This window comes from Oenanthe melanoleuca, chromosome 1A (assembly GCF_029582105.1).
Source record: "Oenanthe melanoleuca isolate GR-GAL-2019-014 chromosome 1A, OMel1.0, whole genome shotgun sequence".
NCBI lineage: Eukaryota > Metazoa > Chordata > Aves > Passeriformes > Muscicapidae > Oenanthe > Oenanthe melanoleuca.
This window is the reverse complement of record NC_079334.1, coordinates 24927734-24998012: the sequence shown is the minus strand read 5'-3', so window position 1 is coordinate 24998012 and position 70279 is coordinate 24927734. Positions and strand designations below refer to the sequence as shown.

The 70279-nt window shown below is 45.9% G+C and overlaps 1 protein-coding gene across 1 annotated transcript; it reads left to right on the top strand.

Annotated features, from left to right (window-relative positions):
- Positions 1 to 18681: 18681 nt before the first annotated feature.
- On the top strand, positions 18682 to 33244 carry EMP1 (epithelial membrane protein 1). Its single transcript, XM_056516442.1, has 5 exons — positions 18682 to 19004; positions 29818 to 29935; positions 30582 to 30684; positions 30789 to 30929; positions 31538 to 33244. Exons 2-5 carry the CDS (start codon positions 29858 to 29860, stop codon positions 31699 to 31701), a joined length of 486 nt encoding a protein of 161 aa, XP_056372417.1. The 5' UTR covers positions 18682 to 19004; positions 29818 to 29857; the 3' UTR covers positions 31702 to 33244.
- The last annotated feature ends 37035 nt before the right edge of the window (positions 33245 to 70279 follow it).

Here is a 70279-nt window from a genome sequence, read left to right as displayed (position 1 = left end):
GACACTGCCCAAGCATGCTGCCATCACTCTTGGCCAGTCTGCAAGCTCTGGGTAAGTAAGTGGGAAAGCTCAGATCCTGCTCTCTGCATGACTCTCCAGTATCAGTTTCCACCAACAGATTTTTCAATTATCAGAACATTTTGATTAGGGGCTTCTCTCCCACTCTCCCTGTCTTTAAAACAATAATTTTCTGTTTTGCTTTGGTTTGAACTCAGATTTCAGAGGGCTGGATTAAAGCAAGGGATTGAAGAGCTGGTCTTTCATGCCAATCCAGGGCTGGAGAATAAATATCCTCAATTACTCCCATCAGTCATGAAGCCTCACACACAGCTTTACCAATGCACTGCAATCCTGACTTTCAACATCCCCAGCATTTCAGTTCATGACTGGATGCAGTCACAGGTCACCCACACCCCTTTCAAAGCAGGGCACTGGCCTGTGCTAGGGCCCTTCACCACTTTTGGTAATCAGTCTGTGTAGCAATCCTAAGGATGCCCTTGGGCTCTGCTAAGGGACACCTGAAGTCCAACCTTATTGAGTAATTCCCAATTCTCTCCCCTAGGAGAGTTCAGTCAATCCTACTGCACCACATTTATTATTCCAGCCCTGAAACACCTGTAGAGCCAGCACAGCAGACCAGGAAAACAGCTCCCTCTGCAATCATCATGTTCCATGTTTGGTACAAAGGTGACAGTGGGATGTCCAATATTGCTAAGATTCCAAATGAAACCATTCTTGAACTTACTGGTGTTTCTTTCCTCCCACAGTCTGTTACAGACCTTAAATGTGTGCTTCACAGCTTTGTTGGAGCAGATCTGCTGTTCTCCTCTCTTCATAGATTAAAATGCATTTTTTAGTTATTAAGTGAAAATTAAAATCTGTAGTGAACTTCCCCACAGACCTTCTTAACCATTTTTACTGCTGGCTTAAACTCTGCACTGCAGATCTAGAGACTGTTGCTTCAAAAGCTCTCCTGAGATCCTCAAGAAGCTTTGAGATCCTCTAGAACAGAAGAGCTACTGATGTCTTTTCATTGTTGCTAAAGAAAGAACCTGTGGGTCGCAGATCAAATCTGGTAAAGTACAGGCTGTCCCAGACAGCCCCAGTTGCTGCCTTGGGGATGTATTCAGGAAAGCGTAGGCAGGGGTGTCAGAGCAACCATACATCCAACCTGGCTTTGTTTACTGTATTTCTTAATAGGGCAGATTCCTGAAGTATTCCTTCTCCACCTTCCCAGGTGTTCACTGGTGTCCTGACTCAGACACCAGGCTCACTAGCCCATAACCAAAATGTAAGGGCAGGGAAAGTGACCTGATGTCTGCAGGACCTTAGCCAGCTTATTCCACCACTGCCTGCAAAACAGCCATGGTTTGGGATGCCTGTGTCCACCTCCAAAAACCTTCTCTCCCTTTTTCTGAGCCCTGAGCCTCTCTCAGCTCCTAGGTTATGAGCAGGCACTGAGAATTCCCACAGAAGAGAGCAGCAGGGAATGCAGGGAGTGCCACTTCAATCTCCTGTCCCAGAGGCAGATTTAATCGAGTGCTTTCCCCAGAGCTTAGGGCTCCTAGCAGTGATGATGGAGAATGATTCTCTTTACAATCGTTTGGAGGTTCTCACAGAGGCTTTCCCTCTTTTTGTGGTGGTCACACCTTTCAGGGACACAGCTGGACTCAGCTCTGACCCTGTGCACAGCCCTCACCCTTGGGGCTTCCCCTGCCCACATTGTGGTCATGGATTCTCTTAAATCTCTGTCTTTTTAGGGTGACATCAAGTTGGACTGGAAAACTTCAAATGACAAGGAATTCACTATCCCTGAACTGTCCCACTAGGTAACCAGCCTCACAGCTCAGAGTGCACACCCTGGTTTCTAGATGGTCTTCACTGCCAGCCAGTGAGGTTACTTCTTTATTAGCAGCTTTATTGGCAGTGCAAGCCCTGACAGGCATTTTTCCATGCTGTTCACATGCTTTGTGGCAAGTTTTGGCTTGTGGCAGCCACTGTTCTCTGAACAACAGGAGAGTACTCTTTTAACAGCTGGGCTGACTCTGACAGCATGGACCAGGCATCATTCCTAACAGATTATTTGGGCAAGGCTACCTTCTCTGGGGGAGAAGAAGTTTTATTCAGATGGATGCTGTGCCACTTGCTCTCAGGTTCAGAGAACTAACCCTGGATCACTTTATTTACCAGTGTAGGTGTAACCTAGATTTCAACAAGACCTTTTTTTTTGCCAGCACTGTTTACTATTTGAAAATCTATCTCTCAAGTGAAATATTTGTGGACTTTGATTAAGTCAATTCCTAACTTTCTTTTACATAAACTACATTTTGAGTCCTTTCCAGATTTTAGCATCCTTTGAGAACTTCAGACAGGGAAATAGAAGACAGTACTCTAGCATGATCTCACCAGCCAGACCTGTACTGCAGGCTCTCCCCAGTTTGCCTTGCTCTTAGGAGCATAGCACAAGGCACAAATCCTCCTGTCCTCACCTGTGTACCTCGTTTCTAGGGTCAGGAATCCTACAGATTTGTGCCAATTGGAGGTTACCCTAATCTTGTCCCTGATATGAGCTCTAAGCCAATCAAGACTTTACTAGATGCCAAGTTATACTTCCACTGCTCACTTGGATACAGAAATTAGTGGGACTGAAAATATGGAAATGTTGTCCCACTCACTGTTCCCCTCATACATTTGAGAGTGATGTCTTTCCTAACCTGTCGAGGTTTTCAGCCTGGAGATTATTTATTTTGATTCCCATATCCTCTGTAGTGGCATTGTGAGACAGGACACTGTCTCCTCTCTCCCTGCCACATCCCAATACACACTTTGCTATAAGAAGGTCCCATAGCATTTTTTTTGTTCAAATGCACTTAAGACATCCATCTGTGCAGTCTGAGCTGACCTTACTGCTTTTGTCCTCCTCCCTGTCAGGAGATGATAAAAGATGACATCCATAGGAGCCCCGCTAGAAGCAGCTGCTGATAAGAGGATCTCCCCTGGCAGGTGCTTTCTGAGGTCTGACCATCAACCTGCTTTCCAGCCGTGCAGCAGGGGTGGTGCTGGTTATTTGCCTCTAGAAACCCACCAGAAGGTTTCTGCATCCCAGCCCACAGACTCTTACACACTGTGGTCCTTTTCACTCCATCACAACACAGAAACAGCTCCCACTCAGTCTGTGCCTCCATGACCACAGCAAGGCTCTGTCACTGCAGGGCTGTTGGGAATGCCAAGCTGGAGCCACTGCAGGCTCTGGGTGCTACGAGTTAGGTGAGCACGTAGACAGTGTCACCCTGTCACTACAGCAGCTCTCATTGACTCAGGGACACACTGAAGCAAGCCTTGCACTATTGCAAAACAAACAGCACCGAGTTTCAGCCTCAGCAGCCCGCAGGTGTGACACAGCTGTCACTTGCCTCAGCACAAGTGTCACTGCCTCGCTAGGCAACCACCACAACATGGCAATGGCCTGTCAACTGTACCAGGAAGGTCACAGGGCTGAGTCCTGAGCCTTCAGCAGCAAACTCATGGGGCTGCTTCTGCTGAGCTCCCCATGGTCAGCTAGCCCAGGAGACAGAGAATCTCTCCACCAACCAATATTTGTATGAATAATAAAAAAGGGGAAAAGGAAGGAAAAAAAAAAAAAAAACCAGGGGAAAAGCCTCAGCCTGCTTTGTGAGCACAAGTACAATTTGCAGCTATGAGCTTAATTTCCCTGCCATCAGAGTGTATTTTTCTCTGTATCTCTCCCTTTTCTCCCCAATGCAGATACTTCACTATCTTAAAACATTTTAGGGGCCATGTTCACCCCTCTTGGAAAATACCACACTTAGCATACTGGAAGCTTACTGTCCTTCCTGCCACTGCAAAGACTTCTCCCTGAAGTCTTGCCCCTGACTGGTAACCTCTGCTGGGGCACTGAGAGGGGCAACTTGGCCTTCAGAGGAGCAAGGTGGCTTTAAGTGCTGAGCACTAGATAAAGGCAAGAAAGCAGGAGTCTCATTGTGCTAACCCTTATCTCCAGAAACACCTTTGACATGCAGAATGTTTGTTCGAGGTGATTACCTGGGTGGAGAGGTTATTGTTGCATAAATTATTTACTTTTAAAACCACAGTTATTCGCCTCCACCCTTCTCACCACTGCCCTGTGTACCCCAGTACTAACACACCTTAGCATTTGGAGAAGAACTGCAATGAGCTCTAGGAGGATAGTTTCACCAGGATACACCTGGACAGAGGCAGGGTCCACTGGGACCAGCCATCAGCACAAAACAGCAAAAATTGTCTCCTACCTTTGCAAGGGCTACTGGGCAGGGTAGCCCCAGGGGAGCAGGGGGCACAAGGGAAGGGAAGTAAGACCAAGCTTGCTAGAAAGGTATCAGTTCCTTTGCCTTTCCCTGTCTCTGCCACATCAGAGGCCAGGGTGAGCTTCAATTAATCAGCAAGCACTTGAGGACATGGTTTAGTGGTGAACATGGTGGTGCTGCTGGCTGGACAGTTGGACTTGGTGACCTTAGAGGTCTTTTCCAGCATTAATCATTCTATGATTATGTGAAATAAACACAGGCTAGCTGGCCTCATGCACAACAGGGATGTGCTCCCTCCCATCACTGCAGAAGTATATCTGACTCTCTTCTTCTAATGCTCTGTGCATCTGAAACTCTCAGGACCATTCCTTAACAGCCTGAAGGGAGCAAGCAGTATAATTGAATGGAAAGGCATGGGTTTGGATATATTGGTGACACAGCTGCACTGATAAGAAACACCTTAGAGTGCAGAGGGGAGATGGAAAATCAGCACTGCATTACTGGTCACTGGAAACACTTACATTTGGTTTTTGGGGAGCAGGGTCACACCCATGGGCTTCATCCCAGACAAAGCAAGTTCATCTCCTGGTCTGCAGTATGTCCTGCAGTGTCCAGTCCAGCATTGGAGACCAGAACTGATAGGCTTCCATTACTGGGTTTCCCTTGGGAAGCTACTCCACACAACAACAAAAGTCAGTCCTGATATTCAGCTAAAAATTTCCTTTCCTTCCATTACACCAGATACTTTCTTCTGGATCTTGTCCCTTAAGCAGCATATTCCACTTGCCTCTGTCCTTCCAAGATAAAGTTTCATCACTGTGTGTGCAAGCCCAGTTCTTCAGCAGAGCTGCCTGTCCCAGCCCTGCCCTGTCTTGGTTCACCACCCTGTCAAAAGGAAGCAGTGCTGGGAGCAAGACTCAGATTTTCAGAATCATTAAGGAGCCATAATCCCAGAGCAGTCTGTGGGAGCTGCAGCAGTGACCATGTCTAGCTGCCACAGCAGACAAAGAGGCCACAATCCCAGTGGGACAGGACTGGTTACCTCCAGAGGCAGGTCTTGCTGCTCATTGTGATCACCAGAAACAGAATAACTGAGGTGCAAAGGTCAGCATCACATGTACAGAAATACTCCCCAAAGTATCAAAACTGAAGAGAATTATGAAAAGAAAATTGTTTTCTTTCAGGCCAGTCATTGCACTCTGAAACAGGGACACAGATCTCTGACAGCCATGCTAGTGATGACTACAGCATCACTAGGATTTCCAAGAGCAGTGGTGGCTGATTATATTTCTGACCAGCATCTGGCACCCTGGGGCCTGGCTTCTCAGCATTGCCATAGAGCAGATAACATTAATAATCATTAGCAATAATACCAAGTGGTTTCTTTCCTCAGACTGTTAGAGTAAGTTGTCAGTAAGAGCAATGAGCACTATGCTTGCCTTTTATGCCAGCGCAAATTTAATTCCAGTGCTACAAAGGTATTCATCTGGCTCTATGAGGCTATAGAGACACTAGCTCTATGCAGAAGTGGCCATATTCCCCAAAATACATGTCTATTCCAGATGTTTTGTCTCACTAAAAGAACAATTCAAAATTGAGAAAAGAAAAAATATAGTCACTTATCCCCCAGAGCTGTTAACCCCTTGTTCCTTCAGTAGGCTTGCCAGGGAAACAGTCACAATATGTGAGTCAAACTATGTGAGGTAGTACATAGGCTGAATATGGCCCAAATATGTGCAGACTTAAATTACATTACATTTGTGGGACAGCCTGGGAAGCTAAATTGAGTCAGACAAGTACCTATAAAATCTGTCATGGTTTAAGTCACTCTGTTCAGTGGTTTATTGCTATCCTCTGAGCTATGACACACGAGCTGAACAGTGCCTGTCGTGGTATGACGTGAAACAGAACTGCATAAATCACATCCTTGCAATAGTTATCAAGAGGGGAATGGATGCCTTTAGTCTCTCTGGGATTGAGGATTAGAAAATTGAGATATATCTATTATAACATATTCTTCCAGCTCTTGAGTGCATGTACATACACAATACATCTATTCTTTTCAGAACAGGGCTAACTTACTTTAGGAGTAAAAATTCAACAACCAGCCACAAATGATTCCAAATTATACTGACATAGAAGAATACAGCCTCTCTAGTCTGTTCAGATTTGCAATACAAGAAGGAACATCAAGGCAGATGTTTCCAGGCAAGGAAGCAAACAGTGCCTTGGTGTGATGCCAGAAGTTAAGGTAGTTGGACCCATTCAGGTCCCAGGGATCCAATGCAGGGAGAAACTCCTGAGGCTATTGTTGAAAACAAGTGAACTCCCACAGGAAAGGCACAAGGAGCTGCTGGCCATTCTGGGAAAATAAAAGCAGACATACTCCCATTGGGAAACAAACAGGACATCCCCCTCACTTTTTATTTTTAAAATTACTTTAGGGAAAAGACACACCTGTGTCCTCTGTGCCAGGCCTTAAATTCCAGACCACCAGTTCAGTGATCTTTGTCCTATTAGTCATGACAAGGGCATTTATGACAATGATGAGTGTGGTTGTAAGCATTGTAAAGCACTCCATGATGCAGTCATAGAAGAAAGCCTATACTAGGCTAGGCAAACCCAGTGATAACAAATAAGTCTCTGTTCTGAGGTATTTAAAATTGAATTGCAAATTATCCAACTTCCTGGCAAGCAGGGGTCAGATTGCAGCAATTTACTTCTAAGGCAAGGAGGATTCAAGAAACATGAAGTTTTATTCTTCACTGGTGGAAGTCAGTAGAAGCCTGGGTGAGATAAAATGCAGCCCACAGGCCACTGGCTGGACCATTTGGACAGTCATCTGTGGATGCTGGAACCTATGCAATGCTTCAGACAATTCATTTTAACTGTTGCTGGGTACATTTAAAACCTCAGAAGAATAAAGTTCCCTTTTCTAATTGCTTCCAAAGTGTGTGTTTGGAGACCTCAAAACAAGGAAGCCCCAAAACCCAAATAAAAATTCCCTCGTAGCAAAGAAAGTCTTGAAGTCTCGTCCTTTTTAAGGGATGTCAGGGTCACTGGTTTCTGCACAGACTTCCCTCACAAAGCCTTTCTGCCATGTCTGCAACAGAGTCTTTAGCCAGAAGGTTACATGGATTGGATTTCAAAGCAAGGAAGGTCAGAAGAGACCTTCCAGCTGTGAATGGCCTCCAGATGTGGGCTTTTCTTCTCCAGTCCTGGGGGAGGGGATGAAAATGCCTTTCGTTAGTCTCATAAAATTAAATGGAAAAACATTGTCTGCTGAGGAGGCTGGGCAGCAGAGAAGGTGGAGTCAGAAACTGGGCAGAACAGAATAGGAAAAAAAAAAGCAGGACCACAGCTGAAATAGTTCAGGATGTGTATCATCCTAAAAGCTGTAGTCTCTGAGGAGGGATTGGTCATTAAACAACATGGCAGGCATCAGCAATCGAGGCATTTGAAATGGAAAAGGCCAAATAAACCAAAACATAGGTTTGTGGGTTTTTTTTTGCAGAGAGAATATTCTCTCCTTCCCCAGAGTTGTGACAGGATTCTAAGCTGTGAAACACCTCCAGGGAAGCTTCTGGGTGAAACTGTGCTAAGCCACAAACAACATGCTTCTCTTACCAGCACCCTGCAGTCCTGGACTTGTATCTCATTATCTTTTCTTCTGCAAAGATTGGCTTTGAACAGCCTATACCTCCTCTCAGCTTATTCATGCAAAAATATTCTCCTTAATTGAAATTTGTCCCCAAGCAATGAATCTGTGCAAGCTGGAAAGACCAACATCCCTGGGGACAAATTTTACTCTCAGTTATTTCTGCAAATGTACTACTCACAATTGTAAATACACAGAATCCAAATTTCATTGCTGATACAAAATTTGGTATTTCCTGCTTGGACAGGTGTAACAGTTTGGCTCAGACAGCCAGAGCACATTTACTGCAAGGGGAGACTATGTCTCTTCTATCTCCTAAATGTCTAAGGAAATCTACTGCCCTGGCAAAGCTAATGGGGAAAACCATGTTTTTCTCATTTAAAGAACATTACCACAATCTTTGCTTACTTTCACTCAAAAGTCCTTATTTCTGGATTATGGCATGTCCTAGCACAACAGTGCAAAGAACATTAGAAATGTTCTTTGCACTGTTGTTCAAAGAAGAGACTGTCAGCTCTTCATCTGGAAGTTTGTTCTTTTCCAGCTCATCAGTTCAGTTTCCATTTCTCCTGCAATATGTCAGCTGTGATCAGATAATAATGTAATGTGGGAAATTACTGTAGAACAAAAACCCCAAAAAACAGCTTTACTAGAAATGTAAGATGACCTGTGCTAACCCAGAATTAAAAAGCAGTATCTCTTCTCTTGCAGCCACCTCACTTAGGAAAGAAGTGTAAGAAACAGAGGAAATCCAAACTGTATCCCAGCCTGCCTTCTCAGCTCCCATCAGCCTGCTGTTTAGGACACTTCTGATGCAGAGGTAACATCTGTGCTGCTGCATGTGACAATCTCCAAAGGAAATACTGCTGCACAGATGTGCCCAACCCCTTCATGGATTGTCTTCCAGCAACAGTCTGTGGCAGAGATCCATTATTCCTGAATGCCTACGTGGAAAAGTCCATAGCTTGTTTATTTTAAACCTGTTGCTTAACCAGTTTATCGGGTGCCATTAGTTTTTGTGATATGGAACTGCATGAATGTTAGTTCTTTGTTGACATTCTCCATACCATTTGTGATTCCCTTTCAGGCATCCCTTCTTCAAGATCAGCAATCTGTGTTTACCCAGAAACTATCTCCTACTTCTGATCCTTGTTGATGGTCTCTCTTCTCTTACTAGTGTTTCTTTATGCTCTTCAGTGTAGTAACCAGAAGCACTCACAACTTTCAGACTTTCAGTAGACCATGAAGTACACAGAAGCATAATCATGTTCTTTGTTTCTTCTGTACTCATTCCTAACATTTCTTTTTGGCTTTTTGACCTCAACAGAGCCTTGAGAGACTGTTTTCAGCAGCCTGCCTGCAATTAATCCAAGAATTTCTTTCTCTGCTAGTAGAAGCTGGCTTAAAGACATTCAATATATCTGAACAGACAGAGTGTTGTCTTCCTAGTGGAATTCCCTTGCATTTGCCACCACTGAATTTCATCTACCAGGGAGAGCCCAGGCACTCACTGCCAGTGAGATTTTCTGCAGCCCTTTGCAGTCAGCTTTACGTTGCCTCTCTGGAATAACTGTGGCACTCAAGTAAACTCGCTGCTCATGTTCCTGCCCAGACCATTACAAGTGTGTTGAAAAATGCTAGTGCTAGCACAGAGCCTGTGGGGTCCTTCTGATGAGCTCTTTGTCGAGACTGACCATTTGAAGTGCCCAGGTTGGTGCTTGTTTTCTTACTTATGATCCCCTTTACAGAGCTCTCCACAGCCAGGGCTTGCCTCTGAGACTGGTCCAGTGCAAACGAGTGCCTGGCACCAGCCCTTGCAGATGCAATGTGCTCAGACAACAGGTATGTGAGGCCACTCTGTGATAACTAGACCTAGTTGCTTTAATGCCTGGACTTTAAATCAAGAAAATCCAGGGACTACAGGAAAGTGAACCCAGATGCTTGCTGGTGTCTGTGTTATTGAGTTTCAGGGCATCTGAGGGCTGCATAGGAAAACCAGGGTTACTGCACAAGGAAGGCTGGGGCTATTCACACCAGTGGAGGATAGGATGCAGATCTCCACCATCCTCACCTCCATCTACCAAGACTAGGATGGCTTAGAAATAGATCAGTGGGCCAAGTGTGAGCACAGCACACCCTCCACTCTCCTCTGCCAAACCACAGGCTCAGCCAGGATGTCACCCTTATATCCTCTTCATCCAGCCCCTCAGAATCCCCCAGCTGGGATTCCAAACTGCAAAACATGCCTTCTGCTCCTGACTGTGCAGCTGCCAATAACCTCATGGTCATGTGCCCCACGGTTTCAGGTGCCACACTGTCTCCACGGTGAGAGGGGCCACCTTGGGGGAAAGCAAATAGGAAAGTATCCCAGGCATGAAAATGCCTCTGTGGTTCTCAAGAGAGGAATTTCTCTCACACCCATCCGCTCCCTCTATCCCCCCACACTGCTGGGTGCAGTTGCTGAGCCAGCAGCAGCAGCAGCGGGCGAGTTCAGCCACTGCAGCACCTGGGCATCCATTGCACCTGAAGGTGGAAAACAAGCAATCAAAAACAAGGTGTCAGCTTTGCCAGAGGATTCTCCTCAGCTCCCAGTCTGGGCCTGCTGCCAGTTCTCACCCTGCTGTACTTCAGCATCCCAGCTCTTCCCATGACAGGTGTTTATTCAGGCAGAGGCATTTCACTTCACAAGTCTTCAGCCTTCATGGAAGGCAGAGAATTTCCAGAGCTGCTTTTCTGAGCAGCATTGAGCAACCTAACACCACTGACAGCCAGGACAGGCAGAAAACAGAAGCTTCTTTGTGTCTGGGTCAAGCCCTCCCATTTCTTGTTTCTGCTGCTGACATTTCCCTAGATGGCAAAAGGATTTTTAAATTACAGTGACAAGCTGGCCTTTCTTACATTAAGAACTCAGCTTGCATGATACCCAGCAAGTCACAGGCTAAGCAACAGCCTGCCTTCAAAGACTGCTCTCCTGGGAAGAGAAACCTCACAGATCTCTGACTCAGAGCCTCTCAGCTTGGCAACCCTGTCCAGGCATTTTGGAAGGGACACAGTGCACACCCAGTGATCCACACTGGCGAGCAGCATCAGCCTCTGCTGGGACAGAGAGCAGTGGAGAACCACCAGCTGCCACCTGTATGCCTACGGGTGGGATCAGTCTCCAGCAAAGAGAAAGGCTGGAATTCTTGCCTCAATGCAGCCACACAATCTGCTCCCCCAAAAGGGGACAGCAGAGACAACAGTAAAACCCCTCTGGGAGATGAAGGTGCACATCAGCTACCAAAGACTTTGCAGGTTCCCTTTGTCGTTGCTGTTTCCATCCTGCTTTCACTCTGCAGTCACTTATTTTGGTGGCTGTGGCATGCCACCAAAAATCTCTAAGTTAAGAGATCTCTTGACTTACAGAGCTTCACCATGCCCACTCTTCATCCCATGGCATGGATATCACAGGAGATGTAACATTTTTTCTCAGCAAGGCAATACCTACAGCTTTAGGGCAACTCTTAAAACTTCAGTCCAAGGTTCAAAATCTACATTTTTTTCAGTTCACCTCCAAAAGTCTTTATTCTTCACCTATGAAGATTCTTCACTTGTGTAAATGTTCTTTGCTTCAATTCACTAATTCTCACTTTTTGTCATATAACTCACAGGGCTGGAGATGTTCAGACACACCTATCAAATCCAAGTAATCATTTTGTGACATTGAGATGTTTTGCTGAATTTTGTTCACACTCACAAAACATCATCCTTAATAAACACACTTGAAATCCAAAAGCCCAGGCTTTTAATACTTTGTGCTTTCTAATCACCCTCAGGGCCTGGCAATGTGGTGAGTGCTCCCTTTTTCCTTCCTCTTGCTAGCTCATTTCCTCCCCCATATTCCCAACATGGAGCTGCACAGGGACATGATGCCTCTGACTCTGACTGGTATGAAAGTATCACAGACCACCCAGGCAATTCCCAGTTTGTGACTAGACTACAGAGAGATCTCTTGTCATAGAGTTTAAGTGAAATCCTCTCAGAAATGAAAGTCTTCAGCATTCACTGTTATTACCACTGGTAGGGCATATCTGAGGGTGAAATATGGCTCTGAGATCTGTGAATGTGTGAGAGACATCAACATCTGAAGAGCTCTAAGTGACATGATCTGTGTTCTTCTGTGCTATCACATTGAAATCTCTTCTCAATCTCTCTCTCTTCCCTGTTAAGTTGCTTCCAGCATTATTTCTCTTGCAAGTTCCAAGGGCTTACACCCTCTGAACAGCTAACTTTTAATTTACTTTCCCTTAGATAATAGGTTTGCATTTTTCCTAGTTTGAATCCTGTAGCATTATTTCCTGCCCATACCCTGCCTCAAGCACGAGGGAGCCACACAAGCAGTGACTGTACATCACAAAAGCAGAACAAATGGAGTCATGAAAGTTTTTGTGTGTGTGAATGCACAAGGCACAGACAAGGAGGGGGAATGTACAAGGGAAGCAAAGAATAAGTTATGTTTCTTCTCAAAAGTCCAGTCAAGAGCTGGCAAGAAGCAAGGGAGGAAGGAGCAAGGAAGGAGAGAGAGCTTAATTAAATGTTCAGTCTTTGTGCTGGGGTGAGAGGTTTTCCCCCTCACAAACTCTCTCTTTACCACCAGTCTCTTGACATGATGGCACTGCTTCAATCCCTGATCCATTAATCAGAAAAACTGCCATGACATGGGTTCAAGCTGTCCTAGGTCTGTCCTGCTGCAGATGAACTCAGAAGCTGGCCCGTGGCGTGACAAGGACACGTTTCCTCTTTCAGAAGGGAAACATTGCTCTGCAGTCACAGGAATCATTTCCCTCTCTGGCAGGGAATGAAAAAGCAAACCTAGAAATTTTCCCCTCCCTCTTCCATGCAATGGCAGCAGAAAGGAGAGGACCTGCCAGGCTCCTGCCAGCTGTCTGCACTTTGTTCAGGAGCTGGGGGCTCAGAGGCGTTATCCTTCCTGGCTGTGTCACCCGTGGTGTTCAGCCCTCTCTGTCCTGCCCTCACCTTGTCAATGTCTAGCTGTCTTTCCATCCCAGACACACTTTCATTTTTTTTTTTTTCTTCTTCTCCTTCTTACTGTGCAATGAGCTTGATGCTTTTTCCCCTTCCATCAACCCTTCTCAATGGGAGACCAGTATAGGACAGGTAATCACTGGTGGGAAGCCCTCCCTGGGCTTTCCTTTCCATTTAGTTGTGAAAGTGATCTGCCTGCTTGGTTTGTTAATATGCCAGGTCCCTTTCAGTCTCTGCCATCTATATTCCCAGGCTAGACTCTTCCTGTATATCTGTAGAGCCTGTGACACTATAACATTATTTAAATAAATGCATGCCGAGATTCAAAAAAGCAAAATATTGTGCAGAGTGAGAAGCAAGTACAGAAGCCTTAGTGTGCCTTCCAAACCTTACCTCTGGCTGCAAAAGGAGATCCTACAACTTTCTCAGAACACCAACATCTGCTTTAAGAAGGAAGTCCAGCAAACCTTGAGTAGAACTAACACAGGCATACAGCACATGGAAGCAGCAGGTAAATAGAAATATGTCTCAACATCAAACCTCAACCACAGTGCAAATGGCACCTTGCCCTTGTCCTGGCCTCTTAGCCAAGGTCCATTTCTATGGACAATCAACACAGTTATAGTCTAGGATGCAGGGCAGTCAAGCAGCTAATTCTCTTTGTTGTCACTGAATGAAGGAAGAACAGTAAGGCACTGTCAACTTATACCATTTCTTGGTGCTTGTAGGATTTTTTTTCCTCCACTAATATGGCAAAACCTGTTGGTGAAGCAATCAGTACTGAGCAGTGCACAGTACAACAGTCACAGAAGACAGAGTTAGAAATGAACCAGGAGCCTGAGAGAGCAATAAAGAAAACCTCTTTGGTTGCCAAAATGCATAAGAAAGGACTTCATGTGCAGGTGGAGAACACCACCAACCACCAGCCCTTTGATGTGGAGTGGGAGAGGTTCTTGTGGAAAGTGACAGCTCAGATGGGTCTGCCCAAGCAGAGGTACCATTTGCACATTATGAGCAAATACCTTCAGCAGGGACTGCTCCCAATGGAAAAAAGGAAGAGACTAAGATGGAGGATGAAGTAAGGGAAAATAGGATGGGGACTGCAGTTCTCCTGCTATTATAAATGCAAGGGAAGACCATCAAATTTCAGATGGCTCTCACCACACCTTCTTTTACACCAGAGCACAGAAAAAAGTTAATTTTTCCAGGTTTGGGTCTCTGTTCCTAGCTCCAGCCAGCTCATGCTGCTTCCTCCATGTGCTCAGAAGCTCAGTCTGAGGATCATGTTCATCCCATCCAACAGCACTTAGAAAGCCAAGGCACCTTTGGGCTATCCATCCCCTGAGAAAAATTTCAAACCACTCCACCAGTTACAAATGGATTGCCATGAACCAAGCCTACAGAATCTCCTGCAGCAACCACAATGTGATTGTCAGTCAGTCTGAGATGCAAGTCTACCCATGCACAGCAGAATCATATCTCCCTTTATGACACAAGAACAAAGTTATGATCCTTTTGCAAATTCCAATCACAATGAAACTATGGTAGGAATTATTTCCCTTTTTTTTTCAATTTATTTTTTAAATTTATTTGTGTTAAGAAACAAGGAATCTAGGTCTTCCCAGATGTGATAAGTGAGGTATGGGAATGTATTCTATCACAGATCCCACTCATACTACTAAAGTCCTGGAGGGAACTATTGCAATTTTTACCTGTTAAAGCTTTGTGACAAAACATGCCTACACAAATGCTATAAACCCAGTGCATTTTCTATTCAATACCTGTCTTCCACTTTCAAAAGATCATCTATTCTGGCAAACCTCAGTGATTTTTGAAAAATCATACATAGATGTTTCTGTGGGTTTTGATCATATTGTAACTGTTTGTACCAGAGTTACCAGAGTACTTAAGACAGAGATCATCCCTGAAATAAAAAAAATTCAAACAAAAACAAAATGAAACAAAACACGGAAAAAAAATCAAACAAAAACAAACACCCCCCAAAACCCCAAACAAAAACAAAACATAACAAAACCAAAAAACCTACCACAAAACCCAAAACAACAACCCAGCCCAAAAACTAAATAGTGCACAGGAAGAGTTACAGCTGTTCAGTGTTGACTGTAATCCACCCTTTTCTTGTACCATTGAGCTTGCAAAGTCAGCCACCCTAAGTACTGGACATCTAGCAGTCCTTGGAGGGACAGGAACATGACATGACACATTAGAGAACTGACCAAAACCACAGAGGTGGGACTTCCAATATCTGCTTCCTCAAAGCTTGAGTGAAGCTATAAATAAGGGAACCACCACCCTTTCCTCTCCAGTGGATGACTGCTCACATTCGAAGCCCTGCACACTCAGGCGTGACAAATGCAGTTTATCATACTGCTCTGAGATTTATCCTCTGTCTCTGCCAATTGTTGTATCACGTGGATAATCCCACAACACACACACAAACACACCAGTTACACCACTACAGAGCAGTATGAAACTTGCTGGTTTCTATTTCTTTAAACCCACACACCAGCTGAGGCTCCACCCTGCCTTCTCCCTGTCATAAGTGTAGAAGTAGTGAACACCATATCACTTCCATTTGTCCTGCACCCAGCCAGCAAGATGATGTACAGGGTAAATAGCACATATAAGAGAGGGGAGCTCTTTAGGTAGAAAGACTATTGCTATTATGCTATTTAGACTGAGGGAGGCTTAATATGCAATATGTGTTTGCAGATAGCCAGAAAAAGCACAGCCAAATAGCATGTAGCTAAATTGCTGTTGAGAGCATCCCAGAGAGCATGGGAACCCAGTTACAGAACTTTCCCAGTGCTGAGTTACAGAACTCATATACAAGCAAAGATCCTTGCATTTGCAAAAAGTGCAGAGAATTCATGTATGGTCTATATCTCCTGGCACCCCCAGTCTCTAAAATCAATCTGTTCTAGATGTTTCCAGCCAAGCCTGGCCATACCTCCCCCACTCCTAACTCCACACCCCATTTCCCACTCATATCCTCCATTTCTTCTTTGATCTGGGCTTGCAGAGGCTTAATGCTTGTCTTATCTAATGCCACTGTGGACACTCACCTTTAATGCCAAGGGCTACTGTTCACAGACACTAATAATGCCTGCAAATGTGTGGGGACATGGCAACACAAGCAGAGTTACAGCAGCTGCAAGCTGCTTGTTTGGGAAGAACTTCAGCAAAGGCATAGCACATGTGGGAAAGCTTCACCTCTCATTCCCTGTGGAAATGCTAATCCAGATTCTCACAAATTATCATTTACCTCCAATTAACAAACTGCAGGCATTCAGAAAAGCCTGTGAAATGAGTGCTGCTTAAGTCAAGGGACACCATGAAGTATGGCATGGGGATCTTAGGCAATTCAACCTTAATGTGTCAAACCTGCAGAATGCTTAAGACTTTTGATTTCATGTTGAAACTTCTCATACCATAGGTTTTCTATTGCAACCTTCCTTGTGGAAACCACACACAATGAAGGAAGAAATTGCTGCAGACACACAGAAAGACCGTCCTCTTCTCTGGATGAGAGGATAGAGCTAGTTCTCCATCACATACATAAGACAAAGACTTATTGGGCTAACCCTTCATCCACAGAAACAGCTACAGAAAACATGATAAATCTTATCGACTTGAAATTTTCAGCCTTCCTTAAGCTCCTGGTAAGATACTTCCTTAGGCTTTCTCTGTATCTACATGAAAGGTGGAATCATCTCAACGAGCCTACCAATCTGCTTGATGGAAGCTGAACTCTCCCCTGACCTCATGGTACCTTGCCATGAGAGGGATACCCTCTCTTCCTCAAACAATCATCTTGTGATGTGCAGCACTGCAGCATTGCTCCCCAACAGGAGCATCTACCTGCACTACTGCCCACTTGACACGAGCTGCTAGCCCTCTCATACCCAGCTTGGCAGGTCTGGCAGCAGGGATGAAGCCGGTGGCTGGCAGGGTACCAGTGCTCCTCCAGGGCCACGGTCACAGCCTGTGTGGCCTGTCTGGTTACTCTTCTCTCTGCTGGCTGGGCACCAACACTTCCAGATGGAGAGCTAGGAAACAACCCTCCTGTGGGGAAGCTGGTGCTGATGCTGCACAACACCTCCTCCTCCCTGTGAAGCCTCTGATATTGGCCATTGCCTGTCACGCTCCCAGGGCAGAGAGCAGTTTGTACAAAACTATATAACTAGTAATAATATATAATAATGCTTTGCCAGTCACAGCTCACTTCATGCCCAGCCTCTCAGGGGGCTGCACTGTTGCTGCCCCATGTGAGTGTCTTTTTGATACAGGTGTTCTGTCTGTTGGGTCCCGGTAAGCAATTCTGTGATTGCAGGCAGCTGCTCCCTGGCAGGTGGGCAGCAGCCTGTGAACAGGTCTGGGGCAGAGGATACTTCACCACAGCTGAACTCTGGCCAGCAGAGTTTGCTTTGAGATCCTGCACTCTAGTATTTTGTATGGAGTTGAGCATCCTTCACTCCAATAAACTCTGCCAGAGGAACAGAGCAGGAGAAGTGGATGGTGCAGCTCAATGCAAATGCCAGCTTCAACTAGCAGGGTAAGCAAATAAACTTTCCTTTCCCTGCATATTGTATTCATATATATCAACAAGAAGCATGTTCTAATTCACAGGTACTAAACACAGTTAGGCTTATTTTATCCTTGAGGATAAAAGACTATATGTACTTTCCATCAGTGGAAAAAATTCCCACGGGATTGTCTTTGCCCACCATATGTGCCATCTTTGTTGCTGTTTTATCCATAGCTCTTTTTTTAAGCAGGTTGCTATAGTCTAAAATTAGACCAGACACATATCAATAACACCAGACAGAAGGAATAATCTGAAAACCAGTAAAATCTTTTAATCTGTGTAGATTTCAAAGAGAACCAGCTTTGTTTTTCAAATAAAGGCAATCCAATGTCATCCTCATTAAAGTGGAAAAGGCCTTTGACAGGTATTTTGTCAGTATCTGCTTATCTCTTGCTGGGCCTTACAAAGGCAGGGTTGGTTCCCTGCAGTAGCAGACTGGCAACTCTACCACAGTATGGATCGTATTTTAACAGGGATGCTTTCTGACAAACTTCTTCCCCTTTCACCCACATCTCCATCACATCCCTATTCAATCTGCCTGTAGCATCTAAGACACAGCTCCACCAGCCAATTCTCAGCAAATGTAAAGGATCTATTTTTAGAAGTCTTTAAGATGACAAGAGATGCTGACCTCAGAAAACTGTTAATATCAAGCCCCTTTATTTCTTCTCCCCTGCCTGCCCTCTCTGTGGAAGCAAACCACCACTATCTGGCCAAATTGCTCCAGACTCACCACCAGGCCAGAGCAGCATTTTGAGCATCTCCACTCCTTGATATATTCCCAGAAATCTTGTCCATGCCAAGCTCACCGGTCTGATGTGAATTCCCGAGCTCAGCCCAGTGACTTCTCTCCATGCAGCACGGGAAGGGATGCGGTGACTCACCCAGCCTCGGGATCCCCCCTGCCAACCCACTGTTTGTTTGAGTGATTTTATTGTTGGAGCCCTGTTGCCACATTTGTAACTATACTTTTTTTTTTTTTTTTTTTTTATGACAACCAGAAGTTCAGTTTTATAAACAGATGCTGTTGTGGGCCTCTCTTACTCAGCTGGATCAGCGTCAGCCTTTTTTCCAGGCTGCGGTCTCTGTGCTGCACACTGAGTCAGAGGCAGCCCTGCACAGATTTCTTTGAATCGCTGGTTTCCTCCCAGAGACTCTTGACACCCTGCCAACAAAACAGGGCGTAGCTCATTAATTTTATTTTTTTTTTCTTCTTCTTCTCTTTAAAGGCAGTCTGATTCATAGTAACTCCTTTAAAACAGAGTGGAAAGACACCACCCTCCCACACCACCGGAGGAAACTTAAACCACCCGCAGGTCACTCCCCTTCACTCCAGCTCTGCGCTCCAGGACATCGGCACTGCAGCCCAGCTCCTTCCAGAGGTGCAGCACCGGCCCCAGCCCACACGGTAAGAGCTGGTCTCGAAAACCCTCACCAGCTTTTCCTCCGTCAGGGGCTGCTCCCCTCTCCTAGCAGAACCTTTCTCCTCTGCTCCTTCACTTCTCTTCATCTTGGCTCTCGAGCTGGCTGTGGCACACACCTTCCTTTTCACCTTTTGCTGTGAAATCCAGCTGTGGTGGGGGGCTGGACTGTGCCCCTCGCAGTGCTGGCAGCAGCAATGCTGTTTTCACCTCCAGGACACGTGCAGCCAGGCTGTCCAGCTTGGTCCAGCTCACACTCAGGAGCTGCTGTGTGCTTTTGGTGTAGCACCATGGGCAGATGTGGGAAAATGCCTGCTTGGAATTGAGGCTGCAGGCTCAGTTTTTCTGGCGCTCAAGTATTTCTGCTCGTCTCTCTCCCCTCCATAATTAGTTTGCCAAGCTCTAATTTAAAACAATAGCAGTCATTCCAAGTGAAGACTGAGAGGCCCCAAAGGTGCAGACTCTGGGGTGCAATGGAGACAATCTCTCTTTTTCCAGGGGTTCTGGCTCCTGAGGCTGAAGCCGAGCTCCAGTTCTTGAGCAAAGCCACGTGAAGGGTAGAAATGTGTGTTACACCTTCTCTGGCATCACAGACACTGCGAGGCAAAGTGGGGTGGAATTGCTAGAAGCACCATGCTCTGCTGGTAGGGTGTGTGTCAAGGAGATAGAGACACTGATGGGAAGTGTGGGATTGCAGAGACTGGCAATTTTCCCTCTTCACCTGCCTTTTTCCACACAACCTCCCCCTCTTTCTTTCCCTCCTCTTCTTCACCATTTCTCTTGTTTCATGTGTCTGCTATGGTTTGCATCCTGTGGTCAAATCTGAACTGTTTTTGAGGATCTGAGAAAGGGAGTGCAGCAAAGCCAGTTTGTTGGCACCACTCTGGTTCCTGCTGCAGGAACTCAGCCCGCCCCTGCACAGTTTCAAGGATTTGAAAGAGACTGAGCAGTATTTAGCCGAATACAGCCAGGAATGGGTGGGGCTCAGGCTGGGACTGGATAATTACTGTATGAATGAACTAGAAGTTGAGCTGACTGTAACTTTTTGGGAAAAGGATGGGTTTTGTGAATTTTTTACTCCCCAGTGTCCCTGTTGCCCCCAGTGTCCCTGTTGCTTGTAACAACAGTAATGCAGTGGTGCCTCCTGACTGAGAAATGAATGTGTTGGAGTGGTGGGAAAACTGACTGAGGCAGCGAGTGTTTCCAGGGCAGTCAGAAACCAGAATGGGAAGAAAGTATTTTTGGAAGTTGTCATTTAATATGATTAACAATTAAATCATACTGATATTTAAAAAAATGCTGTGGCCACAGAACAACTTTCACTCAGAAGCTTTGAATTCCTCAAGGCACCTCAGAGAGCAGATTTGCCCAGGAGCCGCCCACTTGACATTTCTGGATGTAGTGGGATTCTTTTCTGAGCAAACACTCGAGGGAGGTGGGCATGGAGAAGTGTGAAGGCTTGGAGCCCATGAGCTGCTGTTGTATGATAACAGGGGTTTGAGCCAGCTGAATGCCTCCACCCAGTGCACCAGGGGACTGTGAGCACTGAGAGTGAGGGCCTGAAGGCAGCTTATTCCTATTTGCTCCCTTGGGGATTAGCATGGGGAAAGGATCAGAACTGAGGTACCTTACAGGGTAGTGGCTGGGAGCAGCCCCTGAAATGCAGCGCCTTGGTGGGAGGCTCTGCACATCCCCTAAGGAATTCCCGTCTGCAGGCTCTGGAGGCTCCCCCAGCTGTGACTAACCAGGCAAACACATGACACACGCTCTGAGCCATTCATGCCGGCTGCCCTGTGACAGCAGGGATCTCCACTGGGCACATGCCATGCCCAGGGAGATGTCTGACAGCGGTGGAGCCACACCCAAGGACACATTAATGCAGGAATGACGTGGGATCTTGCGGACAAGCGCCAGGTTTTGGAGTGGGTGCCTCCGCTGCAGGGCTGCTGGAGCTCCCCCAGTGAGACCCTGCTGAGGACACGGAGCCCTGGGCTTGGAAAACCAGCCCTTCTGGCTTGGCCAGTGGTCGTTCAGTTTTGCAGTGTGGGAGCGATGCAAGTGCACGCAGGAATTACTGTGTGGTGGTCTGGGGTGGAGCAGAGGTTGTATTTTGAAACAGTTCTGGGAGATTTGCTGATAATAGCCAGCATGTTTTTGGTAAAAACCCACCTCAGGGCCTTGCTTATAAAGAGATTGAGGAGATTTGCTGCAATCTAATGCACAGATTCGTCACCCTCCCAAGCCACAGGGCTCCCACATGGCACTCAGCCTGTGCCTGCTTCTGGTTCCTCAGAGCAAGCAAAAGTGGGAGGGAGCCTGCTTCCATAGCCCTGCCCCAAAATGGGCCCCAAAATGCCCAGCTGGCTGCTGGACACCCCTCCCTTGGCATGTTTCCCCTTGCTCACCCCCCAGTTCACTTAGTGCTCCCTTTGCTGAGTGCTGCATGGATGGCAAAGGAGGAAGACACCTGATGCCTGGGCTGGAATTTGCCCTCAGATGCTCAAGTGCTCTGTAAAGCAAGAAATAGCACTACTAGACCCCTTTGATCTCAACAGGTTCCTGTGCCTGTACCTTTCAATAGGTAAGTGACAGTACTATCACCCAGCACAACATAAGGCAGGTTGCAAGGCATGGCCTTCCTAATTTTTTTCCTTCCTTCTGTTTTCCAACAAAAAATAAGATAAAACTAAAATATAAGATTTATTTACCCTTCCTTCAAGGCAGGGAGAATAAGAGGCCTGAAGCTGCTATTTTACTCCTCTAAAAAAGGGAGGGCAAGGGAGGGGATTTCCAATCTTCACATCTGAAGATGGATGCTTAATACTTCATTGGTCTTTTCTGCTGAGGCAAAGCAGCATTCACAGAAAAGGAGGCTCTTCTCCATGGCTCTGCCAGGATTGAAAACCTACTCATAGCCACAGTGCTGCAATAGTGGCAGTGAACAAATGTGCTGAAGCACATCTCAGTTATGCCTGTATTGATCTTCTGTCAGGGCCAGTCCACACCCAGTCATCCCACAGCATGACACAGGGTGTAGCAGCAGTTCCTGTATAAACTGCCCAGAGGGAAATCTGGAGGGCCTCTTAAGCTGCTTTCTGCCATTACACAGCAGGGAGAGCAGCAAAGCCACACATTGGGGCTGCCATCTGGAGTGTGATTTCTTCAAACCCTGCTGGGGGAGTTTTGGAAAGTACCTGCTTAGCTAGAACAGCTTGACCATGAACAAAGGAAACTCTGGCCAAATTTGCAGCTTCAGCACCCTACTCCTCCTCAACTGTTTTCAGGAGGGCAGAGAGTGTATGGAAGGTGCTCTCTTGTTAAGACCAAATATAGCCCATGCCTTGTCATAGAAGGGAGGGACAGGTTAGGACAACTCAGCTCCAGAACCCACGTTGCCCGAGGGAGTGACAAGTTTGCCAAGATCAGTAATTAAGATCTATCCCCTTTACCCTGTGAAAACCAGTCTGTAACAGAGGCATGGGGAGACACCCATGATGAGAGCCCAGGGACAGATCTAGGCTAGGTCATTCCCTAGTCCTGCAGGAAATGCACTGAACTCTCAGCACTGGAGTGGCTGACACAGGTGAGCAGTGACTCATGCTGAATTGTGCTGTGGGGCCACCTGGCAATATGTTTGTATTTGAGGAAATCCAGGGTGAGGACCTTTGTTGTCCTTTTGCCCTCGCAGGGCAGAGTCTGCTGAAGGAGAGGAGTTGTGAAAGCAACTGCCACGACTGGGTCCATTGTCCACATTCTTCTCATTCCAGAGAGATATCTTCCCTGTGTTGGCTCCAGCAAGCCTCTGGGAAGGATAGTGATAGCAATGGGAGCAACAGGGGAGAGCTACAAAATGCTCAGAGCCTGGAGTGGGCTGGTGAAGGGATTGCTGAAGACCAGCACAGGAATGTGGAGCACTGCTGGAGGAGAGCTGGGCACATCACTGGCTGTGACAGCTTAGGCAGCTGAGCCAGCCTGCCTGCTAGCTGGCTACCAGTGGCTGCAGCTGGGCCAGCGTGGTGACCCCCAGCAGGGGAGCTCTTGGTGTCTCCAAAGCACAAGCAACAAGAACCAGCTTATACCCTACTGATCACAGGTGCAGGGAGCCCTCTGAAAGCCAGGTGAGGTATTTTACACCATGATCACCTTTGTCCCACCCAGCTCAGAGCACTGACCAGCTCCAGGCCGGTCCACAGCATCCTTCCTGTGTCTGCTTCATACACGTGCTCCCCCCAGTTCATCACTTGTGCACTTTGGTTGAAAGAAGGAGCTTTCACACAATTTTGCATTTCAATCCTGCACAGTCTTTTCCAAGCTGGTTTGCAGGAGCAGAGGCACCCTGAAAGCAACCTGACCCAAAAGCTCAGACTCTTTACATGCCTGAGTCACACTGACCTCAGTGTCTCATAGACTGTACTGGCTTGTTCAGGGGTTTTGCAGTTTTGAGAGACAGACACACTGTAAGATACAACTTCTTTTTTAGAGTTACACTCCTTTGGAAAAGACAAAAAGGAATTTCTAGACAAAACTGTCTATGTAAATCACAGGACTTTTTAACCCAAGGATGCAGCCAAAGGTATGGCTGATGTGGGCTTTTAGTTTCTTCAACCTCTATGTCAGGGCTGTTGCAAAGAGGAAGAGCAGGAGGTCCCACCAGAATTGATGTGTGTTCTTTTGCTCATACCACTCTGTAAGCTGAGCTTTCCTGTCACAGCTGTCAGACAGTCTCTCCAGCTGCCTGTGTGGCACAGGTAGATCCGTGCACCCATGAAGAAGCCGTGCACACACGTAGAGTTCACAGGGAGCCCACAGACGGCACTGCCATTCCACAGAGGGAGCACACAGAGCTGCAGATGCACACCCCTACACACAACACCGCAGCGCCCAGACTGTCAGCCCTCCCACAAATGCTTCTCACATATCTCAGGATCTTGCTAGAACTCCTGCCAGCAACTCTGGTGTGTGATTTACCCACCCAGGGAGCACCAGCGCTCTGAGGGGTGAGTGCTCTGCATGGCCCCTCTGCAGGTGTGGAGAGACACCTCTGTGCCTCCCTTCGCTCTGGGGTCCCTTCCCAGCCCATCAGTCCCAGCCCAGTGAGGAATCACAGTGTTTTCCTGCAGCAGCAGCTGCTGGCTGCCTGCCAGGCTCAGGCAGCTGTCTCTTCCCTTTCCGACTACCAGGCGAGCATTGGAGTTTCATTTGATGTTGTCACATGGCTGAGCACTCAAGGGTGGTTCTTCTGGAGAAAATGCCAATTTCTCACTGTCTGCCCTAGGAATTGTGATATTTTCCCCACTCTCATATGAATCATGAGCATGAGAGCTGGAAAACCCTCATGTGTCATCTTTTGTGACTCCCCTCTGCATCTCTCAATGAGTGGAGGTTCATCACCAAGGGTAAATTCTTGAGGAATTTGTCAGATCCCATAAGAAATTTTTCACATGCTGGTGTTTCACCACTCCCTTGGGAAGGCAATTCCACTGATCTCTTGGAGTCCATTCTGCCAGGAAATGCTTCACAAGAACCAGACAAAATCTTCCATTGATTTATTTTCAGGCTGTAGTCCCTCAGGTCTACACTTTCCTTTTAGTTGGCATCAATCTGCTGGTTTTACAACCTTGCTCTGCCCCATGTGGTCATCATAGCCACTGCCCATATGTACGTGAAATCTCACGGGCATAAACCAGAGGCTCCAAAGGTCTCCATGTGCCCACACCCAGCCCTTCTCCCACACATGTGAAATCTCTTCCCAGAGGCACTAGCCTACTCATCCCCATGTCTATAAAAAGCATCTGACTTGTAAATTGAGTCAGGCTGGTCTGTCAAAACCAGGCTGTCAACAGCAGTGCTGACATACAGTAGTTAGTAAAAGTCTGGAGTCAGCAAGGACTCTGGATTCATCAGGATCTGAAGCAAGAGACAGAGCAAAGGGTGAAAGCAAAAGGATTCTTCCCTGTTGCTTAAAGTTGTCATGAGCGTTCCAGTAACAATGTAACATGTCCAAAGTCATCATGGCACCAAAATATCAGAGAGATATTCACCTCTTTGCATCCTGCCAAATGCCCCTGGGCACAATGAGGACTGATGCTCATAGCCCACACAAGGACAAGGTGTGCAGTTGTAGTAGGTCCAAGATGCAGTGATGGCCTCAGCTCAGTCAAAAGGCAGATGTACAAATTCTGCAGAAGGTTTTATCCCACACTGAGGTTTCCCTTACTGGTAGCACATGGCAGCATTGCTCTGTGCTTAGCTTTGCACTGAGGATTGTGTGCTGGTAACAGAGGTGGAAGCTTGTGGCAACCTCAAACAATATCAAAAAGTTTTTACTTCCTGTCCATTACTCTCGTTTTCTCCTTCCTTTCCAAGTGGCCTTGGCCCTGATTTGAACCACCAGTATTCCTGCTGTGACTCTGTGCCCCTCAGACAGTGGCCAAGTTCCCATGCTTTCTCTAAATATTGGACCACCTGTTGTCCCCATCAGAGACTGGGACAGTCAGACCACTGGTTTGACTTACTGCTGCCTTCCTTATATTCTGTCGTGGCAGCTGGGAAAGGCAGAATTTCATTTTTGTTAGTTGTTTTCAATCTATGGAGATTTTTGTAGACATTTGAACCAAAAGCATTTGTTTTTTTCTCCAAAAGGCCATCTTCCATTGTTGAGAAATCTAATGTATCAAACTAAAGGGTCTTCAGGTGAAAAACTCACTTTGAAAGGAGTCAGAGGTCACCAGTGTGCGCAGACAGTGTGATTCAGATGTCTTCTGCTCCCTGGACACTCTGGGGAGCTACAGAATATTGGCTGGGCTCTCACCTCAGCCAGCATCTCTCACACTGCACCTCACCAACTCAGCTTGGGAGAGGCAGTCCCAAGCAGGGACCTCAGTTCAGAGATGAAGATGGAAATGGAAGTCAGATGAACTATATCCATTAAGGAATACTTGAGATCTGAAATACTTCAAATTTAGTTGAGAGTGCCCTGATTTTTCACCCGAAACAACCCCATTGTTCTGCAGAAAAATCTGTACACTCACCCTCTAGTCTTTTCACTGCAATGTACTCTGTCAGAAGCAAAGGACCTCTTCCTAATCTGGCTTCCCTCTTGAGTACTCCCTCCCTGTATTTAAGAAATTATACCATTGGCCTTTATCATATCTCCAAGTGCCACTTCACATTCCATCCTAATCCTTTTCTAGGAAGCAAACCAGGGGCGAGGACTCACTTCTCCATATTGCCCTCAGACAGAAGGATCCAAAACACTTAAGTAGGCAGAGGGGGGATATGGGTGGCAGCAATCTGCCTGCATGAGAAGTCTTCGTCTTAGTTTTTAACAGATAGTACCAGCCTGCTTGAACTTGAGCTGGGGTGCAGCAGAGCTGTGTGTTGTTCCCCAGTGTGTGTACTCCTGCACGGTCAGAGAAAGTCGCTACACAGCAAGGAGTCTGTCATGCTTTTCTGCAGGGTTTTTTGTACTGAAGGCTTCTATGGTGATTCTTACTCGTGATTGCCGTTGGTGTGGCTTGTTATTTCTCTTCATCCATCACCCCATGAAAAGGAAAGTCTGTCCACTGTTGTCAGCACAGTATCTTCTCTTGACTCACATGGGCTGTTCAGCAGGTGCATGACCACTTCCCCACCAGCCTGCCCCACCTCAGTAGTCCTACTGTTATGTCTCAGTCCTTTTTTCTTGGCTTAGTTGGGGTCTCTCCTCTGAAAGATGCTTGGGGAAGGCTCACAAATTGTTTGCTTGACTGGTTCTTGAGAAGGAGTCCTAAAACTGAGTGTCCTGAGCACGTAATCTTTCAGGGTTAAATTACTGTGGGGTTTGAGAGCTTTGGGGTGAGTCAGTGGAAAAAACTGGCAGCTCTAGGAAGGCTAAGACTGACTCATAGCCCAAGAAGAGCCTGAGGAACTCCAAATGCAGCTGCAGTTTAGGTAGGAGAATGGAAGAAAAGGCATTTGCATGCAATTTTGTCCTATTGCTCCAGCAATGTGACCCCACCCTGTAGTGGAGAAAGATGTCTCACATTTAACAAATGGAAACGATATCCTGTCAGTCCCCGATGCTCTGCCAGTTTCTGTGTCTAATGGGAGGAAAAGTCCACGCCACAGCATCAGAGACAGAAGTGAATCTATTTCAGTGCTGTTCCTTCACCCACGGCTCCTCTGGGATTGTTCTCTCGTGTTTTATTTAACAGGCAGAGAGAGATGAAGAACGGGGAAAGCAAATGAATACAGAGGGAGGCTTGTGCTTTAACTCACAAAGAATCAAAACTAAGCTGTGAGCACATATCCCCTGGGGGAGTTTGCATTTGATAGCGTGTGTATTCAGGGAGAGGTGCTGACGTTCTCAGGAAGTAGGTGCACTGCAAGCACCTGAACTAACACTGCTCTCCTGCAGTGCTAGAACAGGCAGAAAAAGCAAAAGGAATAAAGGATTTCAGTTTTTTCTTAGAATATTGGTCAAAGTCATGGGCATAGGGTCATGATTTTGAGGGTTTTTTACACTGTAAAGTAACATTTATCCCTCATTTTCATTTCTGAATGCAAACAAAAGGTGCATTTAAAAAGCCTGTTCTAGTCCTTAGGATGTCATGAAAGTAAGTTTTTAATCTTTCAAGTAGGAAGCTTTGTTTGAAGGTTCTAAAAAATAATAAGAAAAAAAAAAAAAAAAGCACTGAGTGAGATTTTAAAGAGGCCATGGAAAAATACATCCATCTAAGAAAGTTTAGCCACTGTTCAGTAAAGGCAAATTTCAGAGCAGGCAAATTTGTCAGGGTTTGGTTTATGATTGCCAGTACCCTATAGTGTCAAGAGCAAGGTAACCAAAAAAAAAAAAAAAAAGAGAAGTAGTCAAAGGGACAGCAAAGGGACAGGAAGATTTTGCTGCAGATATGTCACTTAGTCATGGCAACAGCAGTAGTTTCTCAGTTTGAGCTGCAGTGGTGATATGGTATCAGTTGCCATCCAGCATTTTGAAACCTTCATTCCTTTTACAATCAATGCAAAGGGGTTTAACTCTTAGGTCAAGTATGTTCATGTGGTAGCCTGCATAAACAGTTGAGAATCTGGATTTTAGAAGTGCTGAAATCATAAGTGACTGTCAGTACAGACAGGAGAGGTCACAGTGACCAGGCCATCCAGCCAAATCAAGCTCTAGAGCATGATTTTGCTAGGACACCACAAAGCAGACAAGTAAGCCTGGCCCACATTCAGCAAGTCAGGGCTTAACATCTCCAGAGAGTTCTCCAGGTGAAGGAAACCTCACAGTAGATAAGATTTTCTGGGGAGATGGGACTAGTCACCAAACCTTATCTGTTTTACTAAAGAGTATCTTTGCTTGGGTGGGAGCAGTGGCCTAAACTGGTTCCTTGAGATCCTAAACTCAAGGAATTCTTCCTGATCAGCAGCTAATGCTGAACTGGTCAAAGTGCCACTGATGGAGAAGCCTGCCTACCCACTGTGGTTTGGGAAAATGTATACAAAGCAGTGCCAGGAGCAGCTGCAGCACTTTACAGGAATACACTCCCACTCATGTCCACAATGAGAGGAAAGACAGTAGTGGAGTAGGTGGAGTCATCAAGTAAAAAAGACACATGAATGGGACTTCACAAAGCCTTTTGTCACAGTTTGTGTGAAAGACATCATAAAGTATAAGTGTGTTGTTTCATGACAGTGTTACCACACCCTGTACAAATGGTGACAGCATTCAGACCTTACCTGAGTCACCTGGACCAAAATAATTTGACAGCTGACATTAATCACATGCTTGATACTGCTCTTCAGTACCAGCACTATTGAGGGAAAGAGCAACACAGCCCTGTCAAACTTTCTAGGAAGTTTACTGGCCACAGAGTAGACTCAGTAAATGCTTCTGCCTGAAATATATTGATTTGTGTGAATTGTCTGCACTCATTCTCACAGCTTAGATTTGTTCCTTGTATTTCACGTTTTCGGGTAAGAAGTCATCAGTCTTGACAAACCATGTCATGCAAGCTTTCTAAAGCACATTCCCCTCTCTTTCCAGTCCCATGTTCATCAATGACAGGAAATCTTTAAAAAAGAAGTAGAAGTTTGCAGGGTACAGAGGCAAAAATTCCGAAAAGAAACCAAAGAGAAATCTGCATTACAAAAGAATCTTATTGCATTCATAAAGTGACCTGCATGCCTCAGGTTTTAAAAGAGAAATAGGCAGTTTTCATTGGTAACCTGGGCATCTTCTCCAGCTCCAGAAAACCTCATGGTATTTCTTATCTGGTTACTCCCCTCTTCACTTAAAGGAGTGGTCTACTGAGCAGAGGCCTCTCCTCTGGCTCTCCTCAACTATTCAACAGCTGAGGCACCAAGGAGCCCACAGTCCTCAGTTCCATACCACCTGTCTGTGACCCAGACCAGCTGGAAGAGGCTGAGACACCAGAGGAGAACAGGAAGAGAAAAATCTTTCCTGACCTCTGTGAATTTTGTGGGCAAAAACTCTTGCAAGAATGTAGGCCTGGATTATGGCGTTTTTACTTTACATTAGAACACATCAATTTAAGCAACCTGTGTATATATTCAGGCTATTTTTAAAATGCCGCCAAGTTATTTACAGCTCCTCCCATATTGGTTCCTTAATCTTTAGGCTTTATTTAACCTCTTGAGCAGATTTGACAAAGTTTTTAGTGACTTTTTTTTTGGGATTCCACATTTAGAGTGAACCTAAGGCCAGCATGGGCTTTTGCATGTAAAGAAATCATATGGTAATGCTGTTCTTTGACTCAGCCCTTCCCTTCATGTCCTCCCTCTGTTCTTGTTCTCCCTCAGAGCTCTCTGTGTTGGTGACACCACCTGGAAGAGACCCAAGATGTTGGTGCTACTGGCTGGTATCTTTGTGGTTCACATCGCCACTGTCATCATGCTCTTTGTCTCCACCATTTCCAACGTAAGTAGACTGCCCAGGATGGGAGGTGGCTGTCACCTCCTGCAGCAGCAGCCAGCCTCAGATCCAGACCAGGGGTGGGTGCTCAGGCGGGGGTGAGGAACATTCCGCTCACAGTGAAACAGTGATGGGTGCGCTCGGGGAGCGGGAAGGCAGCTGGGCTGGTACAGGTGGTACAGAGGCAGCCTGTGTCCGTCACCTCCCGGACCCCAGAGCAGCAGCACCTCGATGCCCTTCATCAGGCAGTGGGGCGGTCAGCAGTGCCAGCCCTGCCGGGGCTGTTCCCACAGCGCCATCCCACCCAAGGGGCGCCGGGAATATCTGTGCACTGCCGGCGCTCCCCGCCCCCCGGCGGAGCGGATTTTGGGGTCCCTCACACCCTCCTGGCCAGCCGTGAACCCCCACCACCCCACATAGGAATAGGGTCAGGATGACCTGGGAGATTTCTCCACGATGGTTGGAACAGACTTGACTGGTGTTTAGCTCAGACCAAACGGCTCCAGGCGCTGGAAGGCAGTGCTGTATCCCACCTGTCCGGATGGTCATTGCCATCATTTTCGGGCACTTGGGCTGCTCGTGCTCACTTTAGGGTTAGTCTGACAGAAGAAGCTTTCCTGCCCCTTGACGCAACCGTTCTGTCCTGTTTCAGGTTTGGATGGTGGGTTCTTCCAACTTTGGAACGATTTCAACAGGACTCTGGCTGCTGTGCAACAACACCTGCAGTCAGCTGCCAGTTAGCAGTAAAGATGAGGGTAAGTTACATCCGCATTTTCATCGTGGTGAATCACAGGACATTGACGAGCACTGCCAAGGCTGGGTCCTGACCTTCTCCCATCTATTCTCTGTGTTCCAACAGCTTCCCTCAAAGCCGTGCAAGCCTTTATGATCCTCTCGATCATTTTCTCCGTTGTGGCGCTCGTGATGTTCATTATCCAGCTGTTCACCCTGGAAAAAGGCAAACGTTTCTACATGACCGGAGCCGTCATGCTGGTTTGCTGTGAGTATGCACCTGCACACCCTGCCATGGCTCTGCCTGCATCCCCACTGCCTCCGTGAACACAAGGAGCCACGTATGGTCACCAGGGGGGGTTGTCAGCCAGATAAATGTTTCCAGTGACCCGATGTTTTTACAAAACAAAGCACCAGGGAACTGGAAATTGTTGGGTTGGGATTTTTTTATTTTGCTGTATATCATGAAAGTATTTCCAGGTTTTCATTAGGAAATCCTAGTGGGTTTTGCAAAATACCTGTGAAAGACAACAAAAAGGATTCAAGTGTTTTGAGGGAGCAGAGGAATAAACAGTTAGACAGATACTGCACATGGGATTCAACATGTAGCGCCAAACTGTCGTCATATCTTATTACTGATTTCCTTCTAACAAAGGTTTATTCCTCATGGCACCCACTAAACAAGCCCCAAGTGTCTTATGTCATCACAGCTGCAAAAGAAATGCTCCACAAATAAGCCTAATGGGCAGCAGCTCCTCTCTCATACGGCACAGGACATGCATTACAATCTCAGGGGACAGCAGTACTTCAGAACTCTTGCAGCAATGCTGGTTCCTGTGTGTTTTCCAACTCTGTTTTCCCTCTTCCTTCCCACAGGGATGTGCATTCTGATCGCAGTCTCCATTTACACAGCTCGGTTCACAAGCGCGGTGGCGTACTCCACAAACCCTCACCATGGCTACTGCTTCATACTGGCCTGGATCTGCTTTTGCTTCAGTTTCATTATCGGCATCCTCTACCTTGTTCTTAGAAAAAAATAAGGCTGATGGGTGCCCAGGGGAGAGGGTTGGCTACTGGGAGTGGGGAAGAATTACTCTGCTGAGAGAACTGTTGGGCCAATAGACAAAAACAGCTGCCATCATCACCACTGCCACCACAGAAAAATCATTAACAAAGCTAGAATCCTCAGAAACTCCTTCACCAAAGAGAGGGAGAAACAACTCCTACTGATCTAGCACTTCTGGGGCTAGAAATCTGCAAGTGACCCAGACAGCTCTTCTCCTTTTCTGCAAAGTTGTGCCAAAACTTCACAAAGCTTCAAGCTCAGCAGTGATGATTAAAGGGCACCACAAAAACAAGGGCTGTATCTTTTTCCCTTCCTAGAGCCCTTCTCACTTACATTTGAGTGTGCCTTGTGGGTTGGGCAGTGAGGATTATGACCCCTTTATTTATCCGTTGAGACAAATGGGATGGGCCTTTTGTTACATTTTATATATATATATATGCGCACATAAGTGAACATTAAAGACATTAAATTGATAAAAAATAATAGAAATTGAATAATTTTGTATTAAAATATCTGCAAAAATAAGGCAGCAATTTTTTTTGCTGTTCTGTTTTCTATTTGATATTCCCACTGATTGAATAAGATACAAATAGGAATGGCAAATATACAGTCATGGATGATGGAGGGAGAAAGAAAGACAGAGAGAGAGAGAGAGAGAAAGTGCAGGGGTAAAGATATACAGGGATTCTTAATTACAGAGGATGCAGTTTCTCAGTAGTACATGTGCAGGGAGGGAACCATCTGGATGTGTGTCTACACTAAAATAATCTGTTCAACTCCAGAACATGATAACAGCACTGCTATATCACAGATCCTTACTGAGACAAGTCCTTATCGTAGGCAGGGCTTTTTTCCCACCTTGTCACCTGGTATATAATATTAATTGAGTGCCCCACCTTGTGACAAAGCTCATCTCAAAAGCAGATAATGGTTAGTAGAGGAAATTTATTCCCTAGTGACAGATCAGGAGAGATGAAGCAGGGCTTGTGAGTTTTGCTCCTTGCTGTATAGCCTTAGGCCAGACACTTATCCCAGTGCTTTTCATCTGCCAAATTCTTCCATAAAACTAGCTACCTCCCAGGGTTGCTGAGAGATTCTGAGTCCACTCTGTAGCATAAGGCCCCCATGTGAAAGGCTGGCATATGAAAGTTAGGCATTGGTACTGCTGCAACCCACACATTTCTGTTAGTTTGAGGAATCTCAGTCACAAGAGGCATTTGCAAGAGACGAGGTCAAAATTTCCTGTGACTCCATTCATAAGGTGGAGAATAAAAAAAAACATGTTAGTGGAGACTGTGCATGGATGCTATTTACCTCTCTCTCTCTTTCTGTTACATTTTCTTCTTATGTAGACTTTATCAATTTGGTGGATATATTCTAGTACTGTATGTTGGCGTTTCATTAACAAAGGTTATTTCATATATAGTCATTGTAAATATTTTGAAATGCATATTTTTAACTTTGTGGGTATAAAAATAAAATCTGATTCCCTTTATAATAAAGAGTTTTGCACTGTTGGTTTATTTTTTTTTTGGGGTGGGGGGGCGGTTTCGATTAGTGTTTCGTATATTTGTTAGCAGAAGTATTTGCTGCTCTTACTGAATCCCAGCTCGCCCCTTTAAGACAATGCAGGACTATCATGATTTCTTGCATGCCAGTATATGAGATTTCCTGTTCTGAAGGAGAGGAAGCAGAACAACTCTCAGAGATCCTGTTTCAGGCTGCCTGTAAGCTCAGGCAGACAGTGTGAGCAGTGGTATCACTCAGTCTCAGTGCCAGTCTTTGCTTCACACCCAGGAAAGCTGGAAACATACTTTCTCACTCTGGCGGAATCTCATCTGTCCTGAAGCAAAATCACCGAGGTGTTTATCTGGGTCTCATGAGTTGGTATAGCTGTTGCCTCTCTACCATTGTCTGGCCAAACACCTCTGCAGTTCTAGACTTTAGGCAAAGAGTCCAAAGCCCAGGACACTGGCAGATCTCAGAACACTTGGGACACAATCCTGTGAGCTGTGAAGTAAGTCCTAGCAAGAATCAGCTGCATAGGAAATTTTTCTTTACCCATTAACCTATCACAGGGAGAATGAATGTTCAAGAGCTGAAGTTTTACTAGAGGGAGACTTCTTACAGGATTTGAGAAGGGCTCACAGTGTGTCATGAGTGGACACTTGTCTTTGTCTCAGGAGGGTCCAGGAGTCACAGAATTATAGAATATGCTGAGCTGGTCAAGTCCAGCTCCTGGCCCTGCAGAGGCCATTCCCAGAATCACACCATGAGCCTGGGAGCATTATCCAAATGCTGTTTGAACGCTGCCAGGCTTGGTGCTGTGAGCACTGCTTAGTGCTGTGGCCATTGAGTCCTGCTGTTCCTCATGCTCCTGGCACTCCTAGAAGGGCAGGGTAACCAAAGACCTTCTGGCCAAGGCTAGCACTGACAGGTGAGACATGAGCCACCCACTGAGGTGGGAGTAGGGAGGGAAGAGAGCCTTGCAGGAGCACACCTACTGCTGGGCTGGTGTCTGTGCCCTGTTCCTAGGGCACAGATGTGCCCTGTACACACCCTGTATGTGACAATATCACACCTCACAGGATGGCAATGCCAGCCTTGTTGGCATGACTAGGACAGGTCATAGGCAATGCTGTCAATTTTTGAACAGTGGTCTCCAACATTTGTCACCACAAACTGTTGTCATTGATAGCTTAGAAAGGACACAAAGGCTACTGGACACTCTGGGTAGCTTGGTTTGCCTGAAAAATCACTTGGGCTACTAAAGGATCAGTACCCTAATCTACAGGTGGAAAAAGTCACTGAGTCCCCGAGCATCTGATAACCTAGTTATCTGGTCCCTGAAGTGTAATTCATTCCAAATGACACAGTCTGGTCCTCATTGAGTAGCTCCCACCACCATCTTCTGAATCCTGTTACATTAGGGGCTCACAGGCACGAAATCACATTTGGCACCACCAAGACAGAGCACATCAAACAGAAAAAGCAGATGCCAACAAATATGGATCAATTACAAAACATAGGAAAGCAGAAAAGGATAAGAGCAAATAGCACTACTGGTTGTATCATATGACAGATGTTTGCTCAGAAATCATCTTCAACACAGCATGAAGTGACACTGACCAGTGCCACATGGACTGTGAGATGCAAAGTCATGTCACTCCTGCAAGAGCCATTTCAGGGACCAAGCTTCACAAGGCCCAAGACTACAGCTGACTCCAGCACTTCACAGCAGAGTCCTTGGACTTGGAAGAGAAGCCTTCGAAAGAGGAGAAACAGAGAGGAGAAATTCCCATGCCTGAGGTTCAACTGCAGAGCAAAAGGATCCCCCCTCCCTGGTTCTTTTCTGCAGGTCACTGCAAGGAGAAAGATGTTTGCCACAAATAGCTGATTAATTCAGGGCATTTGACTACAGTAAATCAGCTGCAGAAAGCACTAAAAATGAGGGACAGCCAAGGGGGCAAGAGCTTTTTGGACAAGAGACATTCTTGCTCTGATCAGAAAGTCACACTATGTAGGCTGGGAAGAAGTAGTCCAATAACTGGTAACATTAAGGGGTTTGAAATTGCCTCTACATATGCATGGGTGTGTTGCAAAAGGCGCTGCAGACACCTTAGGGGAGAGCCCTGCTCTGTGAATGGCAGAAGCCCAGGCCAGCCAAGCAGAGTAAGTGACTCCTGGCCTGATCAAAGGGTGATGACAGCACTGTGAACACAAAGGCAGCAGCACCTGCTGCATTTACAGAATATGGCTGACTGCCAGCACACCCAAAGCAGAAGAATGGCTTGATTCCCTTGCAGCAAAGACAACAGAGGAAAACCAAACCACCACCACCACCAATAACAAAATACAAAACCCCCCAAACCGAACAAAACTAGATAAAAACCAAGAGTGCAAAGAATGAGGAGCTCATGGGAAGTATTAAAGGTGATGCCAGGAATGATGTAAAAAGCTACAAGTTGCTTCCAGCACTGGAATAACTCTCCACTGCTGGCATCCTGGATGCAGCTAGCCCAGGAACCTTTTAACAGAGGAAAGTAAGGTGAAATCAGCGTGATATATTATTCCACTCAAAATATATCCAGTCCAGGGGTCACCCTAGAAATGTATGCTGTGCTTGTACTAGCTGTAATTAGAAGGCTGCCTAAACTTGTGGTTATTTATATTTGCAGCTCTGTCTGCTCAGATAATAAGAGCAGCCAGGGTACCAATTGATTGTTGGAGGAACTGGGGAGGAATATTAATTGCAGACCCTCTGTTCCTGCATTGCACAGTTGGTGAGGTGCATCACTGCAGGCAGCTCAGCTCTCCCAACATTGTCAGCACCAGAGTATTGAATTAGATACACTATGATCTGATGCATGATGACAAATCTCATGTTGCACAATTCACTCAAAGTATGTGGGTATCTGGTATAAATATACACCTTGTCATCTGTTACAGTGCTTAGGAAACCTGATTGCCTTTCTGCTCAGCCTAGCATGGAAGGCTGTAGCTGGCAGCCTTCCTACATTCCACCCCCTCTCAGGCTTCTCATGTGAACCATGTTAGCCAGAGACCAGAGGGGTCAATCCACAGCAGATGCCTCAAGGCAAATACAGAAAGCATGGTCCTCAGCAGAGATTTATGAGAAGCCAAGATGCTTCAGCTGATCTCTGAGACTAATTTCAGTATCAGGGTTTGGATGATAGAACTGGATCTATCTAAAGGAAGAGGCAGTGCTGTGGAGCTCTGTCCTGTGAATATGGTTACTCTCATACAGATGACCTGGAGAACATAACACAGTCAGAGGTGCTAAAGAAGGGGGTTTTGGGGATGCCCCTGCCTCTGTCAACCTTCCAGATAAATGTAAAGGTGGACAAAAGACTAGCTTTTCATAGATAGATGGGGCTTTTTATGCAGTGTTTTATGGAGCATCATAGATTATTTCTTTCTCTGGATAATTATTTAATTGATGTGCTAACTGCAGAACTTTTGGGGCCTTGCACTGATGATATCATGGAGCTGGAGTAACTGAGCTGTAATTCGGTGAGTAAGACCACTTCCTAAGGCTTTGGGAGGATGGAGGAATGTATGGCTGTGTGAGACAGGAGCATCAACCAAACGAGGCACTGTCTTGTTATCAGAGCCTAGAAAGCATAAATGCACACACCAGGGCAGCTTAGCCAAGAAAGCCAAGGTGCTGCTCTGGGCATGGCTCAGAGCATGAGGGGTGGGGTCAGCATGCTGCAGAGAGAGGCTGTGAAAGAGGCTTCCATGTGCTTCTCACACTGCAGCCACAGCAGGTTTCCCTATGCTCCTGGGAACGCGGGGCTCCCTGGGAACTGCTGACAGCCCGTGACTCCTAGTGGTGTCCCTAAATCTGAGTCTGCTAAGCATTTTGGAGGTACATTCAGCAGCTCCCAGGACTGCATCCAGAGCTCTCACCATTTTCTTTTATGGACTTGGAGAAGTAAAAGATAACCTCAACACAGCTTGTGCATATTTTTTAGAGGGTTCTGTTTCTAAACGGCATTAGAAGCAGGAGATATTTCATGTGCATCACACTGAGCATGATCCGCTATGTGGTACAGCAAGAAGCTTCGTGGCAAAGAAACCAGAACCCCGGCATCCCAGCTCTGGAAAGCACTTGCATGCTCTGCGAGAGAGCCAGGGATGAGGAGGTGATGCAGAGGTCAAACACAGAGGTGAAGTACTCAGGATCACCCCTGGGCAGACTGGCAGTGATGAGATGCCATCAAGGAATGGGGCAGTAGAAAGAATGGGGTGTCAAATTTAGGGACAGGAGGGAGAATGAGATGGACAGGAAGAACAAATACCGCAGAAAACAAAGACCATCACCGCACTGGTGGGTTGGGGAGGACAAGGAATCTAGCAGGGAGGTGTATGGAATCTGGAACCTGAGACCCACTGCAGTCATCTACCAAGCAGTCAGACCTTCATCAGTCAGTGGACTTGCTTCTACAAGCAAGCTTCTACACTACAGTAGTAGTGAGTACGTAGGCTCACATTCACAGTTCTGCCAAAAACTGTGGTGAACTGTTGTAAACCACCCAGCACAGGTGGATGGACTCAGACATGCCCTCTCAGCCCATAGGGGGCTGAAGGCCCTGTCCCCTGTGTTGTCACTAGAGGTCAGTGCAAGCCCAGAAAATGCATCTGCTGAATTTCTTTTTCTACGTGGTACAGCCATCGCCAGCCACGGACAGTGATTTACCACAGCAAAATTCAGAATCGGGAGCATGCCCCAGCCCCACTCGGCAGCCCCAGATGGGCTCCCTGCTGGCCTGTGGCACGTCATGAAAAAGAAAAATGCAGCATCTTGACCCAGGCAAGAGGCGACATCATGGGAGCATTTACCACCAATAAGAAACCCACAGGGCAAATGGAAATGGAGGAGGAAAGTCTATGAGGAAATCAGCAAAAACTTTGGAATCATCAGTCTGGAACAGATGACCATGGCTCAATTTCCTTTGGCTACTGAGAACTGTTTTGGGCTCAGGGAGGTAAATGGGTTTGCCCTTTTCTCCTGCAGTTAATGCTAACCCTTTGCTATGTACAGACAGAGAAACTGAGGCAAAGAAATAACATCAACCTGGGGGAAGCAGATTGGAAGCAAAGAATGGAGGAGGTGATGGGATGGCCTGAAGATGAAAAGACTTCAGAGCCTTAGGACCTCAACACTTCCTGCTTCAGGGGAGCACCATTTCTAGCTAACTCCCCTTCACTTCCAGTGGATCTTAAGAAAACAGCGTCTTTCTCAGTTTTGCAAATCGCAAGCCTTAGGTCCCTAAAGACTGACTGCAGCACATCAGTAGCTAAACCTGTGCTAAGGCAACCAGCTTTCAGGGGTGTGGTTTTAATCCTGATGATTTGCCAGTGAAATCTGTGGGAGCTGCAGAGGCTCAGCAAGGTCCATCAGTTTAAGTATCTCGTTTCAAACACCCAAGATACAAAAATTTGGCACAGGAACCCAGCAGAGACCTCAAATCCCTGCAACAGGGAGACAAAGAGAAGTCTCTCTTTTTTTTTTTTTTTTTTTTTTTTTTTTTTTTTGCCACGTGTCTAGCAGAAGATTTGCAATGACCTTGATGCAATAAGAGCAAAGTTTATATTTGCAGTGCAGTAAATCTAGTGGTCCCTGTTGTATAATTGCTTGCCCGTAGAGAAGCATGACTATAATATATAACACAATGTCACTTAGGCTAACACATATGCTATAGATAAAACTACTACTTGCTCAGAGAATCCACAATCAGGAAAATGAGCCCATTCTTAACTTCTGGCCAATTTCAACTGCATTGCACATGTATCCAAATATCAGCAAAGCTTTTGTGCCACAGTAGAGTCAGATCTATTTGGAATTCAAGTGGAAAACACTACACAGCCCTGCTTGTGTTATGCCAGATGGAGCTAAGAGAACAAATCCATGTCTCTATGTTTTAAACTTACTCTTTTCCTCAGAATTACTGATTTGAGTAGGATTCAAGTAAAATGGAGCTCTTCTTTCATCAGGGATCTCTCTCTGTGAGAAGGTGCAATGGATGGGAAGCCACAGACCCTGAGCCCTTGTTTCTTCTCTCTTTCACTGCCTGGAATTTCTATTTATAGCAGCATTCTTCATATGCATGGACTTAACTCAGCTTTCATAGTCCCACATCACCTACTTCACAAAAATCGAAAACATGGCTGCAAAATCACCTCCAGCAGGTCTGGAAAGACAGATTTCTAGTATGAGAGAGAAATCATACTACCTCTGCTTTCTATGGGTCTATGAAAACCTTAGGTCTGGTGGTTTCCGACAAGCAAAACAAGGCTACTATGTAAATTCCTACTTTCAAGACAGCCAGATTAACAGGCACAAAATAGGCACCACTTGACATTATTTAGCCAAAAGCACCCTTCTCCCAGTCTGATCCCCAGCCCTTCCAGGGGTGGGCTGACTCACATGCCTTGTCATACCCCCACCACACTCCTTTCCTGGGGAGTGCATTCCTCTTGCTTCCCCGTGCTACCACCTTCCAGAGCTCCCACTGGTATTCAAGGGGCAGAAGTCTGGCTTTAATCCTCAAAGCCATCAGCAATTATCTTGCATCACATTTGCCACTTCTCTCTGTCACATGTGCACTCTTAGCTCCCACCGGTGTTGAAAGCTTCCAACAGCCCTTGCCTTTTCAAAGAGCACTGCAGACAGCCATTTACACTTTAAATAGACATTAAAATGAAGCCACCTGCATGCCTTCCAGTTCCCAAACTGCAGAGCAGAGCAATGGATAATGGAAGTGTACCAACACATCAACAGTTTCCACTGGCAACTGCTGCAGAATAGCTAATACCAACTTCAAATATAGACAGGAAATGCCTTTTGATATCAAATGTAAGTTTCAACCCCACAAGGGTCTCTAAAAAGAAACATTTTGTTCCTACCCATCCTTGATTTGATACCAAATGGATTGTGGAAACGAACCAAACTCTAGAAAGAGAAATAATAATAGAGGTACAGTTTTAATTAACTGATCCTATATTCTTCTCTTTTCTGCTGGACCCTCCTGCCTCACTCAGCACACAGAAGTGCTCTGTGGATGAGACTATCCTCGTTATTCACTCTTGTGGCCCTATTTATCTGCACACCAGCAGCGCACTGCACAGCACACAGAACTCTGCTTCCTTTCTGGGCTTTTCAATTCACCTCATTATTATCACCATCAAGCCATTCCCAAACTCAAAAGGACTTTTGTCTTCCAGTCACCCCTACAAAACCAAACCATTATCACAGATATTTTAGAAACAGGGGAATTGATTCACAGGCAGATCACAGCTAAAAATGTGCAATGCTGGCCATTAATTCTAGCCACCGAGTGGCCTCTACACACAAAACAGCTCATGGCCACTGCTGAAAAGTTGAGGGTGTGTGATGTGCTCAGCATCACATTCAGAGGCCATGGTAAAGGCAGAGATGGAAGAGTGTATTTCTACAACCCTGCTATAATGTTCTCAGTACAGCAATCTGTATTCATCTTCTTGCCTGCTTAAAGAGGTTGAAGGAAGATTGCATGCCTCTCCTTAAGCCCTCAGTCACCTCAGGTCAGGATTCCTGATTTGGGGAACACCAGGAAGCCTCTCACCAGCATAAACCCAAGGGTAACACAAGAACACAAAGACAATTGTCAAAAGGATCAGTTAATCTTAGGTGCCTCTGTGAAGACACCGATAGTCCATGTATAAAAATCTCTGTGCACTCAAAGCACAGGTCCCGTAGGTTTCAGCTACAGTGTGTTCTGCAAAGCAGGCCCCAAGGGCTGCCTTCAGCCCCTTTCCTTCCCTGCAATAAGTCATGTCTGCATAGATCTGCTTTGAAACAATTGAGCACAAGCTCTGTCTTGGCTAAGCACCAAGTGCTGCACATTTGCATCCCAACTTTACGCCTTCTTGCGCATTGAGCCCATCCAGATGGCAGGGTGTATTCGAGGCTTAATGATCTGCTTTCCCTCCCCTCAGTGGGCACAATAAATCACTGGCAAATCTTCCTGATGGCCTTTTAGAGGGAAGACAGATCAAACACATATAGTGAGTTTCAAAATACCAAGTCTTCAGGAAAATTATGGTCTGCGACATTGGTATAGAGCTGGATTCAACTGGAGGACTTAAAATGCCTGCAACTAAACTTCCCCTGCCAGTCTACCCTTCCCAAGTCCCTGTGCCCTGCACTTTCTCCTTCACCAGGCAAAGATTTTGCCAGACTTGGCTTGCTTGCTCCACTCTTGGTAACCACAGTTCCCTGCCTGCTTCAAAGAAGCGATCTTTTAGCAGCAACACTCAGACCTAAACTTTTGAACAATCCCAAGAAGACAAGCTAGAGTTTGGTCTTTTGAAGGCTGGGCACTGCTCACCACAGAGGCTGCTGGAGACCTGACCTTCAGGGCAGAATTTTACACACTCAAGGCATGACCAGGAAATGCATGTGCTCATGACCAGGTGCAACTTCTGCCTACAGAGCACGGTGCAGGACACACGGATCTGTTTACAGGGCCAGACCTTAAATAACAGAGAGAAATCTTAAGATATTATTATATGTGGCTTCATAAAAAGCTTTTGTTGTTTGATGAGAGGGTAAAGTGGCACACACAAACTTAATCTCAGCAAATGGCCACAGCAATCTGACTGCTTCCCACAACATCACACAGAAAGCTGTGGCAGAGGCAGGCATTCCACTGAATTGTTCCTGGCAGCATTAAACCTTAATGTGGAGGTACCTCTGTGTCCAGCCTGGGGACCTCCACCTCATTCTCTTCAAACTTTTCAATATCTGCAGGGACTAATATAAGGCTTTGTGCTTCACAGTACTTACTGCCACTGAGCTCTGCCCTCTCCTAAAGCTGCTTCCACTCTGCCTGATCAGTGAGGTTCTCTGTTGAAGCACTGTGTGACCTTGTATTCATCCCAGTGAATTGTTTGGGATGCCAAAGCAATAATTCAGTTTCACACCAAACTTTATTGCGACATTTCCTGGGTAATCAAGTCTTTTTATCATCAAAAGACTGTTTCCTAGTATGTAAAGCAGACTTTTAAGAAGAAATTCCCTGCTCTGGAGTTCATTTTGTTTCTGGCCACTTAAACTGGATCTGACAAGCTAAATTATCTTTATACCTTAAGCTAACCATCTGCATGGTAGTAAGCATCAGGTACAGCTTATATGTAGCATACTCCACGAAATGTAATTTTATCCACATGTGCATTCAAACAAAATGTCAGTGCTATTTCTCAAAGAATATGAGAGCAAAGGCCAGGGGCCAGTGAAATAATTTTCAGCTTTTAAGTGACAGACAATGGAAGCGATCCAGTCTTGCATCTCCTAAGTACTGGCAGATTGTCCAGGATTTGGATGCTAACAAAGAGATTCAGTACATGGGCCTGGTTTCAATTAATAAGCATGTGTCCATATGGCTCTGTGTGTGTATGTGTTTAGACTGAGTGTTCTTTCCTGTTAATGGGTGTTGCATAAGTACAAGCATGCATGTGTGTGCCTGTGAAGACAGTTTCAGAGATAGTCCCAAAATGCCTAGCAGCACAGGCAAACTTTGCTGTTGATAACCAGAACAAAAGGTTTGTTCCCTGGCAGGAAATCAGACACACGTGGCAGCAGTGAAAGCACCAAACGTGATATGCTGACCATGCAGGGTCTGCCACTCTGTTGGGGCAGAGTGGCCACAGTTGGTAACTGGGACAAACCTCACCCATGGAAGTAGAAGGACCAAATACAACGAAACCTGCTCCTGGCAGGAACAGCAGCCAGGCTGACCTGCTCTGCCATGTGGGGAGGCAGAGACTCACAGTGCCTACTGCTGTAAGTGCATGGTACCACTCTCTTCTCCAGTGACAGATCCTGTTCTGCTGCTCTGGGCAGCCTGACTCCCAAGGAAATGTCCTGCTCGTGCCCTGCCTGCAGCCAGCCCACCTGTGTGCTTGTCAGACCACACACATGCTTCGGATTTGTCAGCAAACCACACAGCTCTGTGTCTTGTCCACAGCACTTGCTTCTCCTGTATCTATTTTTGAAAAAAACAATGTAGTTGTCAGATCAGTAGCTGTCAGGCGGGTACAAGGAGGAAGAGGCAAATGAGATAAAATACTTTGTACATGATAGGAAATTCATACCCAGCAATTTTAAAACAATCTGTGCATCCTTAAGCATAATTTAATTATTTATCTCCCCCATACCATCTCAGTTTCTTAAGTTAGAACTGTCTCTGCAAATGATAGGCTAATTCAAAATTATGATGTACTAATGAAGTTGATGGTGACCATGCAGGACTATAGACTCTGATAAGGTACTTACCTGTTATTTTAGGGTTATCTTGACTTTTCAGCTCTACATTTCCTTCCTCAAGATGCACTAATTTTGCATTGTTCTAACTAATGCTTACTCCAAGCTGGCACACCTTCATATCTGTTGTTGTTAGTGCTTTAAGTACTCCTTCAAGTCCCCTTAACTTTTGGTGCCTTCTTGCAATGCAGAGATAATCCTCTGTGACAAACAGCAGTGAAAGACACAAAGAGATTCACAGCCAAATGCTAACTCCAGATTTTTTTTTTACACAAGCACTTGCAAGTATCTGAGCACCTCAGATACTTGCATTAATTTTCCTGTCCAACTCCACGCCCACTTAATTTCTCCACGTTTAAATATACCTTGTATGATTATTTTCCCCTCACAATAATTCTAATTGTATAATTCACCTCTCAAACCCCAACCAGTGCTCAAACACAGCTTTAAGGGTTTTCATAAATCACAGTCTAGAGTATCCTGCAGTGCAATGACAGAGCCAAGTATGAATATAAGCTTTTCAGAGAACTGGTGTCTGGGAATGGGTCTATCCTGCCACAACACAACCCCCAGAAGCATTTTTGAGACCAAACATCAACACCACGAACCTCATTGGACTGAAGAGCCTACTTGGAGGATTCCCAGCTGGAAGTAATGAAAAGTTCACATGCCCCTGAGGTCGCAGCTCTGTTCAGGAGTACCGGAGGCAGTGCACAGCCAGAGACACGAGACATGTTGGCCAAAAAGATAGGAGCAGAATGTTAGGACCCTGGACAAGTGAAGTGAGAAATACTGAGAGGTATCCAGAGCAGCAAAGCCAGGCATAAGACTGGGAGCCAGAGCTGAGGAATGACAAGAGAACTGGAGTGCTTTATGGATGGGGTAAATTCCAACATTCATTTATTTTAAAAGCCTTTTTATTTCCTTTTGATGATGGGATGCAATTACATGCCAAAATTAATATCCTAAGACAAGACACAACAGATGGATACCAACCAGGAGGGCAATAAGAAGAGACAATGAAGCAATTCTGGTCAGTCTGACAGATCATGAACTCAGTAGCCTCCTACCCACCCATATCCATTCATAAGCACATGACTTCAGACTCTTTTACTATTTTTAAGTGAATTTAATTCCTTGTCTTTTTCCTCATCAGCATTTTTACTATGTATTTACTCCAAATCTGTAAAGGACCAATTGCCCAAAGTCTTGTGACTGCCAGGAAAGAGGAAGGAAGTTTTGCAGATGAACCAAGGGAAAGGTCAGAAAACCAGCTCAGAATTCCTAAACAGCTGTGCTCCTGTATCCACAGCAGCCCACACATGGCCTGCCAGCAGTCTGACTTGCAAGTGAATGGGAATCCACGTGGCATCTAACACATCCACAGCTGGTTTGAAGCTATAAATTTTCAGGTTCCAGCCTGACACCATGCTGGGACTTACCAGGGAGAAAAAAGCACAAGCAATTCTTCCATCCTGGTGATTCATTCTTCTGTGTCTCAGACATCACAGAGATGAAGCCAAGCGTACCTTTTCAAGTGTTGTTTCCCTCAATTAAATAGAAACCTAGGCACCCACAGCAATGTCTGCTATCCTTTACAAAAGAGCTAACCACAGTAAAAGCAAAGTTTTCATCCTGGTAACATCTCTGAGGCCAACGCCAAGCATGTGATGGATTTAACTGCAGAGCATGAGGGACTTCATGTCTAAAAAATAGAAATTACTTAACTGAGTTGAAATCATTACCTTTATGGAAAGTAATGCAAGCTGATAATTTTGGTAAAGATGACAAATTCACTTCTTCCAGCATAATTCATCCTAGAGAACCTGAGTGCACTTTCTGGATGCCAAACAGCAGTCACTATTAAATTTTTGCAAATGTCTTGACAAGCAATTAAAGTCATCACGGCTCTTAGGCTGTGATAACTAAGAGTATGAAATAACCCAAATATGTGGTAGCATTAGTAACTTGCAAAGAGGGCAATACCATCAGAAGACAAAACCTCCACTTGAAACAGCACTCTACCTTCTTATAATGTGAAACCCAGGCACTAATAAAGCCATCCACCCATTTTGCTTCAAATTTTAGTCAGACCAGGATGTCAAGAAAGACATAACAGAAACTGAACTAAAAACAGAGGACCCAAAACCTAGAGGAGTAAAGAGACTGTGGCAAAAAGAGAAATTGTAACATTTGTATTTGCTTAGTTTCAAGAGGCAATAAATAAGTGAAGGTAGCAATAGATAAATATCAAAGGAAGTTGAAGGCAAAACTATTGTCTTGTACAGGAAATGGAAGGGGATTCAATTATGATAGAGGCAGGTACAGCAAAATGTTTTCCACATGGAATCTAAATAATTTGTGGAACTTCTTGTTCAAAGATGTCGTTCAGGTTAAGAATTTAGCAAAATACAGAGCAAGATTCATGCATCTTGTAATGGATGGGAGTTTTCAGGAGCTTTGTGTGTATTGCAGGGTATAAAAACCAGATTCTAAGTGGCAGGGATTAAGCAGAAATATCCCTCTGGGAAGGTTATCCTTGAACAATGTCTTTTGGGATGCTCCCATTTCCCCTGAATTGCTATACACAAACCAGAGGTAGCCTACTTCACCCTGATCTCATCTACAGGATAATTCCAGAGAAGTGTTATCACTGCTGAATGGAGGAATTGCGTGCTATTTAATCCAAGCCTATTGGCAATGCCTGGCAGCATCTCAGGCTGCACTGTTAGGAGATCAATTATTACACCAATAAAAGGAATTAAAAGCTTTGTCAGAAAACCATCAGAAGTGTGACTGCCCTAAAACATACACAGGTCAAATTCTCTGTTGCTGCTCAGCTGCAAGAGGGCCCTCCCCCCATCCCTGTCCCAGTTCCATGCCGCAGAAGGAGGGAAGCAGATTACAAAGAGCAATTCCTCGCAGTACCCCAGGTGAAAGTAGCACTTTCCCCCAGTTCCAGATATTGTTAGTCGAAAAGTTCCTCCTGGGCTGATTTGCATTGACCTACAGAGACACATATGTGAATGCAGTTAAGTGTTGACCTCAATGTCACACAATAAGAGTAGCAGTCACAGCATAATGGCTTAAGGCTGTTGCACAGTTTATTGAACACAGAGAGGCTCTGCCTGCCTGGTGGGAGCTGGGCTGGCAGCACTACAGTTGTTCAGCAGCTCTTGGCCCTGCAGCAGCTGGGAGAGCAGAGCTAAGGGTGACAGAGATCACTTTGAAGATGGGTACCAGGCTTTTGTCATCACTGTGAGAAAATGAGATCATGCCTGGCTGTGGGGGAAGAGAAGGAGACAATGGAGTTTTTTTCATGAGCTGGATTCTGAAGTTTTAAGTCATGGAAAAGGGATATACATTCTTGGCATAAGGCTACTATCATCAAATATAAGGCAATTTGCCTTTAGAATGCAATTTACAGTACTTCTGCAGTCTCCAGTAAAAAGACTCAGTAGTACAGTAGCCCCTAATTCCAGATAACTGTGCTAGAGGACTTGCACAAGCCTCTTCTGCACCTCATAAATCAGCACAGATCATCTCAGTGGCTGCAAATTGCTTAACTCAGTGCACTGAGCTCCTGATAGGAGTCTGCAGTGTTTCACTGGACTTGTTCCTCCCCCTCCTTGCCTGCCTCTCTCACACATGCATGCTCACACTGAGGAGAACAAGTTTCCACCTCTAAGTGAAAGGTGACATCTCTTCAGGAGGGCTGTTCAGCAAGCAGGCAATTTAATCTAGGCTTTCAGAGTTCTCCTGACGTCCAGTGGCTTGACTTGGCTGCCTACGGCTCTGTAGTGCTTCTAAATCCTTTGTCCTGTAGGGATTTGATTTTTATTCTCTCTGAGATTGGAAAAGAAAAAAACCTTTTCTTAGCACGTATCAGGGGCTGGCTTAGGAGACTAAAAAATGCAATGTCATCAGTTCAAAACAAGTCATATCATTGTGAAAATGCTAACAAGCCTGTGATAAGAAGGGAACTCTTGCTTTATACAAATGATTGGATCACTGAAAGGCCATCAAGTCCACTTTACACTATGTCACAGACAGGATCCTAATGTCATCTACTGCATAACCCATACCTCTCAACCAAAGGTAGATCAGGTCCAGATCTGCTTGCCTTGCAATATCATGCCATCATCAAATTGATTAACTATTCAATTGTCTCAGCAGCCTGGCAGGGCAGGTAATGACTATTATTGCTATTCAATGCAGGAGAGAAATTGTGGCTGAGAAATCACTTAGCTTACAATCAAGACAGTGATCTGAGAACAGCCTGGCTCCCAGGTGTCCTCCTAACCCCTACAGCTTTCACTTAGCAACAAGATGAAGACTCAACCCATGTCATAATGAAATTTATACAAACTATCCGCCAGAGTGAAATTTCATAAATGACCCAAATAATGCTTTTACCTGTTTATGTGCAAACTGACAGCATTTCAGTAATCAGATTGGGGTGGAGCCTGTCCAGAAAACAAGCAATCCAAATCTGCTGCAGTTCTCAACATGAGACAGGAGCATCAGGTTGACCCCAAGCCTGCAGCAAGTTCTCCCCTCTAGCTGCTCCTTGGCTGGCCTTGGACACACAGCATCATTCATATTCCATCCTGCAATCACCTAGCAAGGAGCTCGCTGCCAGCACCCCAAAGAGACTGCATGGCCGCCTTGCTCCCAAAAATAAGAAGGCATAAGTTTATCTGAATCTCCTGGGAACAGGTTTTTAAGATCCCCAGGTGTGTATGCACATGAATGCATACACACACTAAAGCTTACTGGTTTTAGTAATACTAATACCAAAAAGATCATAAATGCCCTTTCAAGCAGTATTTGCTCTTTTCCTCTTGTAAGTCAGATTTTCTTTCCTTCCAAGCTGACTCTTGCCTCTTCCTCACAAGGGACAGCTGCCTCCATACTCAGCTAGGAAAAAAGGAATTAATTGTTTCTCTCTGGATTTCCACTGCTTGCTGTCTTTCACCATCCAGTCCAGCACACTAATCACAGCCCCACTCATTCAGAAGAAGGTAGTTTCTTCCAGAGGTTTCTGCAATATGCCGGGAACACAGAGATGACAGATCCTGCATGACAGACATCTTGAGGGGAGTGCTTCCATCATAATTGTCTGTATTCTATGATTTCTTAAAGCAGAGCAGTTCCTGATATCCAGATGGATAGGCATACATGATATCCATCGTGTCTTTTAGACTGTGGTTATGTCAAAGTCTGACAATAGCATGAAGACGGTTTGATTTTCAGAGGCAAAAAGAGAGGTGCTCCCTAGCTTGATATTACAGGGATCAGCACACCAGGAGAGCAAGATGTGAGCCTAACCTAGGGGAATTGACCTCTGATTGTGACATCTCTTGGAGGCATGACACCAGAAGAGATGTCCCTCTGGTCTAACCAAGCACAGACAATCTTTTTGTTTTTATTTAAAAGTCTGGGGAAACCAGCCAGACAGTGGTGCTGCTACAGCTAAAGTGTTTAAGAAGAGAAGGCTGCAGGAAAGGTGACATCTAGAAAATGCAGTAGAATGGCATGGCATTTCCTGTATTCCTCTCCCCACCTTTCACCACTTCCTCTGTTCTGCTCCAGAGACTCAGACATCTTCAGAGAGCTGTTAAAATTTAGTTCTAAGATGGAGGTTTAAAAGGAAGGATTTTGACATAGTCGAAGTTTCAGTACCTTACAATTTGAAATTAATTCTAACTCAAAAACACTCCCTGGATTTTCTTTAACTGCACAGCAACAGCTTTCATCAGTTTCCACTGCCTGCAGAGTAAATATGGCACTTCTCAGGCCAAGCCAGTGTTTCCAAGTAAACATTATTGAGCAACTGAACAACATCACTCTTAATAGAAAGAACTGATGAAAATGTGTGGGAAAAGTATTATTAAAATGTTGCACCAATATTTGCAAAATTCCCCTTTAAAAACACACACATACAAAACAAGACATACAAATGATCACATACATTTGGATAAAGCTCAAAAAATGAAAACAAAATGTTCAGTGACCACCAGAGGGCTTTGCATATATGTGAGAAATTATCAGCTGAAAGTGACTCCTTAATTCATACCAGAATGACTGTGTATGCTAAATACCAGGCAAGTCCCCCTATTCGTTGCATTTCCTCCTGTGCAACTAAACAAACAGAAATATGAAAAGAACTGTTCTCAATGGTTTTCCTTGGAGAAAATGCCCATGAACAAATCCTGGTAGTATGGCCGCTGTCTCCATGCTTTCACAGTCAGGACAAGCCACTTCATCTTCAAAGACTGAATACCAGAAAACAAGAGACATTTTAGAAAACATGAAGAGGGAGAGGGTAGAGCAGGGGGGAAATAAAGCAAATAAATAGAAAAGAGAATGCTTCCTTGGGAGAGCATTGGTCATGCAATATGCACAGCATTTGCCCACAATTCTCAAGGGTGCTGTATGCAAACACACCCATGCACCAGCTGGCTGGGATTGTGATCATAGACACTCTGACTCTGGGAGAAGACATAAGCCATAGAATCATGGAATCATCTGGGTTGGAAAAAAACTCAAGATATTTCCCCAGCACAGCAGCATTTAGACCCTATGCTAGATGCCAGAAGCAGTAATCTCCATGCATAGCATACAATTCCACTGGAAACAGTGGAATTGGTCTGGTTTCAGCAGGACCAACAGAAATAGCTCTTTTCCAGACCCAGGGGACACCTGCACTTTGCTGAAGTGAGTGATGTTGTTTGGTCTGGTTTGGAGTAGCTTTTACTTGACTATTGTGTCGTCCGAGGATACAAATTTACCCCCTGAAAAGCCCAAGGGATGTGTAACTAAATCAACTAATCTGAAGAAACAGAGAGTCATGCAGTACAACATGTTGCTTGGGAACCATGAGAGGATCAATGAGATGCTCCTAAGGGATTATGCCTTTTACTTCTCAGTGATTTTTGTGGTGATTCTGACACTCACTTAGAGAGGTGGCATCTAATCTTTAAACTTCTGACAACTGAGGTCTCAGGGTGAAACTCAGCCACATGCTGAACATCAAATATCCTGACTGGTGCACATCCTACCAGCCACTATGACTGAGGGTGGTGAAAAGAGAACAAAACCACTGTGGGGATGGCCACTAACCAGGAGCCTCTACATTATCTGCTTAGTGAATGCTTAATGCTGTGCTTCCTCCCAACTTTTCCAACCAGAGCCATGCCCCTGCATCAGCTGGTGAGCTCCAAAATATGGAAAAGACACAGAGAAAGGGGAGTAGTTTGCATTATCATACTACCTTAGACACACATATCTTTTCTGAATCTGATTTGTATCTAAATTACAGTTGCTGACCCTTAGATGTCCAGCAGCCCAGAGAAAGTGAGATAGGTTTCCATTTCATAACCATCATTCGTGTGAGTTGACTCCACTCTGCCTCATTTACTGCAAACTGTAGTACACTCATCTAGAGGTCTTTCCAGAACCCAGCACTGGGCAAGGTTAAGGTACACACACTGCTACAAGTCTATAACCTGTGGGGCTACATGAATCAGCTGCACAGAGGAGTCTTTCAGTTTGATCTGCTTCAAAGCAAGTGTCTACCTATAAATCCAAGAAAGGATCGAAGACCCCACAAGGCATTAAACCCAGGAGGCATCTTGCATAGATAGCCAGCAGATTTTTATTCTTAGAATGATTCTAGCATAAAATGTTTCCCAGTTTGTCTTGCTGATAAAGATAGTTTGTAAAACTGGACATGATGAAAGATGCCACCACAGAAAAAGTACTATCTAGGATGCCCAAGGGGAGCACAATCAGTGTGTGTGAACACAGCATGTGTCACAGTGTATAAGCAAACAACAGCATTATGCTCATGAGCAATATCTCACTGAGAAGCCAAGCAATATCTCCTGAAGTAGCCAAGCTTCAGTTCTGCACACTCAAGGGGCACAGAGACTCCAGGGTATGGAGCATACTGATGACTACATTTGCCAGTGAGGACACTTTTGAAAATGTCCAAATGGCATAAATATTTCATTCCCCTTTTCAAATTTGAACAAGGCCTATGAGGTAATATTCATCACATTAATATTAGATCTCTGATAATTAGGCATCTGGACAAAACTACGCATTTGGGTTCTTCCCTCTATTGCAAAAAAGGAAGAAACAGAAACATCCAGAGGGCAATTCAGTAGCCATGATCACAAAACAAACAAGAAGAGGGCAGTACTACTCACTCAGTGCTCAGTGAGATGGAGGTATTTATTGTTACAGCATGACCTCACTAGATCATGCTGTTGATTTGTTTCTCTCCTTGACTGCAAAAGGACCCCAAATGACAAACTGTGCTGAAATGTTTAACTTTTCCATGAGTAAAGTTGAACAAGATGAATCCACCTTCCCTTTCTATCAGTGTGTTAAAATATGTAGCTATAAAAGAAACAGAAGTAGCTATTTTAGAAAAGAGGTTTCAAGAGATTCTAAGAAAAATCCTCCCTTTAGTGGTTTTGAAAATGAAAGGAGAATAATAGATATTTCAACTGCTCTGGCATGAAAAGGTGTTAACAGTATGGCACTTTTAAAGAACTCTGAGATGACGAGACTGATTTTCCAGAAGTAATTATTCGGGTTCAATTTGAAAATTCCCTGCAGAGGAAAAATCAGAAATACTGCTTTTCATTCCCACTTGCCAGGAAAGAAGAGCCCATCAACTTTAGTAAAGCCAGAGCCTCCAAGCCCCAGAAAACTAAAAACCTACAGCCATCACTATCACAGCACAAAGGCAACACCTTAGGAGGAATTATTTTGCAAATCCACTGTTGAACTGGGCTGTTTGTTTACATATCAGACATGGCAGACACCTTGTAACAAACAGGAAGAGCCAATGCAAACTAATTTACCCTAGGGAGGTGAGAGTAATGGTCAGCAGGCTGAAATCCAGGCACTGGAGATGCCACAAGCAACACTAGCAGAACAGAAGCAGACATAGGATAACCATATGTCTGAGCAGAATAAGTTTGCAGCTCCTGAGTACTCCTGAGTGCACCTATCCATCTCCCATAAAACTTTTAGAAAATTCTTGCTTGGCCTTCATTTCGTAAGGAAAAAGGGAAAAAAAAAAAAAAAAAAAGGGGCTGCTGGAAACAGCAAATCTATAATTATAGTAACTCGAAGCAGGAACAGCTTAAAGAATGGCTGCTTGAAAGACTAAGTGAAAAATGCCTGTCAGCAACAAGCAAGATTTACCCTGGCAGGAAGGGAAGAAACTTGTCCCTCTGGATGGTTTCCCTGCAGCCAAGGTCACACAGAAAGGGGTTAAAGAAAAGCAGTCGTTCTGTATGTCAGGTATGCCTCGGGGGCATGGCTGGGAGCTGGAGAGCAGAGGACAGGTGAAGGGGACAGCAGCACAGTGCTCCTCTATTGCCACGTGTGCTGACTCCCAAAAACCCAGTCTGAGATCTGGGCTAGGCTGCCCTCCTGCTCCTGACAGCGAGGCAGCCACAGAAAGGCAGTGTTGAACTCGGTGCTGAAATTCACCCCCTGACAGCACCACCTCCTGTGTGCTGAGGCTTGGCTCTCTCCTCAGGAGCATGCACCCAGATTTCTGTTATGAGAGTAACAAAATGCTGGGAAAAAAGCCATATTGTAAGGGGGAAAGAGACTGGTTATAGCTTCCTTTAGTTCTGGATTTTCTTGTGGATGACAAAGGTTTTTGATGAGAAATGAATGCTTGCATGACAGTTCATACTCTTACCCTTCCACAGCACAGCCATGTGGATCCACATCTGCAGTCTAAACCTGCATTCCCTTCTGCCCTTGCACAGGCAACAAGGCAAAGAAAGGTGCCAGAAACATGGGGCCTCCTCCTTATGCCTTTTCAAAGGAGCATCTGACCTGAAGAGCCAAAGGCTGTTTCCCTTAAACATCCCTCTAGCAGCACCCAGCACCACTCCCGTGTCATTCCTCAGTCTGCCCTACAACACAGAGCAGCTGAGTGTCCTTCAGAGGGGACACAAAGGATGTTTGAAAACACCTTCCTGGCATCCACCGTCCAGTATCAGAGGTTTCTGCCCGTACCAAAGAGTCAATACTCCTCACTTCCATCTCTTCCACCTACTTCCTAGAGAAAAGCTCCATATGCTACTGATACTGCATAGAAAGGAGAGTCAGAGGGACAGCACACATGGCCAGACTCAGGTGCTGCTGCTTGTAACAGAGAAGAATAAAGCCAGTACAGAGCAGCCAGCGTGGCAAGGCAGGTGTCTCAGCAGAGCCCCGTATCACAGGTTTTGCTGCAGCACCCGGCTGGCTGGGACAGTGCCTCCAGCCCCTGCCAGCGCCGGTGACAACAGGGAGGAAACTATGGCACACCGACGTGTCCCCGCTCTGTTCCCGAAACCCATCCTGGGGAAAGCCCCATCTGCCTCTCATTCCAGACCGTGTCACGTCATAATTACTCCTAATTATGCCTCGTTTAGCTTGATAGGTACCAGACTGAGAAGGATGGCCTAACGAGAGACAGCATCTTGGCCGGCCGCAGCGGCGAGGCGCGGGCAGGGGAAGCGCGAAGCAGGAAGGACCGAAGGGACGAGAGCGGCACCGAAGGGACGGGAGCGGCACGAAAGGGACGGGAGCGGCACGAAAGGGACGGGAGCGGCACGGAAGGGACGGAGCGGGACCGAAGGGACGGAGCGGGACCGAAGGGACGGAGCGGGGCGGGCACGGCTCCGCGCAGCGCCGCCCGGCAGGGGGCGCCCGCCGGCCCGGCGAGACCCCTCAGCCCCCTCAGGGAGCGGGGGGCGCGCGAGCCCACCCTCAGCCCTGCCCGCTCTGCCCCGGGAGAGAACCCCGCGCTGAGGGACTGCCCCGGGAAGGGCCCCACTCTCTACCCCGGGAGGGGCCCCGCGCTCTGCCCCGGGAGCGGCCCGGCGCTGAGGGACTGCCCCGGGAAGGGCCCCACTCTCTACCCCGGGAGGGGCCCCGCGCTCTGCCCCGGGAGCGGCCCGGCGCTGAGGGACTGCCCCGGGAAGGGCCCCGCGCTGAGAGGTTGCCCCCGGAGCGGCCCCGCCCCGAGAGCGGCCCCGCCGAGCGCCCGCCTGCCCTGCCTCGCACCAGGGCCCCGCAGAGCTCCAGGGGCCGGCGGATCCGGCTGCTAGTTGCATCACAGTCACAGTACGCTGGGTTGGAAGAGACCCATAAGGGTCTTTGAGTCCAGCTCCCGGCCTGCACCATCACCAAGAGTCACACCCTGTGCCTGAGAGCATTGTCCAAACGCTCCCTGAGCTCTGTCAGGCTTGGTGCTGTGACCACTGTCCTGTGGAGCCTGTTCCAGTGCCCAAACACCCTCTGGGTGAAGAACCTATTTCTAATACCCAATCTAAACCTCCCCTGACACAACTTCAGGCCATTCCCTCGGATCCTGCCACTGGTCACCATAGGGAAGGAATCAGCACCTGCCTCTCCTCTTCCTCTCACAAGAAGCTGTCACTGCACTGAGGTGTCCCCTCAGTCTCCTCCAGGCTGAACAGAACAAGTGACCTCAGCCACTCCTCATACACCTTCTCTCAAGGCCCATCACCATTTTCCTTGCCTTTGTTTGGATGTTCTCCTAATATCTCTTTCACTGTAGTGCTCAAAACTGCCCCCAGCACTGAAGGTGAGGCTGCCCCAGCTCAGAGCAGAGCAGGACAATTCCTTGCTCAGCTGATGATACTGTTCCTGATGTCCCCAGGACAGGGCTGGCTCTCCTGGCTTCCAGGGCACTGCTGGCTCAGGTTCAACTTGCCATCAGCCAGGATCCCCAGGTTGTTTTCCATGGCACTGCTTTCCAGCATCTCATCTCTCAGTCTGTCTGCATCATACCAGCAGGTTGCCTCATCCCTGGGGCACCAGTCCTGCACTGCAGGAAGTATTTGCAACTGGCCACTCCAGAACTGACACTACAAAAATAATGTTAACCTGGTCAGGGTCACAACACGGGGCTCACATGTTCCTTCATCTCCACTGAAGGCCTACACAAGTGTTTTTTAACAGGTGCACTTGTCATCCTGCAGGAAAGCTCTGCTCCCTGTTTTTCCACACAGCAACATCACCTATGAACACCTGGACACGGTCAGCACCCTCACTGATGCACCAGAAGACATGCTGAGTGCCTGCCAGCTGATCCTCCATGACAGGTACTGGGAATCACATCTCCACCACAGACCCTGGCCACTCTCTTCCCCTCCATGAATCAGCCATAGGGTGAGGCTGACCTGCTGATATGTGTGTCTAGCAACAAGTAAAGGTCAGGAAAGTACAAAAACTTCGGGCATGTTGACCAACAGAGGTTGGTTTTCAAGGGATGCTCACTGCACCACACATCTCTGTGGCCCACGCTTCAGTAGTCAGTGAAGAGGCAAAGGAAACTAACAATAATATCACTGTGACCTAGGCAAAGAGACATTTTCACAAAACATGTTAGGTCAGGAGGGAATGAGCCAGCAGAGGGGCAAAACATGAAGAAATGGCATCCTCAAATGCACTGCTCGCTTTCTGAAAATTAAAGAAACCACAACTTTTTTGCTTGGGTCTGAGATCCTGCAGCTAACATGGCTGGGTGAGCCAGGGCTCCACTGTAGTCAGCTGCAAGCTGCATCTCTGAGGTGATGCAGGCACTGCATCTGCAAAGCTGCCAGCCATCCCCTCTGCCTGTTTGCCCTCCTCAGGAACCACCTCTCAAAAAGCCCTCCAGGGCTACAGGCCTTCATTGCACCTGTCCTTCCATCTTCCAGCAGTTCTGCTGCAGGGAGATGGGGTCAAATTCCAGAGGGAGAGAGGGAGGCAAAGCCACCTGCAATGCAATCAAGCGACTGCTGTGGGAAGAAACCAGGCAGCAAAGGATGATTTACTGACGCAAGCTAAGCCAATATAAACACTTATGATACAGGTGCCTGTGCTCTCAGATATTGCCTGACTTAATTCGATTGTTTTGTAAACCGATTTAGTTAAATCTGTATAAAACTGGTGTTTAAACAAGCCCAAACAGTGGTTAAAATGTTGTTAATAAAACATATCACCATAAAACAAATATATATTACGGAGGCTTCCTTTTTGCTGACAGGACACATCTTTCTCACTCTATTTCTTTTTGCCTCTGTTCTTTTTTTTAGAGGTTGCACATTCTGCTGTGCCATGACTGTCTCTTTCTTTCTGTACTGTATAAAAATAGGGTTGTCTCCATTCAAAAGCCTGCAAGTCCATCTCTAGCATTTTTTACTGTTGTGCAAAGTAGAGCTGGGGAGACATTTATTTATTTTTATATAACCTTCAATAAGATTCAACCCAGAGCAATATTTTAAAGCAGATTTTAAGCAAAGTAATTTATTTTGGATCCAGCCTGACCCTTTTCATTCTTTCCAAACTGACCTATCTTACGGTTTGGAGTTATTTAATCACTCTGAAAAGATGTTCCCATTTTTCTTGTTTTCAGCAAGGTCACTTTTTTTAGCCATGTTAGTATTTTTTTGGTATTTTTAAGTCCTATTCCAAAATTAACTTTTGAAATACCAATATCTTCTCTCAAACTTGGCCCACATGCAAAATTAGTTTGGTCTCCTTCGCCAAAAACTCTTCATTTTTAAAACAAATGCATAGCAGAGTTATGGAAAAATGGGAAGACTATATAACTGTATCCCTAGTAGAAGTCAACAGTAAGACTGGCATAAGTCGACTCTTCCCTAGGCGCATCTCTTTTTTTAGTCTTTGATTCATTCAGAAGAGAAATTTTGGGAAGTGCTTCTAGGATCCAGCTGTTTGCATGATGCACTGGAGCAATTGTTCCCTTGGGGAGGCAGGTGAGGGGTGGCTGGAGCAGCCACACTAAGCAGCAGGAATTGCCACTAATGAAAATGAAGAAAAAAGGGGACTCATTTGAAAAAAAGGTGTCAGGGGGACGGGAGACAGCAAAAATCATGTATGTAGGCAGCTCTGAAGGAGTTAGGAGGGATATACAGAAGCAAGGTGGGCTGGGGCTGGTCTGTGGAAGGTTCAGGTAGGGAAGCAGGAACCAGTTAATCTCTGACACAACAGTGTGAGAACTATGGGCTCTGGAATGGAAGGAGCCAGAATGCTGAGTTGGGCTCAGTGGCTGGAGGATGCACGCCTAAGTGGAACTCTAGCTTGGTGGGCATCCACTGTCTGCTACTACTGCAGTACTACTGATTAAATACTGCACCCAGAGGCAGCCTCTTGCCTAGAGAGCAGCCTGCTTCCTACCCCATGCCATGCAGCTCTGCTGATTTGTACCCTGGAAGCCAGGCAGCCATGGAGAACAACCACACAGCGTGTCAGTACCTCAGAGGAGCCCATACAAACCCCCACAGCCTCACATTGCTGCTGTCTGAAGAGCCCAGGCCCTCCCCTGAGGAAAATGGTGTGCATACAAAATCTCATGGGAGAGCTTGTCACCCACGCTCTCCCATCTGTCCCAAATTCTTGCTCTTTATCAGTCCCATAGCCCCTTTCCACTGCAAGACAAAGCTGCAGACTGGTTAGGGTGCCAGCACAGAGGGTTTGGCTCCTAAAAGCTGTGTTAGGAAGGGAACTCTGCTCCAAAGGACACATTCAGAGTAAGCCCTGTGTAGATTTGGCAGGGATCATAATCCACAACCACCCAGCCTGGTGACATCGCTGGAGGCCTCAAAAGTAGACAGTCCAAGCCAGGATTTGTGATTGTTTACCTTGACATTCATTTGGATACACTCCAAGTGTAGACAAGGGATTTAGATACCCAGATTATTTGCCCTCATGGCAGCAATGCACAAATACAACTACTAGGAAGATTAGAGATATTCCATCTGCTTAAATTGCTCCCTTTTCCTGCCAGCTCTGATAACCATGATGATGGGGATTTAAGCCCCAGTGCTACTAACTGTGACTGGCACCAGTGTGATGATTATATTTCCCATGGGACCACCCTCCCAGTTCTGTGCAGTCCATCTCTGCACATCTCATCACAGCAGTAGCCTCGTCTCTGCTTGTAGCACCCCCTCCTCATCCCCCATCAACAGGCCCAAACAGCTCCTGTGCAAAGCACTAGATAAGACTGTAACAGAAAGATGGCTCTTGGCTCCTTATTTGGCTGTTTAAGCAAATGGAGGTAGTACAGATCATGAGAAAAAACAGCAAACAGCAGAAGGAATTAGAGGAATTGTAGATCTTAGTTGTCTTCGCACGATTGCAAAGTTCTTCTGCTAGTTTTATTCATACCTCGAAATGTCACCTCTTTGGGCTGTGGCCAAAAATATTAAGTCCCAGTCCACAGTGGAAAAATAGAGGCTTCAACTAAAAGTGTCTTTAGTAAGCTTGAACTAAACCATTTGTTATCAGTAATTGCTACAAAATAAGAGGCACTGTTCAGCCCTGCATCTTTGGAAGGAAATGCTAGAAGTAATTATGAGTTTGGAGTGCAGTTGCGTAATGGTTTAATCTTAAGCACTTTCCTTGGTGGTAGACAATTCTGTTGTTACGCTGTGAACTCAACAAGAGTGTATTTTAGCACACTGTATCATTTGGACCTGGAGAGCAAAGTATTCCACTGCTTCGGCTGCTCTATCGTGTGGTTCTGCTCCCCAGAAGGAAGGCACCTCCCAAAGCAGGCCCTTGCCTTGGGAACAACATTTTCCATGAATTCTGGGGGAATTCCGCCAACTCTGAATCCATTAGAACTTTTTTCTAGCACAAGTTATGGGTCTCCTAAAAAAATAGACAGTTCAACCTGACTCCTATTTGAGAGCACAAAAAAGGAAACAGAAGAGACTAATCTCCCTGGGAGGAAGCCATATGTTTTGCCATCTTAAGCCTTCCAGCAGTGCACACTGGGGCCTCGTAATCTTCCCCTCTGACCCTTCTCCTAGAGTGGGGCAATTGCAGTAGATTATGTGAAGTTAGTGATGGTGGTTGATGACTGATTTTAGAGCATGTGTTCCTAAACTACCAAAGAGGAACAATTTGGTCCATAGGAAACCCCTCCTTTTACTTTCCTCTTTCTGCAGCAGGCCCAACACTCATTGAGATTGGTTGTTGATTACCTGCACTCTTGTCATCCCAGCTTAGTATCTCAGCTGTGAAATGCAGCTCCTTTTCTTATTCCTGGCAGTCAAATGCAGTAAACCTGGTCATTCTTTCATGCTTTTCTTCTCCTACCTTATCCTTTTGGAGGGTCAGAGGATGCCTTCAGAGCAGTCCAAACCCCTGCTGCATTCAAATAAATTGTGTTTTTCTTTTTCCTTTGTTTTTAATAATCTAGAAAATACTGTTTGTCTTCTAGGACTGACAGTGATTCCCACACACTCAGAAGCAACAAAACACAAACAGACTACATCCTTTGCAGTCAGCTTTAGCACATAAGGGCAGAGCTACCCAAAGCTGTCCTTCTGGAGGGAAAGAATGGAAGGAAGCTGTGACTGGGGATAATAATTTTATCTGAAATGCACCCCACAAATTCTGAGGGGATGTAACATGATGGCCACCAACACAAGACCTTTTGCTAGGTTTTTCAAAAGGTTTTCACAGGCTTTGAGTTACCTGTGGACTGCAAGGGATGAGTTGCTGTGGGACATACATTGTTTAGAATTAACTGTAGGACATGAAAGGAAACAGGCAGCTGCGCAGCACAGTGAGGACCATCTCCTCAGAACCTGACTGCTCCTAGACCTCTTCTTTCATCTGTTATGCAATTCAACAACAAGACTCCAATATGCAAGTGCAACCCAGTGCTATGCAATGAAGCAAGCAGGCTGTGGTTGTAGATTTCACAGCGGAGACTGCAAGGCATTGAATCTGCAGAGACAAAAATCATTGCTGTGAAGGCACATTTCATCACTTTCTTCCCATGAGTGGAAAAGCTTACACCTCCTTCCTTCTCACCCCTGATACCCCAAAAGACATTCAACTGCATTGTGTAACAGGGAAAAACTTAATCTGCAAGACAGGTCCACACCAGCAGGACTTCTCCCTTGCCCCGGGGACAGCTTTTGGGGACAGGCAAAGGAACTTTGTATCACACAAAGCAAATTGCTGATTTGGAGTTAGATTGTCACAGAAAGCCATTAAATGACAGAGACAAAGAATAAGAGGGTAGGATGGCAAAGAGTCAGTTTAAATGGAAGAACAATTTTGTGAGTTGTTTTTTGTTTGGGTTTTGAAGAATAAGAGCATTGCACTTCCAGCATATGATTCACAGTAAATGCTGAAGGGCCAAGAAGAGCAAAAAAAGGGAAAAGGCCCTGAAAACCTTCAACACATTATTAAAATACTAGAAGGAAAAGGTTTTGTTTCCATGGCAACATATCCTATGGTACTTCTGCTGGAACAGTCTACCAGAGAAGGAGAACTTTCCCTGTTAGGTATGCCAGTGAAGTGAAAGATAATTACAGAGACCCCCCTTTCTTCAACTGGGTGCATTTGTAAATTTTCTACTTGATATGCGTAAGTGCTCAGATGTTACAGAGCTCCTGGAAATTGATGTCTCCATAGATAACAGAATGAGCTCCAAGAAAAGTGTAGGTACCTGTTGCAGACCAGATGTCTGTGAAGGTTTGGGTGCATTGTGGTTTTTTTGTTTTGCTGTATGAATATGGCCCAAGGTGTCAACAGAAACTTAAGGGTTAAAATCGTTCTTGACTGCAGATTTTGGAATAAGAAGTTGCAGTTTTTCATCCAAGACAGGAAGACTTTTTTTCCAACTGCCAGCTCCTATTTCTCACACACATGTATGTCAAAGCTGAGGTTCTCCATGGCAGCTGTTTTACCACAGCAACATGGCATGAAAGAACTCAAGAGGAAAAAAAAGGGATATGAAACAGGAGAGGGAACTGAAGAGATGCAGAAAATACTGATATGAGAAGAACTGGAACAGGACTCCAAACATAGCTTTCACCCTTTTGGAAAGAGCATCATTGGATTATCACTTTCTAAAAATGATGAGCTGTAATTCCAAAACTATCTGTCTGTGGTATGGTGATGTTCAGGGGCAGAAAGAGAGGCAGTTATGCATTTTGTAATACAAGTGGGTAAAAGAAAGATTTAGGTGTCTGTATTTTGCAGAGGGGAGGCACGAATAAATTGCAAAAGGTTAAAATACCTTGTCTAAAGTTGCAATGAAAGCTTGTGATAGAAGTGGTTGAACGTACAGCTCCTGACCTCCATCCAGATGTCTGGTGATATAACTATCTCCAGGGTAATATCTCCAGGTGTTCAGTTGAATTCTGCAGATGCAGCTCAACCACTGAGACCCAGCATAATTGGATGGATGGAATATAGTCAGCACAACAGCTCCATGGTCATGGAAACATGACAGACACTCCTCTGCCCACCATGGTGTCAGCAAAAACATTTTTTTCCCCAACTAGAAACAGCACTAACTAAACAAAAATTTTAAAACAAATAAACAAACAAACAAACAAAACAAAAAAATCCCAACAACAAAAAAAAAACTACACCAAAAAACAAAAAATACCAAAAACTACACCAAAAAAGCACAAATAAATAAAAAGAAACCCCTAACCCAGCATCCTTCGCCATTATAGCCTATTACACAGAGGAAGCAGGAGGGCATTTACCAGCTGGAAGGAATTTAGCTACAGTCATCAGCTCCACTGAACTCACTTAGGGCAGCTACAAATACCCTGTCCTGTATTTTAAGGACCAGACTATGAAAGGACATGCTGGGGAAAATTTCTATTGGGTGGTCTGTCTGGTGTCTTTCCTTCTCATTTTGCCTCTGACTAACTTTTGGGAAAAGAAATATGGGGTGGTGACTGAAGTGTGCCAATAGCTGGAGAAAACAAGTACCCATGCTCTCAGATTCGACGCCAGGATCAGCAGTAGGGGAACAGGTTACAAAACTGTGCTCCAAGTGAGCAATCTTAGCACCTCTGGATCCTGAAGGGGAAAATGTACAAAATTGCTGGCCTGGACAGCAGTAGCCTTTCTTCACTCCAGGGAAAGAGCTGGCAGTAAATGCCAATCCCAGCCTGAAGCTGTTAGAGAAAGCAGACCAGAGAGAGACCGATGGCCATAGACAACATCCTCCATCACTCTCTGCAGTTCTGCCTTGCAATGCTTTTCCCTCCTCAGTGCTTCAGACTGGCCTCCAGCCCTTCTTTCATCCCACCTAATCCAATGCCACTGACAGTGACAACCATAACTGCTGAACTCATGTTGCATTTTGTCCATTGCGTTTTCATGTTCTGCTCCAATCATCTATCATGGATTTCTCTTGTACACTCTTGGGACACACAGGATTTATGAATCTACATCTGTGCATCCATAAGGCTCTGGCCTTCTCTAGCCTCATGTCACTACAGTCATTAAGGATAACATCACATTAGCAAAGAGGTAGTTTTCTTTCCTTGATCAGGCTTCAGAAGATCAGGGTGACCATTTCAGAATAAGGGAATTAGATTTTGAGCCAAGCATGTCTTTTTTACTTCTCTTCCTTGCAGAACTCTTCATACAGAGAAAATCTTCAGGGACTTCTTTGCAGCTCTGCAGAGCTACGAGAAGATGGTCCTGGAGAAGCATTTTCAGCAGCCCTTGGAAGGCTACAGGAGGGCTACAGTGACAGAGGGGTCGTCACAACAAGTCAGAGTGCAGGTCTCTAGGCATGCAGACTTGACAAGTGTGACAGAGTTGAATATCCTACAAGCTGCACAAAGAGCCTGTAAGTGATCAGCCTTGCACTCAGGTCTCCGTGCTTAGATATAGGTATCACGTCCTCCTGGGCTCAAATTAGGGAGTTCACAGGTTGGAGTTCAACATGTAGGACTCTGGAGGAGCAAAGCAGCAGCTGGAAAAGGTCTGAGGAGAGATGGAGCACGGCTCCCATGTGAGCACCACACAGCATGGAGTCTCTCCCAGCCCAGCACTGAGGGCATCCCAACTGGCTGGCTCCAAGACAATATGACACTGTAATTCTCATCTATCCAGTACTAAATTGTCCCTTGCCATTGCTCCCTTTCCCTGTGAAACTTTGAGAAGCATAAGGACTATCTGAATATCTGCTGCCTTTATGTAGCTCATAGGCTTCTCAGAATACAGAACGGGTTCTCTAGGTCCATCTCATGCTAGAGATGCCCCTTGCAATGGAGAAGCATCAGGAGTGGGAGTCAGTGTACAGCCTTGCACATAACCTGCCCTAGGGGAAATAGTTTTCATTAGCTCTTCTTTGCTAGAGGAGCTGCACCCAGCCAGTAATCATCTCTCCCAGTACAAGCTGATAAGTGGGCAGAGAGCTCAGTGCCTTCTTCCTACTGTGAGGACACCCTATCCACAGCTGTGAACCTAGGTAAAGTGCCAACAAATTATGGAGGCAAGGCAGAAAATCATTCCTACAGTTCCATTTGCAAGATAAATTATAGCATCTGCTTCTGAATTCAAACGAGAGCAATGCCGCAGCCTTTCTAACCTGCTGCTCTTGCTGCACGGTTGTCACCATTTTCTGGCTGTTCTGGGAGCTTCTGTGAAAGGGAAACACATTAACAGACCTCAGACAGCTATTAGCAGATGCTTGTCTGGATTGCAATAGAGATCATGACTTGTGTGGTTGCCCACAGCCTCAGAAAAATGGTCAAGGTCTGAAATAAGATGACAGATATGGTAGATCTGCTCTCACCTAGCAGTGATGAAGGATCAGCAGTCAGGTGTAGGAAGCAGAACAGGAAACCATAGTCTCTCCGGTTTCCTGTTAACAAGCATAGTGGAAATGGTCTAATGTGCCAAGGAAAAGTGACTCAAATGTGTTTTGTCTGTGTCATATCCTCAAGATGGGAAATCGCCTTTGTGTACCTGCCATGCATTGCTGGAATGCACTAGGTATTTAAGTCCCTTATGTCACAAAATCTGTGTCAATATTTTGATGTGGGCTGGGATGAGGCTATGGCTTGCCTGCACATGGCTGATGGAGGCACAGACTAGCATATCTCCTTTGCAGTATATATCTGTCTCTTTCTCCTGTACCCTCCTTTCTCACTAAGACAGCTCCTAACTCACTGTGAAACCTGAGTTTCTCACCAACAACTGGACCTCCATTCCTACTGGAAAAAAGTAGGTAACAAGATGCTAATCCCCTTCATAGGGATAATAATCCCCAGGGTATGTGCCTGATGAGCTGTCAGCTGGTGTGTCTCAGAACATAGACAAGTGGAGAATCAATCCAGCCCTCCATGGTAAACATACTTTCAGAGTCTGACACCTCTGCTCTGACTTGGATATCTCTAAGAGTAGTATACAGAAGATGTGTCCCCCGTTTCCTCAGAAAATGATTGGATTAACCTCTCTGATGCACAAGGATGATACAAGAGCTGCCATGTGGGTTGAGTCATGTTGTGATAAGTCGTGGTTCATACCAGGCTTTCAGTTGTGCCTGAGCCACTCTGGCAGAGCTGCCCAGTGCTGGCCCTCTCATGGTCAGTGTCTCCTGCCAGGAAGGAGTAGAAAGACAGCAGCCAGCGCTGCCATGCTGCAGGGCACTCCTCGTGGTGCTCCTGCTGCCACTGGCCTTCCCTCCAAGAGCCCATCTGCTCATCTTCCTCCCTCCCTCTCATTTTATGCAAAGCAGCTCATTAGTCCGATTAGCAGCCAAGCACCATTTCTGATTGTTCATCAGTGATTCCTTTGTTGCCCTCCATCACTCCTGTTGAGCCTCATTAGTGCTGTAGGAAGCAGAGGAGCTGTTGGGATATTTATAGGAAGAGTGGGGTGTTCTTTAACTTTATTGCTGCCTAGTGTCCCTTCTCCACTGTCTACCTCTTCCCCTGCCCCAGCCCTCCCTTAAAAGCCTTCTCTTAATATGGAGCTTATCCAGGGGGAACACAGACAGGAAAAGACTAGTCTGATGGTTTTCAGTCAGGGAGGTGAGAAAGACAAGCTGGAGGTATGGAAATATGGAAAGACAAGCAGAGGCTCAGCCCTGGGTCAGGAGTGTACAAACCTACATAGGACAGGGTACCTGGAGCAGGAGGTTGAGGCTGTGCCTCTGTGCACACACACATCAGGTGGGGTATCTGGAGCAGCCTACAAATGAATCCAAAGGGATCATCATGTGCACACAGCATTGCTGGGGAGGTATGTGCCCCAGCTACAAGCACAGCTTGGGCAGGCAGCACCTGTGTCAGCGGTTGGGTGTGAATGCGTTTCCATGCAGGACACCCACTTCTCTGTCTGTAAGCTGATGGAGAGCTGTAACATGCTCCCAACAGCTCCAGAGGGAGCAACTGCCTTGGTTACTTATAAAAATATTCTTTCATGCAGCACTTAATTATGGAGGCAACTAGACAAAGACTAATCATTCATTCTGATATGGGGAGAGTAATCATTCTGACAGCAAGAGATACTTGGCTTCTTTGGGAGCAGAACAGAGTGTGAAGAAGAGGAGGAGGCTGAAGAAAAACTGCAGGACAGTGAAAGGAGGAAAAAGGAGGAACAAAATCCTAAATCAGTTATCCAGTACAGACATCTTTATGGCTTCATAAATGGAATATGCTTAGTGTCGGCAATCTTTCCCAGCATCACGAGGATACCTCTCCCTAGTCCAAGCCTGAGGCCCTGATCATGCCAGAAGTCAAACCAGGTGACATTTTAATATTACTTTTCATCTCAAGATTGCATCTTCCTTCCAAAGGGTCCTAAAGTGTTTTTATAACCTTTCCAGGCACATAATTCATGTCTTGTGGCACTGAAATAGAGTACGTTCCAGAGAAGGATGAACCATCTCCAGCACTGCGCAGAAATTTTGGACAGAAAGCAGTGACAGCTTCTGTGTCCCTCTTAAACCATGGGATGTGCATGTGCATGTGTGTGAGGAGGGGGATTTCAAAGCAGCAGAATGCAATTGCAGAGTGTGGAAGCTGGCCAGGAGCTCTAGCCAAATCCTCAGCTAATACGTAGGTTAGCACTGGGGAGCTGTAAGAATCAGCACTGGTGATCTAGTGTGACAATCCTCCCTCTGCCTTCCTGGTGGGTCATGCCTCTGCATGGGGACTGACCTCTGCATGGCTGGGGATGGCTCTTGAAAGGTTGCAAGCTGTGGTCCTGACATGGGTAGTCAGTCCTGATCAATCACCAAAAAATATGGTATTAATCCAAGTGTCTTGGACAAAATCCAGGTTTGGAAATTGGCATCACACACTTCTTCCTTCCCCCTTTTGGGCTTCAAGCAAGTCAAATGACTTTTCCCTTCAGAGCAGTACCTTGCTGGGAACAGAAATGGCTCTGTTCCATTCTACTTCTCCCACAGTCCCTGGGTATCTGCTCTGTGCCCAGAGCTGGCATGGGTGAAATGGATCCCCGGTTCAAGACACTGTACCTATCAGGCTGTGCTGTGCCCAGTGCTGTTCTGCACTGTGGCTGGTGAAACACTGCCCTGTACTGCCCACTGTGATGAGTCTTCCTTACTACCCACCAGGGCTGCTGCTAGCTGACTGTCATGAGGCAGGGTTGACCTTCACTCTCTGGGAAATGTTTCTGCTTTGTCCAGAAGACCTCACAGGAAATCAGCATCCTCAACACATTATGAGCAAGAGCCATGTGAGGACTAAACAGAGCCCTCTATCCCATAAATCTGACAGGAACTGACCCTTCCCTTCCTTAGCCAGCAGACTGCTGCAGTGCAGCCCAAAGCTGTAGGGGAACATCTGCACTCCTACACTAACAGAGCTGTCTTTTTGGCTCCCTTAGTAGCAGGAACAGAGCTTTCCCTGCCCTCTGCAGCTGCAGGCCATCATGCATACAGTATTAAGTTTGTATCTCCTCTGCCTTCCTCACTGTTCTATCTCTCCACTTCCAGCTAATTTAATTGACTGCTCTGGTTATGAAGAATCATGGTGTCTAGGCACCAGGAGTAATACTTAGCATGATATTACCATTTTCACATCCCAGGGCTGTGCAAACATTAACTAACGCTAACTCTAATTAGCTGCAACTCACTGGGAAGTAGGTAAGCTTGATATTAACCCCGTTTTTATAGCTGATGACACTAAGACTCAGAAGGCTCAAGTTACTTGTCTCTGCTATGGTGGTGCATTCAGCTAAAATACCAGGATAAAAATGGGCAAATATGTTTTCCAGACTGTTTCACCATTCTGAGGGGTATTCTGGCCTCCCAGACAGCGTGCATTTGATCCAGACATACCTCAGGAGCTGAGCACAGGATGTCTCAGTCCTGCCATGCCACAAGCACATGTGCTGTGCTCAACCAGCTGGGAACCCCTCCCCTGTCTGGCTGAGAACCTCTGGGGCCCTCACATACTGCCATCTCCCCTAGAGCACCCAACTGGCAAATGCAATGCCACCTGGGCCCCAGGAGGTTTCCCAAAGCCACAGTCATCAGCACAGTACAGCAGAGACTTCCCCTTTCTCCCATTTTCCCACCTGAAAGTTGTTGAATTAAATGGCAAAAGACTGCATGACAGTGCTAGAAGCTGTATTATGAGTGGAAAATGATGCTCTGAAGTCCTGCCATGGTCCAGTTAGCAAATGCTGGTGAATAAATGCAATTTCTAAATGCTACATTTTTTCTAAACAGAGTATGGCTCTTGCGAAGGGACATTTTATATTTAGATATTTTGTTCTTTTCCACTAAAATCCGAAGTTACTTAGAATTAGCATTTCACACTCAGGAAAAGTCAGGGAAGTCCTTCCTTCTTCCTCCATTCTTGCTCCTCATAGCAGACCTTTCAGCAAGGTCATCAGAAATACTGTCTGATAGACACACTACAAGATTGTTTTAGGAGAGATTCCCCATGAAACAACTGCTAACTCCTGCAATTAGTTTGTCTCAAAATTCCCCCAAAATACTTCTATTAGCAGTAGCCCTCACCTTTACACTTCCCTGGTTCACCACACCCTGCTGCTGTGGCATCCTGCCCAGAGGTGGCTGCATATTCCTTGAGGATGCATCCACTCATGCTTCCTTCAGTGCACTGCTTGGAGGGGGCCTGAGTTTTGAGCTGACCTGTCCCCATATTTGCAGCACAGGGAGTTAGAGTCTCTCTTTTACACATGCCCTGTGTTGCATTTATAAGGACAGAAAAGTTGGGAAAATATCACAGTTAAAGTGACTGGTGAATACCTTTGTCCAGTGCAAGGAATGGATGGGAAAAGGGGTCAAGGATAGCGCTGGCTGAAGGTGTTGATTCCTGAGTGGAACAGGATGCTGCTGTACAGTCCTCTTCCTTTGTACCATTTTGCTGCCATATAAAATCTAGACTCATGCAGCTCTGGGATATGGTAGGCAGTTTTGGTCCCTGTTTCCCAGGAGGGCAGTGTGGAGTCATAGAAGGCATGGAGAAAAGCAACTAAAATGGCCAAGGGCTGGGGCAACCTCTGTGGAAAAAGAGAGCAAAATGGCTGCGTCGTTGCCTTGAGAGGAAAATATTAGGAATCTTTACGGACTCCTCAAGTCTGGTAGGTGACAACAGAAGTGCTGCTCACTAAATGCCACAGTGCTGGTGGGGTACAGAGTAAAGGCACTGCTGAGAACAGTGGAGCTCCCATGCTATTCCAAAATACCCCCATAGGGCGCTGAGAGCTGAGTTATGGGGATCACTGTTCTGACTCAGTGGGTCATTACATTCTCTGTCACGCCTGTATCATGCACAGTGGGTGTGCTTTCACACCAAGCCCAGCACATATGGAGACATACCACACAAATGAAAACCAGCAGGTGTCCAGTACCAGAAAACCACCTACTACCTCCAACCTGGGCACACCTCAGTGTACATGGTGGGCAGGCAGCAGAAGAGGCAGGATCCAGGCACCCTTCAAGCACTGGCTCCTTTATAAAGCCACCAAACTACTCCAGTGCTAGCTATAGCTGTAGCCTCACATAGCAGGGCTTGTGTTTGAAGCCAGCAGGGCTGTGGCTGAGCAGGAGGGATAAAGAAACCATTTCATATTGAAGTGGTGTCTCCACTCTCTCTGTGAAAATGGGGTGGAGGGAAAGGTGAAAGGCACTTCAGATACCGTTGTTACCCAGGCACCCTGAGGTGCTTAAGGACAGAAGGAAGAGTGCAATTGCAGTCACTTCCAGTGTCCCTGGGAAGATGAGCCTTTGGGTCCAGCCAGTAGCCACAAGCCACCTGTCAACTGAGATGAAGGCTTTGCTTGTTGTTACTGCACTAGCCCAACCCTTCTTTCCTCACTAAATATATTCCATAAGCAGTGCTCAATCTGACAGATGTCTTGCAGCTCACACATGAGTTAGAGCCAGAGTTTACAAGGAAATGAAGACAAAGAAGGATTTATATAATCTGTAGCATTTCTCTCCATTCATCTTCTTAATATTCCCTGCACACCTTTGCCTCAGGACTACAGCCCTGCATCAGGGATTGCTCATTCAACATAGTATGTATAGTCTTTGATGACAGAAGACATCAAATGTAGGAACAGGTGGTAGAGAAAGAAAGAAGCAGAGGAGGAGAGAAAATTATCCCTCCTTCAGTTACATTCTTTATGGAGAGGAAAGCAGTGTCAAACTGAGGAGCTTTAAGAATTAATTTAACCACAGGCTTTGGAGCACACACACCTACCTTCACAAAGCTGTGTGTGAATATTCCATATTTCTTTTGCAGAGCATCTTTTAGGGTTTAGCTCACACTGACTCCTTTGCTAGGAACTGGAATGCTCTGCTCTTGCACAAACCTCAAGTAATGCAGCAGAGCTGAATGAGAGACCTTATTAGAGAAGATGATTTTATTCTAAA

Coding starts and splice junctions, on each gene's coding strand:
- EMP1 (XM_056516442.1), top strand. CDS start 29,858: ATGTTGGTGCTACTGGCTGGTATCTTTGTGGTTCACATCGCCACTGTC. Junction 29,936..30,581: donor TTGTCTCCACCATTTCCAAC/GTAAGTAGACTG, acceptor GTCCTGTTTCAG/GTTTGGATGGTGGGTTCTTC. Junction 30,685..30,788: donor AGTTAGCAGTAAAGATGAGG/GTAAGTTACATC, acceptor GTGTTCCAACAG/CTTCCCTCAAAGCCGTGCAA.